At 38.9% G+C, this 60450-nt stretch overlaps 1 protein-coding gene across 1 annotated transcript; it reads left to right on the forward strand.

Annotated features, from left to right (window-relative positions):
* Positions 1–20290: 20290 nt before the first annotated feature.
* Positions 20291–22740, forward strand: NR0B1 (nuclear receptor subfamily 0 group B member 1). The gene is made up of 2 exons (XM_026069049.1): positions 20291–20897; positions 22358–22740. Exons 1-2 carry the CDS (start codon positions 20291–20293, stop codon positions 22600–22602), a joined length of 852 nt encoding a protein of 283 aa, XP_025924834.1. The 3' UTR covers positions 22603–22740.
* Positions 22741–60450: the final 37710 nt, after the last annotated feature.

Raw genomic sequence — 60450 nt, forward strand, 5'->3', positions numbered from 1 at the left:
GCTCCAGTAGTGCCACATCCCTCTTGTCCTGGGGAGCCCAGAACTGGACACAGCACTCCAGATGTGGCCTCAGCAGGGCTGAGTAGAGGGGGAGRATCACCTCCCTCCACCTGCTGGCAACACTCTTCCTCATGCACCCCAGGATACCATTGGCCTTCTTGGCCACAAGGGCACATTGCTGCCTCATGCTTAACTTGGTGTCCACCAGCACTCCCCGGTCCTTCTCCACAGAGCTGCTTTCCAGCAGGTTCACCCCCAGCCTGTACTGGTGTATGGGATTATTCCTCCCTAAATGTTAATCTGGTAAACGTGAAGAACCTTAATTGCAATAATAGGTTTTCCCACAAAACAACTACAATAACAATAGCAAAGAGCAGACAGACTTATAGATTTATTTTTGGTTTGCTTGTTTTTTGACAAGTGATCATATGTAGAGAGGAGCTGTCTTGAAAAGTAAGCGAAGGATTTAACAAATTAATTAAGAAAGAATTGAAAGGAAAAGAACTCCTCAGGCCTCTACTTTAATCTATGAGAAAATTGATCATCTATATCACTAACATGATAGTTCTTGCTGAGACAGAGTCAAATCTCTCCTTGTATGGAGACATAAAGGAAAAGAAATTCTCTTCACTGTTGACATAATTATGCCTATAATTTTTGATCAGTGACATACAGTATTCTTATCCAGGGATTTCTACCCAATGAGAAGAAAAAAAAGTTGTTTAATTTGCTTTTTGCATGGAGACTAACTAAAGCATGTGGCCTTTATCCTCCACAAACCTGAACCTAGGAGCAATCTGGCTTTTACTGTTTACACATTTGATGGGGAGGTCCTGTTCACCACAGTAGATATTTTCTTTCAGAGGAAAGGATAAAATGAGAAAAAGTTATTCATACGTATAAACCAAGAGGGCAAAGAAATAGTGAATTTGCCTTAAAAAATGAGCCGGGTATCAGCCATAGGCTGATAGAAATTAATTATGCATAAAGACATAAAAGTTGAACACTAATAATATAGTATAGTACTGCATATATCTAAACAGATTTTGGGCTACATTCTACCTCCCTTAGGCTCTGTTCAGCACAAGTAGCATGAGAGATTTCAGAGGCAAGATGGGGAGCATAGGTTACCTAGTTATTGTAATACAGGTGCCAAAATCCAGCCTTAAAGAAGAGAAAGGAAAATGAAGATTCTGAAATGGGAAAATTCTGCAGAATAAAAAGTACGCCTAAATGGAATGGATTTATAAGTGTATGCATATGCATATATATAAAATAATATATAAAATATATTAACATATTTCAGAAAACTGAAAATAAAGTCCAAGTCAAAAAATGCTCTGAGAAGAATGAAGCACTGTGAAGCCAGGGAATGGGACTGGGAGAAGCAAGACTGAATCCTGCAGTATGCAAGACATCCAAATAAGATGGTTACACTGCCTTTAATGACAGCAAGCTGTATCATCAAAGCACGCACAGTATATTGACAGAGAAAGCTGTAGGCTTTGTGGTCTAAACTTCAATATGCCAAGAGTGCTTTCAAGGTCCTTAGTGAGGATACATACTCAAGCTGCATCCTGAAGCCAAGACATGTTGAGGATATATCAAGACATGTATCAACTCTGAATTCAATCATTCCCTTGTCTCCAGTGCCTTGATTTCTCAGGTAAAAAAACTGGTGTACAGGCTCGATGCTTAGTGGTGCCAAAACTCCAGGACATAGAAGAGCTTATATTTCCTGCTCATTGTAGCTACTGAAACTATTGTCACTTTCTTAATTTCTCCTCAGTCCAATGTGCAGCAGAACCAAGCCAGTTTGTGTGTTGAACTCTCTGTAACTGCAGGACTTCACCTCATATGGATGATTAACTTTCTTAAGTAGTAAAAGCACAATGTGCATGAAACCAGTCTCTGACAGCAGTACTGTAACCCGTCAGCTGTAGAAATACATCTATTACCAGTTAAAAATCAATACTGCTAAGCACCAGGGAGGAAAGAATCCAATTAAAATAAGTGAGCATGTACAAGAATTACATTATTTCATTATAGTAAATTACCCTGTCATTAAAAATGGACTTAACACTGTGGTCAGATTAAAGATGAACATGGATTATTTAGTATTTACTACATACAGCCTGCAGAAAAACAGAAGCATAGGGAAAACAAGATTACAAAACTGATTAAGTCTCTAGCTTATCTGTTAGTAATGTTGGAGTTTTTCATACACGACATACTGAAGTGCTTCTACATCTCTGAAATCTAAGTAACAGATAGCCAATGGTCCAATCTTGTTATGAATATGCAAGCCAGGCAGAACGCTCCTTTTTCAGCCTTTGCTCTAAGATCCTCTTTGAGCCATTCCCACCTGTTCACAGTGAATGAAGCCAGGATAGAAAAAGCCCAGTAAGACAGTCAGATTTTGTTATTTCACTAGTGAAAATGGCTGATAGCAGAAGCACAGCCAAGAAATTAGGAATGACCCAAGCCAAATATCCAAATCTGCTTGAATCACTTCATTTGAGTTAGGTTACTATAGGACTAAACTATAAGCTTATGGTAAAGCTCTGAAGTGTGAGAGTGAGGTTTGATTTAATTAAGACTCAGAAAGGCAAGTTTTCCAACATTCTAAGCTGGCAAACATTATGTTCAGACCAGATTTCTTGAATTCAAGGAAAGTAATCACATGCCTAAAGATAAGCACAGGCAAAACTTTCCACAAGTTTGGGCCTTAAGTAATGCAGTTAACAATAATGAGAAATGTAACTGTAATAGCCACAGGATATGAAATGGCAAACTGGAGACTAATGTTGAGTCCAGAAAGGTGGGATGCAATGTATATGAATGCTGGTCAAGCTCCTGTTCCCACTGAACACTGGCTTAGCATCTCTTAGGACTTGATTCACCTATGTTCTCTTTGTACTGTACAGATGATGAATAAATGAATAAAAAAACTCGTCATAACAAGTGGATTAAGTAGTAATTAATTCAAAGACATCAAAAATATTAGCTACAGAGGTAAATACTACTTACTGAGGAAAAGGAATGTATGGATGGACGGATGGCATTCAGAGCCAAAATAAAACAAGGTAGACAGCAAATAAAGATGATCACAACCTCTCAGAACAGCTTTCTGATACAACTATCTGTCTTAATCACTCTGCAGGTCATGAACTTTTCTCTTTTCACTCTTGTTATCCTAATGTTTTTTCATCATTCCTTAAAGCAACTTTTTTTTTACAGTCAATTTCCAAATCTGTGGATTTGATTCACAATTGTCATTTTTTAATCTAAAGATTTAGGTCATCCCCAAATTGGTAATTTGAACATTGAGCTACAAGATCAAATCACCTACCTATTCATTTTTTAACATACTACTCCTATAACTACTGGCAAGGAGATTTGTATTACATGTTACACACTAATATGCACTAAGCAAAAACAAAAAACTAAAATTGGGAGAGAAGTTTCTGTGAAAATCTGTAAACCTGACAGTGAATCAAATGAATCTCTGTTACTCTATGTTCTTCACTCTAATGTATTAAAGTATTTTACGAAAGCATGCTACTTTACAGCAGTCATCAGGTCTTGAAACTTTCAGTTCATTAATCCACTCATGACCTGCTTCAGAAATAATACCTGCATTTTTTCAGGAAGRATACAGTAAATCCACACAGTGATATGCAAGGACATATTTGTGAGGCAAATTTAATATCATCCCTGGCATATAACCCTGAAATTTATGGAAATTGCTTCTTTTCTCTTAGCACAAGCAAAAACAACAGCTGGCTTACTTCTTGAACTAGACTGTCTCCATTTCACTGAGTTAAGCACTTAATTCTTATCACCAGAAAAAAGGGACCAAGTATCTAAGACCATCTGATCATTAAGGTAATAAAGCTCCCTGAAGTAGAGCATAACTGTACCAGTTTACTGAAAAAAGACAGCAAAAGAATTCAATGAATTTAATGGAAATAGAAAATTGCATACAGTTTTATGACTATTTGCTGTTTAATATAAAAAAATCCTATATTTCTTACATACAAATCAGTCCAAAATAAATCTTTCAATATCCAGTACACAGCCTTATTTACTGGGGAAAAGTAAATATGCTTTGACTACAGAAATTTTATTCTGCCTGCCTATTCTACTTGTTTCTTACTCCATTCTTCTGCATGGCTCTTAACCTGCAATGAAAAAGCTACACACATGTACAGTTGCTACAGCAAGGATCAATGTTTTCCTCTATACATAACTCAAGGGTTCATTATTTTTATATCTGTCTCCATTGGTTCACTCTGGAACTGTTAAGCTGCACTATTTCACTGACCAACATCATTTGTCAGAGCAGAGCTACACTGCCTAATAGCAGATATGCCATATGCAACAAGGCTATAATGCAGGTAGTTTTCAATTGGCAAAACAAATTTTCTCCCTTTGCATTAAGCCATCTTCTTGTCATGGAGTTAAAACACCAAAATTTTCATTCTTTTTAACAGCCAAATCTATGATAAAGCAAGCAAATTGTGTGTATTAAGCTTGAATCTCCTAATATTATCCCTTTTTTTTTTCAGGTGGTATCCTTGAGAATATTAAACATATGCTTAACTTTAGCATAATGCTAGGTTTCTGCACTGGAAAATTGGAGTAATATCTACCTTTTCACTTGACCTTGATCCTATTTGTTTTTCAGGTACCTTGAGCATTTTTATCACAAAGAACTAGAATATCAGACTATTGGTTTAAGACGCATATGAAAGAAGAGGCCCTCTTATCCAGCTTTTTATAAACATATTTTCTTCTCCCCAGCCTACTTCCCCTTGAAACAGAAACACAGCATGTTTTAAGGAAATATAACACAGATGTGAGGTAAATATCTTATATGTTTTGGAGAAAACTACTATAAATATCATTGGATCCTTAGGGGACAGGTCTTGTAATGGATACACAAAAGCTTTCAGAGAAAAAACTCAAGGTTTAGAGAACAAATCACTGCATGAAAGCACCAACACAAGAGAACAAACAAAATTAGGTAAAGTGGTTAGGAGAATTTTGCAGAATTTAATCTGCCCTGGAAGTTTTACTGGGTGGAAGGGGGTCTGGCACATCATTAGTGGAGGAGAAATAGGCCAAACAATGCTCTTGGTGTAGGTGCTATAAATGCTGACCACTCTATTGATGTTAACTTCCACCATTTCTCTGAATGTGGCACTTTGATCCAGAGTATTTCCTAAATAGTATGATTCGGGCCTTTGTGAATAGTCCTCAGGTTTCTCAGTGCTTTGTTGATGAGGAAACTGGCTGATACCTGTTTCAGCTGATTAGAGAAACAACTTTCCGATTTGTTTTTGTACAGTCAGTAAAATCATCAGAATCCCAGTACTGAGTATGGCCTGTGATATTTTAAAATTAAGGTAGATATTAGGTGTGGTGTGGAATGGGGAGTGAAGTAGTTAAGTTGTAATATGTGGGATAAATCCTAGCCTCATTGAACCCAGTGGGAAATTTGCTGCTTGCTTAAACAGAGCCATAATTCCACTAGTAGTCTTCCTTCTTAGTTCTGTTTTTGATCTGCTAAATAACCTCAGGCAAGTTATTTCACCTCTTTGCTTGCTTGTCCTTCCTGGCTTCGATTCTCTTCAGTCAATTGTGATAGTCCCTGTGTCAAATTGTTAACAGTCTCTTACTATTAGCGACGGAGTTCCTAAGCACAATGGCACTCTTATCACAGAGTTATTATCATCCTACACAAACAACAATATAAAAGCAGACTGTATCAGGAAATCCATGAGCAGTCTGTATTTTTACTGGGGCCAGCTGTACAATTGCTGGGGATAATGATGAGTACTTACACATGAACTCCACTGAAGAGAATCTTTTGATAGCTACAGACAACAGCACACACATAATACAGAAAACTGCAGTACTCTGAGACGCATGACATTGAAAACAGTGTATTGAAACAGAGTAGCTATAAACCAGACAAGGTGAGACAATTTAGAATAAGCTCTCTCACTATATTCTTTCCCTTCCACCTATAGCACAGATTACAGATGGTATCTCTGTTACTGTGTCAAAAAAACTACTGAATGTCAACACCCAGAGCAGGGCAATTTAGGGTAACAAGTGCTACTTGAAATACGTCCTTCAACTTTTATTAATTGTCAAACTTTAAGAGTTATCTTAAATTTAATTTTGTTGCATTTGAGGTCCAGTTTTATGATGATATAATTTATTTTGGACATTACTGGTGACATTGTTCTGCCTGTCAAAGGAAACATGAAAGAATATCATCATAATGAATATCCACAGACTCACATAAATCACTCAGAATACTTCAGATATGCAAGGAGATTTTCCATTGACCCTGTAATGACTTTAATAAAACTGTTTCAACATTAGCTGTGTCAGCAACAGAGACATGAAACTTGGTGTTTCAGCAACATCACCTCAGCTTTTAAATGTTTTGAAAAAAATGCCTTTTATTTTCTTTCAATAATGTACCATTTTTTCCCAAATTACAGCCTCATAGTACTTCAGAGACACCATATACCAGGAACACATAGGATTTCTTTACATTGCTTCCTAACATCAGGGAGCTGTAGTTATCACTTGGTTGAAATCATTTAACTACAGATATTAGGACTTTGTCTACACAGCAAAAAGAAGATGTGAAACCACTATAGCTTTAACTTAGCTGTAGGAATAAAGGTGTAACACTGACAGCCTGGAGGACTTGGACAGTGATTGTCTTTTCCATGATGTCATTGTTATTACTGCTATTCCTTCTAGGCCTATTAAGATGACTCGTGTTTAATTTTGTGGGGTGGATAAAACTTCAGAGTTTTTTTGAACAGTCCAGAGCACCACAATTTTACACCAGCCCTAACACTGCTGTAGTTCCACTGACCAGAGAAGAATTCCATGAATCAGGGTAGAGTTCACCACCTGACATGGCAGGGACTCAGACTTGTTGTAGTCTGTGGTAAGTGAGACCTTGGAAAAAATCCACAAACTCAGTTTCAGTTATAGTAATTTAGTTTATTTCCTCTTTTCTACATTTTTAAATTGCAGCCACATCTGCTTCAAAGTGAATGGCTCTTTGCTTACCAGTAAAGAGTGCCAAAGATTAAGGCAGGATATGACATCAAAACTTTTGTAAGGACTGAACTTCTATGAGAATTGGAGGTGGAAGGGAAGAAGATTATTGAGAGGAAAAGGAGGTCTCCAGGAAATTCTGGGATTTGTTTGTGTAAAGAACTAGCCCTTGTCAAGAACGGTAAAGAAAAGCACTCAAGTCTGCTTCAGTAGAAAAAAGAAAAAAAAAGCTATGAAATATCAGATTGAGTTTACTATGCTTTCTGTAGGAATTATTGTTGTAAGGAAGGAACATAGTTAATTAAAAGTAAATGCTCATATTTCAAATCAAAAGTAAGCATGGCTGCTTTACTCCAAACTATCCCTCATGTAATTGCTAAAAGTTTTAGATATTTACATCTGCAACCTGCTACATCCCTATTTCTCATTCTCAGAACATGCTCCTGAAGTTCTGAGATTAAAAGTCCAAGGTAATCATATGATTTACTGTGTTGCAGGTGTACAGAGAAAACTTGTCCTTGAAAAAAGGGAAAGATTTAAACTGAACAAGTTTTTGGATGCAAGAAAGAGACAATGAAGTGTTAACAATGACRTTTTAGGGATTTTTTTCTTCTTCTGATGTGGACCCTCTGTGTGGCGTGTAAGTGACTTGCAAGCAAAATAAATGATGAAGGTGTAAAAGAAAGAATTCCTAATCTTCTTCTTCTAAGGCAACCACATTTTTAAAGTCAAAACCTGGAAGGACATGTCTTGAATTATTAAAGACAGTGAAATTTCACTAGGAAAAGGGGCTACATAAAGTTTGGTTTCCAGAGGTCTGAAGGAGACAAAAAGGATGCTTGCTTTCTCTAAATACAAGTACCTCTACTACTTCCAAAAACAAACAGCCTTCCCCCCCAGGAACAGGTTACCAAAAAGGAGTCAAAGGGAAATATATTTCTCATTCTTTCCTAGACCAACAGACAGACCAACTCTTTTCATTCTGTCTGTCCTTAAAAGGTCTCTCTCCTACTGCAAACTCCACTGTATTTTTGATTTCTTTTCCTTTTCCTTTCTTTACTAGTCATCACTGGAAATTTTCCACTTCCAGTTTTTCAAGCTAAAGATTTCCTCAACATATCTATTTACTGTCCCTCATTTTCTATTTCCATGTACATTTTATGACAAGTCTATCACCATACAGTGGCGTTGCCTTTCATCCTTCTTCRCAGTTCACTAGTTCTTCAGTCATTCCCACACTTCTCCTCCATCATGGGTGCTTCTCACTCAGCAATAATGTGCATGTGTTTCATTGTAGCTTGGCCCTCTGAACTAAAGCCACTAATACGGACATGGGTGTTTAAAAACTTTCTACTCATTTACTTTTCTGTTCAAACCTTTACAATTTCCTGGATATCCCTACCAAAAAAAAACAAAACAAAACAAAAAAAAMCCAAAATAACACGCAACAGATGATTCAGTAAAGAGACTTCCTCTTAAGTCAGCCTTAAGTCAGTATCTCTAGCCTCTCCTTTGTGCTCACTGAAGAATCCCCAAACCTTCATATTCACCAAATGTATAACATTAGCCTGTAATATTACAGACAATTAAAACCTTTTTATTTATTCTTTCAGCTCTCTGAATCAAAATGAAGACAGATAAATACACAGCATCAATGTTGGAGGCTCTTTTTCATCTTTTCTTGTACATAAATCTGAAAAAGATAACATATATTATGGAATTCTCTCATGGAAACACACTGATTTCTGGTTCTAAGCTTCCTTTATTTCTTGATTAGTATTCATGACAGAACAATCTAAACATTATTAAATCAATTGCTTCTGCCACCCTTATTCAAAAATTGACTCTGAAATAGTACATGATTCTTGGTTCTTGTGTTTCTTTTAAGTGAAATTTATGCTGCTGATTTCAGTGTTACTATCCTAATATTTCAAGGTTTGAGAATGTTCTGAGAAGTGGATCTAAAAAATTCAAGGCTAACCATTCAGCCTATAGATGAACAAAGCGTGTCAGCAGATTTAGACTCTCATGGTTTTCTTTTGTTTTTCTTTTTTTTTGCAGTACTGTTTGTATATTACTAACACAATGCATTACATGCAACTTTTCAATTATGAAGTGCTTAAACATATTTTTTTCCTCTCTTCTTTTCTTGCAAATAACTTTAAATCCTTCTGTAAATTTAATAGCATAGAGGTACAGAGAGGTTAGACGCACTTCACTGGAAATTTTTTTTGCAGGAGATAGATGAGATGGCAGCTACAAGAACCGTAGCAAAGATTTGACAATGAACAAACTGACCTTGCTACACAAAATAATGAAAGCAATTTCTGTTTTACTGTGCTGAACTCATTATCCAGAGGAACTACAGAATTAGCGCTAAGCAGCTCTGTTTTCATCTTCATCAACTCTGTTTTCTAGAAGCATGAAACAGYAGCTGTTTAGATGAGTTCATACTTACTGCTTAGGTAAGCTGATTGTATGGGTAAAGAGACAGAACAACATTCTGACATGAAGGAGAGTGACACTAAAGAAATACACACTTATGAAAGTACAGTACTTCAGTACTAACCCTTTAACAGACATTGTTTACAGAATCAAATAGCTTCAGTGAAAGCCCTACTTTAACATGACTGTGTAAGAAGTCTGAATTAATGTAAGCTACAACAAAGTAATAACCAGGCACAGATCGCTCTCCTGTAGCTCTTTGACCTCTCTCAAACACTCAAAAAACATAATCCTTGTAACTAAAAAAAGGATGATGAAGAAGCCACAGCTTATTCATATATCTATCATTCTTCAAGAATACACTGCAGAGTAATTAAAAATGGCAAAACTTTTGTATGACTAGAAATGACAAAATCAAATGATTTTGAAGTGTTGTGGCATTACTAATAATGTTTAATTAATACCAAACAGTAGAGGGCAGAGGGTGTAGGCAGTTGCACATGTTAAAAAAAAAAAAAGTAGTGCTCCACATGGCTCTGCTGACCTGGATAATTTTTTTTTCCTAAGAATTAGTGCTYATGATGATCTCTAATCAGGATGCAATGTTACAGAGTAAGCATTGCAAAGCAGTATCAGTGCAATGCTTGTGATGCACAGCTGAGACCGAAGTGCCTGGTGCAATAATATCTACAATCATACATATTAGAAGCTGTACAGTAAAAGATGTACAATGTGTCTTAACAGCTCATGAGATGCAAGGGGAATTATACTAAAATTGATGTCTTACTGGAAAAGTGAAAGAGGGTTTCTGAGAAAAAACATATTTAGAACTATTGCCAAGAAGTATTATGAAGGAAGTGATAACAGCTAAAAAAGAATTCAAGACAAACAATTAAAGGATTTGAGACAGTAAAAGACATCTCCATGGACAAATTCTAGGGGGAAAAAAAGGATTATGACTGGCAAACTTACAAAGAAGATTGCTACAGAGCATATATTACAGAGGCATGCAAAACAACGAGAGATATAGAGGGCATCAATTGTGCCCCTTGCTTACTCCTTCTCACTGTAAGATGACAGAGCAAATGCAAAGGAGTAAATCTGAAGATTTTTTTCTGTATATTTTTGGCATAAGTAAACCCAGGGGAATTTCCTGACATGCAATGTAATTACAACCAAGAATACCATCCATGTATTTGTCCAAAAAGAAAATCAATATATGAATGGATGGAACTTGATCAGGTGAACTAAGGGGTAAGGCTTCCCGGTACCCAAAATTTATTGGAGATAATTATAGGAAGTCGTCTTGGATCTAGCAAATCAGTGCTAAAAAGAGCTTAGGAGAGTTGATAAGCTTTGGTATACTTGGGCTAACATCATGTGATCAACTGACAGGTAAAAGAGGGAAGGCAAAGTCCTCATACTTAYCATAAAGAATATCCACCAGGCAAGTCTTGGTCAAGAGTAGATTTCAAGCATTCCAGAAATGAGAACTAATGAAGTAAAGTCATTTGAACGGATTATGGAACAGGACAAATGCCTCCTGAATCCCTGTTAAGGGCTCTTCTGACTGTCTTCTGAAAGCAATTTTACCATTATCGTAATGGATGTTTATTCCCTAATGTGTCTTTCTGTAAAGCATATGTCACATTATTTATATTCAACTGAAACCATAACAGTGGTCACATCTGGTAATTCAAATATTACTAACACAATTCCACAACTATGTCATATTTTCATAAAAGTTGCTGTAAAAGAAGACATACTATACTCACTACTGTAGTGAGTCACTGTATTCTGGCCAAACCATAAAGTTATTTTTTAACGATAATTGGCAAGTGTGGCATCAATGTGAATGGCTTTTAATGCTATTCRCTATATCTGAATACATACTTGTCTGTTTAATAGTTGATGATCACCATTTTAAGAACCTGAATTGGCTTGCGTATTTTATATGTCCACCACAAAGCAGGAGGAAGTTGGTAACTTTGCCTGCGTTCTTTACCAACCAAGGCTGATGTATATCAGTTCAAGTGCTGAACTTGAACTTCATTATAGGCTTGGGATTCTTCTTAAAGTTCCATTTCTTAGTTACACTCTGTCTGTAAATTTACCCAATTGCATCTTAAGTTTAGCTGATTCTGTGAATGCCTAAACTGACAGAGCCAGGAGTACTTCTGAGCTCTTTGGGCCAGCAATGCCCAGCTTGACCGGGTAAAACTCAAGTATGCTTCATCATCCTTCACTTCATCATCCTTCTTCCCTTCTCATTCCTGAACCTTGGTGTCCATGGGAAGTAGCTTTGTGTCAGGGAGCAGCAGGAGTGGGCTGCTCTGCAAGGGAAGGCGAGCTGGAGGCCGAGGGTGACAACAGGGCAGACAGGGGCTGTGTCTGCAGCAACAAGGGGCGCAATCTCACAGTACCCAACAAGAAGGGCAGAGCAGGTCTAGTGATGGTGACCAGGGTCAGTCACAGCCCACCAATCAGCAGGCAAGCCTGCAGCAGGTCCAAGGTCAAGCTAGAAAGTCAAGTCAGTATTTCAAGGTCCAGATCAGCAAGATACAGGCACAGGCACAGGCATTTCTACAGTGTAGCTCAGGCATGAACCAAGGGCAAAGGTCTGAGCATAAAAGCAGCTCCTGAACAAAGTGGGGGAGGCCCCCAAGGAGGCTTCTTAAAGCTCTTTCTCACATAGCTCTGACCTAAGTTTACACAACTTACACATGTCAGAGCTGGCTTGAGCACAAGCAGCCAAATCCCTAGGAATGAGAGGAAAGAGGTTGCAGAACCTCTGCATCTCACTCAGTGCCCTGGTACCCTGCATGCATGGGATAAAACAAAACCACAGGGTGTTGTGGCCAAGTCCCTGATCTGGATAACGTCAGCAAGGAGTATGATAGTACACCACTCTGTTTAGATGCAGCCAAAAGTTACCACACACATACAACATTCTTTAGATTTTGGTAAGGCATTTACCTTAGTGAAATGACACGCCAATTAAAACATCAGCACTATGCAGTATCAATAAAGGCCTTAACAAATTTAAAATTAAATGGACAGATTACTCTCAAAACACACTTATCAGGAAGAATATTTCCAGAGGGCTTTAGCAGGGATGAGTATTAGGCCCAACAGTATATATGAGTTTCATCTGGAATAAAACATTAAGTTGCTGCATGCAACATTTATCTCTAACTTAAAGGATGTCTGGGCATTCTTTGATGATGATCAATGGTGTTGAGGAGAAATAATCCTAGGGCAATAAGATTATAAATATCCTTCCTTGGATTGCTGGACCCATTTAAATGAAATGCACTATAATGCAGCCAAATGCAAAACTGAAACAATAAAAGCATCCTGCCTTTGCAGATAGACAGCTCTATTGTGGAAAGAAGCAGGTCAGAAAACAATTTAGGAAGTCAGAGTGGACAAGCAATTTAATGAGAGTTCCCAGTGTAATAATGACCCCCAAAAAGGCTATTATAGTCCTTTAATGTGTAAGGCATACAGTAATAAATGTGAGTTGGGGAATGATTATCCTTCTCTACAGCTGAAGAGCACATTATAATTGGAATACTCTGTGCAGTTCTGATGTCCACACTTTGAAGGGTGTTGAAAATTAGCRAAAACATCACAATGGCCACAAAGGACATTGGTGGAATATGTCTTAAGAGTAAAAAAACTTAGAAGTGTTAGTTTTCAAGCTTAGTTTATAAGATAAAATCTGTTTTGCTTATTTTAGAATGAGTTACTGTTGACTACATACAAACATAAGTATCCTGATAGGAATAATTCCTGTGTTCTTAATTTAGCAGCAAAAGTGTATTAAGAGCCAAGAGGCTAGAAACTGAAGCTGGAAATTAGTAATAAAGCATTAATTTTATCTAGTAAGAGTGATTAAATACTAAATAAACAACTAATGTAATGGTGGGTTTTCACTCCTTGAAGAGTTAGGAAGATGAACAGAAGCTGCACTCCGGTCAACAAAAGCTCCATGCTTGTTAACAGTGGAAASAGAGCCTTTAGGAAGTTCAATGAGGTGAGCTAAAAGTTCTAGCTTGCCTTAAATTCTCTAAATCTCAGACCAGTCAAGGATGTCATTTGGTAGTGGCTGAGAGAGATTAAGATGTTAGCACTTCTCTCTGTACATATGACAGAGAGTACTGTGACTACCAGTACCTCAGATGTACATAACTGCATGCCTGGTCACTCCCAAATCCAGTTCTGTTGAAATGATCCAGGTTAGCAAAGTCTTTTGTTTACAGAGGTTAAGCTGATCAGATGATTTTGACAAAACTGAAGAAGCAACCTATCTCATCTGCAACCAGAACAGGATGCCTAATGATTTTACCCTTACTTACAGAATGTGTACAGATTTAGAAATGTAGTGGGTTGTGATTTAAGCAAAGAATGTAGTCAAAGTACTGCAGAAATTATTTTAAGATCATGAATATTTAAGATATATATTATAGCTTTTAGGGTGAACCTATACATGATTTATGAGCCTGTCAAACTCACATACAAAGAATGGTAAAAAGCAAATGAAAATGTTTTCTAATGTCAAAACATGAACCTGATTTAATGAAAAATGGTATCACTGATTCACCAGAAGGATAGTATCTTTAAATATCAATCTGAGGTGAAGTATGTCTGAATTAAAAACTATGGAGAGAGATGTATGTATTTTGAAAGCCCTCATATTAATTTTCATATAAAATGCACACTAACTTATAAGTCTATTTGAATGTAATTTCTTTATTAGCAGCACAGGATAGGATATTAATCACAAATATAAGTGTATCTGTGAACTTGTCAGTTTCTGATGATGAGCTCCAATGACATATGTATTGATACAGTAATTTCAATATTAGAATTTGTGTACTGGATAGATCAGGTCCTATTGCCATATTAGTGCTAGAATGCCACAACCTTGGACAGTGTATTTAAGAGCTTAATTTGGTAGCTTTTTGACTGTTATTCATCTATTTTTCAGTGTCAGCAATGTATTCCTCTAGGCAAATAAATGCAATAAGCTCAGTAATTGAAAGTTATTTCTATACTAACCTTTTATAACACAATTCCCTTATCCAGTGTCAATAGGAAGAGTATGGGCCAATTTCAGATGGTATGTAAAATACTCATTTAAAAACAAAGATTGCTGCAAGTCCTCTCTTCCCATCCCCTAACTTTTCCATGCTGATGCTTTAGGGTTTTACGCCCTGGAGGAGTGCCACAAGGAGGCTGAGTGGCATAATGGCTTACAACAGTGGTCCCGCTCTTTCATCTTTCTCCTCCTGCTCTGGCACTCACCTGATCCCTACCTGAATCAGATCAGTTCAGTAAACTGACAGAAAATGACCCATTTTTTCTTGATAGGTTAGTTTTTTGCTGATTCAAACAAACAAAATTCTGTCATAACACATTTGGGGTACAACTAGTTAGGTTATGCAGGACCTTCAAAAGCATCTCCAAGGAAAATAAAGTATGGAGAACATGTTTCAAGATATCTAATTTCTTTGCTACCTTGCTTATAATGACTTTGCTTTAATGAAATGCTGCCAGCTTAGTGAAAGGATTTGGTGCACCGAGGAGTCAGATAAGTGTCAGAGCTAGCATGAGAAAAACAGTAGCAAGCAGCAAGTGCCTAGCTGAGAGCTTCATCTTTCAGCTCCAACAAGCTGTTAGATTGGCTCAGATTGTCCTATGGGACTGCATCCTTAAGCATGCCACATTGACAGAGGTTCAGGAGCTCAGGGCAGTATGAACTCACTTTGGACAAAAAAAGAAATGATTACTTACATTTGAAAACTGAAATGACCCAACCCCAACAGCAAACTTAAATTTACAGTTTTAGATTGCTGGAACCCACAGCTCTTCTTTACAGTAGAGGTCCCAAGGACCCCCATTAACACTAACCCATTAAAGCCCAAAGCTCAGTTTTTCTTTATCTTTCTTGATGGGGAGGAAGCTRTATGCATTTAACTGGAACAAGTTTACTATTGCTTCTCTTCCCTTAATTCCACCTTCCTCTGAAACCTAGCTGCATTAGCTAAGGTGAATTAGCATGCGCATGTGAGAGAAAATGTGAATGACTCCATAAATTGGCTATCTGCCAGAGCAAATATGACATTGCAGTGCATGGTCCAGTAACAGTAAATCCCAAGTCAGTATTCTTACTTCTGGATCCAAAATACCACAGCCACATGATGCAAAGCACTGATCTGGCAAAAATCCCTTTTAATGGTTCAGATTTATTTAAGAAATATGGAAGCCCACCTTCAAGCAGCTGGCATAAAGGTCTAAAACTGGAATAAGCTCTTTATTATATACTCTGGCTAATTCCATAAAAGTGTCACCATATGCATATCCTGATCCAGAAAAAATTCATACCGCTAGGCGAGCTGGTCATGGAATACAATAAGGGCAGTCAAATCACAGTCTTAGGATATCTGCAAAAGCTCTGTAAATTCAGGTCAGCATCCCTTGTCTGTGTACAGAGAAACTGTCTTTGGCTCAGGCAGAATCAATCAGGCTGTTAATATGCTCCTCCCAAGGAATCCACTGCAATCAAGTAAAGAGGCAACACGGTCATCAGGAATACATGATACAGTGTAAAGGTAGAGCATTGCTACTGGTAATACCTTTTGCCTAATCCTGGGTTATTTTCAAGTAAACATCTCAATAAAATAGGAATGCTGTAAACGGTGGTCAATCTGACAAACTGACAGTCACATGAGATATATGTGTGAAATATAACAATATACTTAAATTCCAAAACCTTGTTTTTATGGACTGCTTCTCTTTGGTCAGAAACAAAAGACATCTCGCTAATCGTATCTTCACAACAGGATTCTACATTCAACCCCTTTTTTTGTGAGAAAAAAATAACTTCTACTGTGCTAATGACTAAATTGAGCTTCAGTTTTACATCTGATCTTAGGATCAAATTTTATTTTTCAGCACTTATACTGGGAGGATCAGTAGGTATTTAGAGGATAATAAGACCCACTCCCCCACTGGAAAAAAACATCTCTCAAACTAATGGTGCACTAAAGCACCGACGGCATAAAAACAAGCACTGATCTTGTTCTGAAACTGAAGTCTTGCCCTCTGGCCAAGTACCAAATGTGCTACCAGATGAGCAATACAGAGGCACTGAAGAGCAACATGAAAGAGTAAGATTGCACTGTATCACCTTCATATCCAAGGCTTTTGTGCGAGTTAAAAAAGCAAACAAATAAGTAAATCTTTTTCTGGAAGCATGTAAATCTATTAATGCTTGCACAATGTGGACCTTGAAAACACTCATGTAATATTACATCTTTCAGCAGAAACCAGACATATTCACTTTTTGCTAAAAGTATTTTCATGGATTTTTGTCAAAAAACACTTGCTTATAGGAATTTTGTTTTCATCTTTTTTTTAAAGAGAAAGCTTTGCTTGCTTTAATTTAGCTTGAATACTAAGAATAGATAATATACACAGGGTGTGAAAATAAAGATTGTTCAAATTGCATGTTAAATATCAATATAAGAAACACTAATAAATAATTCTAAGACATTCCAGATGTTTTAGATGGGAAAGAGAATGTGAAAATGTGCCCTGAATAAACTGCCATGTATTTTAGACACATTAAGAGTTAGAAAAAAGAAATGAGAGCTTACATGCACTCATGAGAGAAGCAGGTACACTTTTGACAATAGTAATGCAACTTCTGGCACTGTATAGTAAATCAGGCTTCAGTTTTGCCATGAGATGCCATCAGGTGAAGAAAGGAATGTTAGTAAGGCATCTTGGTTCTGAACTCTTTCTAATAAACTATCCAAATCTTCCTAGTGCAGACATAGTTATCAAAGAAAAATCCTTTCTGTATAGGTTGGTTCAGAAAATGAAATGAACTGTGTCAGCAAAACCATTATATGACAGTAGAACTGCATCTACATTTGAGACTTGGCTGGAAGAGAAATGCCTTGAAAAATTTAACACCTGCAACCAACATAGCTACATCAGCAAAAGTTTCTATTGTAGACCTGGTATAAAAGTTACACAGTGCCTTTGTACTTTTAAAATATGGCCCTGTGTAAGCAGCACCATCCCAGAAGAAGCAGAATGTTCCCACAGTTGAAGTCCAAGGCCAGAACTGTAAAGACAATGATTTGAACTTCAGCTGTACCATGCTTTCCCTGAGACACCTTCCAAGTCACAAACTAATAAAAAGTGCAGTTAAGATTCCTCAGTTAGTCTACAAATACATACTTCATAGGAGAAGTGCTACTGAAGCCAGCAAAAACTTTAGGGATGCTCACTTTCTAAGACTTGGTAAGATTCATCTCTGAAGTTAGTGGAAAAAAAAAAAAGACTAAAAAGGAAAAACACTAAAAAGGAAAAAGACTAAAATCATAGCATAACAACATTGGAAAAATATTTAGAATATAACAGAGAACAGTCCAAATGGTAAGGAAATGCCATTAGACAATTAGACAAGTGTTTTTTCAATTACCAGTGATACTATCCAAATGACAAAATTGGTGTCATTAAATTTATTTTTGAATTCAACTTATAGTAAGCAAAAGATTTTTTTTTTCCTTAAACTATGTTAAGTGAAATTTCATTGTTTTCTAGTCCAGGGAACTAACTCATTTGTCTGCAAACTGCAGTCATCAGCTCACTGGCACAAAGTAACAATTCTCCACTACTGCTAAGCCAATGAAGGGCTTTATCTTACTGGGCTGTGGAAAAAATAGCTGGAGTCCTCAGTCAAAGGTCTGAAATCCTTGTGTTACAAAAGTATAAGATTGCATAAGGAAATGTTAATAAAATAACATTTAAATACAACTAATTTAAATTATATAATGCATTGCAGATGTAAAACTGAAGATAATTATAATGATATGCATTTTGGACAATCTGCATTCAGAAAACAATGTGTACTAGAGGCAAATAATCCACCAGTGCTTCATGTTAAACATATATCCCTTTGTAAGAAATACCCTTCTGAGTCCAATTGTGAAGGACTATTTAGAGAGAAATGGCTATATAACTCTATATCTATGTAAGCTAATAGTGTAAGACTGGCTTTAGAAGGAAAGAAATTGCTCAGATCTGGCCTAAAGTTATTATGTTTCTAAGGAGCCCAAAGCACCCACTGGTATCTCATTAAAAACATGCATTGAAAGAAAAAAAGTCTTTCCAGGAGCAATTTAGACCTCCCTTGGTAGCAGATACTGATGCAACAGGTACAGAGTGCTACTTGCAATCAGCTAGTTCCTCTAAAYCTGTGCCAAGGTTCTTCTAGTCCACATGAAACACATAATAATGTTTATGTTTTAGCCCACATGTGGCACACAGAAGTAACTCTTTACTTTCCGTAGCAAGTAAGTACTGTTCTCTGCTGCACACATTTTTAATTAGTCTGAATGACAAAGTAGAAGTGCTTATTTTTCATTCTGGAGTAAACTCACACTTGGACAATCATTTCTCTGGCTCTCCCTTGTAACTGTCAAGGCCTGGACTGAATATTTCCTTGCTCTGGAGTCCATATGGCATTAGTAGGAGACCAGTATCTGAAAAGTGGGGATCAAAGCGCCCCAAGTCAAGGGGACAAGGCGAACCCGTAAGGAAAATGGAACTGTTTTAAACTGATGAAAGGAACTTAAAATACCATGAGACTGGAAAGATGAGCCATGTGTTGCAAAGCAGAAGAATGGAGTTATTCATGGAGAATGGATGGCCCACCCAGGTGGAAGTGCCCTGGGCCAGTCTGGCTTCTGCATAGTGCAAGGATGCCAGCCCCRGGGCACCCTGACAGAGCCCCGCCAGCACCCCAACCCTACAGAGGTGTCCCAGGGTGGGCAGGACCGTGTCTGTGCTGTGTTAGGCCCCTGGGGCAGCATTCCTTACAACAGGCATACGCAGAAGCTCTTGGTACCATTAGCAATGTCCTCTTATTCCCCTCCTCGAGGAATTTCATCCTTTAGAGCAATTCCTTCCCCCCTTCTCCCCCCTTCCCCCTTCAACGTTTTCTCGTTCCTGCTCCACCGCCCTCGGCTACGTGGGGCGGGGGGGGGGGGGGAGGACGGGGGGGCGGGGGGCCACGGCGCCATTTTACGACGAGGCCCCTGGCGGGGCCGGGGTCCGCCGCCCCTCACAGGCAGGCTGCGGCAGGAGCTGCCCCGCACGGTGGTGTCTGCGCTGCCGGCGCTTCTCCAGGGAAAACAAAAGTGTGGTTTGAGCAGCCTTCGCTGTGCCGCCCTCCACATCTCAAGGAGACCTGGTAAAATATAAAACGGGCCGCCGGTCTGGAAAGAGAGGGAGAAACCCGGCGTCCAGCCGCCCCACACAGGGCGGGGGGAGGGGGGGGCGGCAGGGCGTTTTGCCTCTYATCACGGCGGAGCCTGAAGGCAAAGGCGGACAGCTCGCCGGCTCCCTCTAGGCATCGCTGTCTCAGGAAAGGAGGAGGAGGAGGAGGGTTTTCTTTTTTTCTTTTCTTTCCCTCCTCTCTCTCTCTTTTCCAGCCAGTAAAGAGTGTCTGCCCCTTTGAACTGCTGAGACAGAGCATGCGGCTGCACACTCGCGCACATACACACACACACACGCACGCGCATACAGACGCCGGCTATAAATAAGTTAGGAGCCGGGCAGAGGGCGAGCAGCGTGCCTTCCCCGGCGAGCCAGGCAGCAGGGACCGCTGCCGCCCCTCGGAGCCTCCCTCGCGGCTCACCCGCCGGCCCGCAGCAGCCCCCTCGGTGCTATGGCGTGCGTGGAGCGCTGCCGGTGCTGCGCGGACAGCAGGCGGCACAGCAGCATCCTCTACAACATCCTCAAGAGCGAGGAGCAGGCGGCGTCGGAGAGGCGGCAGCCGCCGCCGCCGGGGCAGGGGCCGAGGCGGGGGCAGCCGGGCCGCGGCTGCTCGTGTGTCTCGCAGCGGCGGGTGGCCCTGAAGAGCCCGCAGGTGACGTGCAAGGCGGCCTCGGCTGTGCTGGTGAAGACGCTGCGCTTCGTCCAGAACGTGCCCTGCTTCCAGGAGCTGCCCCTGGACGAGCAGCTGGTGCTGGTGCGCAGCTGCTGGGCGCCCCTGCTGGTGCTGGGGCTGGCGCAGGACCGGGTGCACTTCGAGACGGTGGAGAGCGCGGAGCCCAGCATGCTGCAGAGGATCCTCACCAACCGGCGGCACGGCGAGCAGCACCCGCCGCGGGGTCCGGCGCCGGCGCGGCAGCACCACGGCCCCGGCGGCGGCCCGCACCTGCCCTCGGCCGGCGAGATTCAGGCCATCAAGGGCTTCCTGGCCAAGTGCTGGAGCCTGGATATCAGCACCAAAGAGTACGCTTACCTCAAGGGGACGGTGCTCTTCAACCCGGGTGAGTGACAGGACGCGGCGCCTCAGGAARGGCACCGGCGCTCCTCCTGAGGTCAGGCAGAGCTGTCCGCGGGCCCCCAGGCGCGGGGAGGAGAGCGCGATAACGGCGGGAAACACACCCGTACCTCCAGCTAAACGGGGCAGCCCTGGAGCTTTTCGCCAGGGATGGCGGAGGGGCCGTGGCGGAGCGGGAAGCAAAGTCTCACCCCCTCCCGACCGCCGCTCTGTGTGGGCAGTCAGGGGGAGCCGTGGCGCGCGCTACCTGGCCGTTACCGGCCGCGCCGTGCTCGTTACCGGCCGCGCCCCCTGGCTGTTAGGGGCCGCGCGGGGCCCAGGCGGAGCGGCGCCTGGAGAGGGTGCCCGGCAGCGGCCGCTACATCAGGGGTCCGGGGGGTTGGCGCCTTCCACAGACCTTTTCTAGTAATAAATCCGTGGCAACTGCTTAGGAAAAGTTAGGAGGCAGTTGCTGCCCCCTGCTTGTTTCTTGCTGGCGCGCTTGGCGGTCGCATCCTCTCAGATTGAAGTTCTGTGCCGCCAGGCGCGTTGTGGATGTTGTGGCATGCTTCCTTTAGTAATCGCTTACCATCTGCCTGGGGGTGGCGGAGCTAAACATGCTTCCCCGGGAGGTTTGCACACAGTGGAAAGAAAACAAGACAAATCTCTAGGCTTTCGGGAACAATGTGAATAGACAGGGAAGTGCTTCTTTGATTGTGTGTGCTTATGTTTTTGTTTGTTTGTTGGGTTTTTTTTTACCATCATCTCCTTATGTAGAGACTTCCATAGGTACAGCTCTACCAAGTGATTATCATGTCAATTACTTACCTGGAAATGTAGCTGGCAAGTTGGATATGGCACTTCTTGATTACTATATCCCCACTGCCAATTAGACTGAAAATGAAAGATTCTGTACTCACAGTCCTTCACTATCCTTAGTTTGSTTCACTAGGAAACTTTCTATCATATATTAGAGTTAATACTTTTTGCCACTTGTAATCTGGAGCAAGTCAAAAGCAGTTGTCAAAAAGATCCTTTAAATGTGAATAATGCATTTTATAAAAGTCAACAAGTTAACAGATAAGTTCCTTTTATTGCTATCTCTGCAATTTACAGATTGCTTTTGTCATAGCGAAGGTATTTTGGACAGCGTTCTTCAATTGAAGTTTCTATTTTATCAACTATTTTTTTAAACACTTACAGGAATGTTGTAAAACATTGTATTTCAAATTTGCATAACAAAGAAGAGTATTGAATGTCCAGAACAACAACATGATAAGATTTTGAACTATAAAAATTTGGCACATTCATTCTGCATACGAAAAGTCCTCTAGCCATTTTATCTGCTTCTCTGCTTGTGCGATAAACATAATCTGTAAGCTGTTAGTTGTTGTTCTTTAAGAGTGTTGTTTTATAGATGAAAGTTATGTAAACAATATAATTTATCTTTCCCTTTTTTTCTTTCAGATCTACCTGGACTGCAGTGTACACAGTATATCGAAGGACTGCAGAGGGAAGCACAACAAGCTCTAAATGAACATGTCAGACTCATTCACAGAGGTGATGAAGCCAGATTTGCCAAGTTGAATGTTGTTCTATCCTTGTTAAGATCTATTAATGCTAATGTGATTGCTGAACTATTCTTTAGACCTATCATTGGTGCAGTGAACATGGATGACATGCTTTTGGAAATGCTTTGTGCAAAATTATAAAGGCATGTAAAATAATGAAAATAAATCCAATGCAAAGGAAGCTCTAGAGCAGAATAGTGTAAAGTATTGTAAATAAATTAACTTATTGTTTTTACATAGTATTTTTGTATTCAATAATAAAATCTTTAAGTTCTGAAACTTAATTTTTATTAAACATAGTTTTTTTGGAATAAGATTACAGTCATCAAAATAAGCTTTAAAATTATTAAGAATGTTCATTTCCAAAGTGGACTGACTATTCTTTTATTTACCATGTCTCTGAATAAAGATCACACTTACTATATTGTACTTTTAAGGTGAGTAATCCCTGCTTTTTCAAAATAAACATTAGTCTAGGTTTGTATTTTAAATATATGGGCATACAGAAGGGGGACTAAGCCATTTACTTTGCATATTTCCATAATATTAGAATAGGATACTGTAATCACAGTTCAGCTCACAGTTCAAATACTGGCTCTGTCAAAGGCTTTCTGCAGTCAGTGAACTACTTCCACTGACTTATACTAACAGAATTTGGGACTGATTGAAACTTGAAGTAACTTTATTAATACCTCTAATACTTGTGGTAAAACATTTTATTCAACACATTTTGGGCTCTGGAAAAACAAAGTAACTCTATTCCCCAAAACAAAACAAGCAGACAAAAATAACTCTAAAAATTTCCAAACAGCAAATATGAAATAAGGTCATGAAAACATTCTTTGCTTTTTTTCTAGCATTTACTTGGTGAGATTTCAAGAGCCAGATTCTTCAGACTACTTATCCTCATAGAAATGCAAAATTATTTTGCTAAAATATGATGTACCGCTGGTACATATTTGTCAGCTAGCATYGACATGTCTTATTTAAGTACTGTGCTTACAAATTCATTTCCTTTTTTTCTTCTTGTCTTAGACTTGATCTTTTCTCCTAAAGCAGTTGTGCTTTTGTTGAAAAAAATCCTATTTTAAAAATAAAATCAGAAAGGGAAAATCAGTATTTTTAGGGGGATTTGTTTCATGGTTTTCCTTTCTCTGCATCCAGTTTTCCGGCATTTCCCATGGTGAATATTTTTTTAAAATGGGGAGAGAAGTGTAGGTGATAGTGTAAAAGTAAAAGATAGCAGTTAACTATGTATCATTCTCATGTATATTAACCATTAGCAATCAGAGGTGTTTTTTAAAACACAGTTAATATCGTTGAGGCAGTCATTCTCCTTAACTGAAGGGGTGCAGGAGAGTGAGGGAAGAGTTTGAAGTGTTTTCTTTTGCTGCCACCTTGCGCAAAGGATAATCACAGCTCCTATGTTCAGGTAGGGAAGGGGGACTCTTGTTATGTACTTACCTGTACCTAGATAAAATTAGTGGAAATAGCTGCAGAGGTAGCTGAACATTCCCAGGAGGACAAGTTCACCTATAAGTATTACCACTGAGATTTGTATTGCCATAGCAACAAGGATCTCATCATAGACTAGGACACCATCACTGAATAAACAAAACAAAACAAAAAACCACAGTCCTCATCCTGAAAAGCACTGGCATAACTTAAATACACACTCGTTTGGTGTCCCTGTAACTCTGGGTAGCGTTGTGTCTCCGGAGGAGCTCCTCACAAATTCCAAAGCACAAAAAGTCTTTAAGTAAAGCACTCTTCACTACTGGTCCAGACTAGACCATAAAAGAGAGAGGTCTTAGTCTTTAATGTCTGCTAAATTCATGTTTTTATGTGTACACACACACACACACACACACACACACACAGAGCATATGTATATGTATATATATATGGAGAATATTTTCTGAATATATACGTTTGGTGAGCTTACAATAGCTTATGAACTTACTATCCATCTATCTAACATACCCATATATTTTCCTCTTTTGGTATAAATAGCCTGTGAGCTTGCAATAGTTAACTTCCAAGGATGCTGACAAAGAAATATCTTTTCCCAAAACCATGAAGCCTGATGAAACATTTAAGAAGTGGTTAGAGGTAGGAGATGATTCTTGGGTAAGGACTAAAAAAATTCAACAGCCTCAACTTAAAACAGCTTCATATGACACTGAGAATTTCTTAATATGCACTTGCTGTTCAGACTTAGGGATGGAAATAATTCCATTTTCTTCTCTGCTGTGAGTGGCAGAAGAGACTTTTTGGCAGTACTCCTAACAGTGAATTTTAATAGCTGAACCTTGGTCACAGGCAAGGTTTTTCAGCTGAACAGTCACCTTGAGACAAACAGGAGTTTGGATCTATTGTGCAGCTCAAAACACAAGTTTTCATGAGTCAGGTGGACCTGCTTTAATTTGCATGTTTGATAAGCAGGAATATCCCTCTCTGAACAAATCCTGTGTTCTGCTCAATTTTCTGAAGTTGTCATGAAAAATATTGCTTCTGTGCACAATGAATCCACCTTGAACTTGCCGTACTCTGTTGTATTTCTCTTGGACCGGCAATACTGTTAATCATTTAACTGTTGTCTATTCAAGTGGAAGCACCAGGGAACAGTAAGCAGGACTTCTGAATGGGCAAAGCGGTTTGTCAAGGCTTTTTGCAGAGGTGTGGCAAAAGAGTGTCTCCTCATATGTCAGAGGAACAGAAATGCCAGAGCAGGAATTTAAAAAGACTTGGAGGAGAAACCAAGATAAAGACTTAAAGATTCAAACAGGAATGGGAGAGAAGAGAGTGGAGCAGAGTGGGGAAGGCTCTGATCTTAGTGTGGAGACTGTGCCAAGATCTGACTGGAAGCAGATGGGGCAGAGAGTGTAATTCGCAAGACAAGCCAGTGCTTTAGCAAAAGGGTGCAAAAAATATTTGCAGAGTGGAGAAGACTCTACCTTCCCCACCAACCCTCCGGGGCTGGATGGCCTGTTCCCTCCCCCACTGACTCGCTGAAGAAGGGGCCATAACGGCAGCTGTGCAGGAGGAAGACCAAGCTGTTCAGCCTCTAAGTGTCTGTGAGGATAGTGCCCACAGTGGTAAGCAAAACCACTGTGTTGCCCAAGGTTTTATGACCTCTCTTTCAAGAGAACAATTTTCCAGTGGGTAGGAGGAATACTGGGACAGATCCTTTTCTGCCTAGGCCCTCTCCTGTGCAGGATGGGTGAAGCTGAACTCTGAATTGGGTGGTCTACATGGCCCTGGCCAGTGCTGTGACACAGGACGCTGTCTCTCCTGATGCCCCCAGCAGCAGAGGTAGGTGACCTGCTGGTCCTGGCCGACCTCTCGGGCATACAGGGGAGAAGGAAAGCCTGGGCCTTGGAGAAGAAGGCTCCCATGGCAGTATAGCTTCACCAGAGGGAGTGTGGGTCAAGATCCTCCTGCAGCTTCAGGCGGCTGCAGGGATGGTAGAAGAGACCTCTGTTTATCAGCTATTTGGGATTCCTGCTGAGGTAAAAGCTTGCCTCCAGCCCCATCTGATGCAGGGCCAAGCTGTGCCACCAGCTCTGTGTTCTGTTAGAAGCAATGTAACGTTGGCAAATGCGATGCCCCTTTTATCCTTCCTGTTCCTGGGACCTCCAGGCCCACAACTAGTGCCCTGCCTGGAGGCTGCCTGCTGAAACCCAGGGTGAGGGTAGATTGGCACCCTCAGTTCTGTGTGCCCGGGAACCGCTGGGCCCGACACTGATGTGATGGCTGAGTGCCACTCAGGGGCTCTGCAGAGGGACCTGTAGGGGCAGCATAGGTCTCAGGAAAGGGGTTGCACCACTGCTGTCCCCCTCAGCATCAGAGTGAAGGCAGGTGCTCTTCTGGCTTTTCATGTTTGTTGGAAAGGAAAAGGAGGAGGGGGAAAGTGCTGTCTCAGCTGCTATTTCAGCAGCTTGTGTTCAAAATAATTGCAAACTCTGAAACCTGTGCTGTTCTTGTGATGATGGGGCTGGGGCAGTCTGTGCAGTGTTACCATGTATGGCACCATGACCATGTCCTCAGGCTTAACCTGCTGTGTTTGGTGAGAGGATGGCACTGTGGGAGGGGCCCTAGGAGGCTGTTTTATCATGACGTGCCACATACACGGCTCATGTGGATGCTGAGACTGAGGCAACCTGCATAGGCAGGCAGGTTCTGATGTAGGTAGTTTTCTTACTCCACCACTCAGCTCTGGGAGAACTGATGTGAAAGGCACAGTAGCCCTCGCAGTCAGACCAGCAATATGCCTCATTTCTCCACAGTCCTGTGCCTAGTACTATAAGTCCAGGAGACTCCTCAGCTGTATCCCACAATCCACCCTAGTAACACTAGAAAAGCAGTATAGTAACCTGGGCCAGAATCGGCAGCATCGGCAGAGGAGGTATTGTCTCCACGGTGAAGAATGGGGCAATGAGGTGCTCCTTGCCTGCGCTTGCTGCAGGGCCTAAGAGCAGGGACTCCAGAGCAGGTCCCTCTTACATTCTTTCGAATGATCTGTTGGCAGGAAGAAGCACTGTGGCATAGCAAAGAGATTTCAGGAAGAAATTAAATATAAATTCATATGGTGTTACCAGCACAGAGACAACAAGAGAACTCAAGGCAGGTAAAGCAGGGAAGGGATTTAAAACAAAAGAAGTAGATGTATGGGGAAGGAGCAGCCGACAGATGAATTGCAAGGAAGTCAGCACAAGGCTGATAATCATCAGCATATGGGAAAGTACAGCTGGCATTTGGCCCTACACATGGGACATGAACTGTTAGAGGGTGTAAAGGGAACTCTGAGGGGTTCAAGAGCCTTCTCATGGCTTGTGGAGGTGTTAGGCACCTGTCGGAGGACCACATGGTCATGTGGCCTGTGCACGGATTTTGGACCTTATGCTCCTTTTAAACATCAGAGAATATTTAAGGCTAAGTTACTAATTTAGTTTTCCCTGAAAGGAATCTCATTTGACCCCACCAAAATGGATTATATACCTGAGAAAACAGCGGAGGGATTCTCCTCCAAACTTTTCTGTTGCTCCAAGTCAGATTGCTGATGTTTACACTCCCCGAGCATGCTCCTGCTTGGGGTCCCAGGAGAGCAGCTCTGCCACACGTGCTCGGGACTGGCAAAGCCCACAGGATCAGGTGAGGAGAGGTCCCTTCCCACGACACTGCCGGCGCTCCAGCTCTGATTTGGCATTGCTGCAAGACTGTGGTCGATACATGGAGACTATTTATATAGTGTCTCACAAGGTGTAAAACTTGTGAGGTCAGGTCCTCTGTGTACATACAGGAACATGATCTGGGCATGTAAATTAGTAGCTTGTATTTATCAAAGACAACTGCACTTCCACCACAAAACAAAGTGGCAAAATACTTTGCTGGACTTTTTTTTTTTAATTGTATAAAGGAGAAGCTGTCTATTTACATGTACATTTTTTCCTCGTAGTCTGAAATGTACCAGTAAAGACTATTTTCCAGTCCAGATATTGACATGATTTCTGAGAATTTTTAAGCTTCTTCTCTATTTGCTCCCTATCCTTAGCATTCTGGGCACGAATCTTCTCATGAGCACATTTTTTTCAGCCCTCCTGGACGTTGTAGGCATTTTAACTAAAAGCAGCCTCCCAGGCAATGTAATTCTGCAATCCTTCTAGTGACTGTCTCAGCTAGACAGAACTGGTGCTATACAAAAAAAGGCCTTCCCACCTACCTCAACGTAGATACCCCTTACTTGTGCTCAGGACTGTAATATCAGCAACAGTCAGCTTCTAATCACAAAGAGCCATTCAACAGAGGTTACTACTGTGAGATATCCTTTTCTCTGAAGAGATCTGAGAAAGGCTAAATTAGAAACTAACTTGCACTTTTGGTTAACATGGTTAAGAGTGTTTCTTTTAGATTAGAGAAAACATGGCATTTATTTATAATCTTCCTTTTCCAAGTTTAATGAATAATCTTTGTTTAGGTAATCTTTCTAATAGTTTATTTTAAACTTTCTTTGCAGCAGTTTGCTGTTGTAGACTACGAACACTGTTAATGCCTAATGAGCAATAACTCTGCTCCCAAAGATGTTGTCCTGCAACTAAAATGTTCTTGTTTGAAATGGCCTTAGAGATTGACTTGGATCTGTATGCTGCCAGTCATTTTCTTCTCTCTCTTTAAGAATAGAACTTCTTGCTCTAGTGGACCTTCTGGGGATTGCAATAAACAGCAAAAACAAAAATTAAAAAAAAAAATCAGAAAGCCAGTCAGTGATCTTGTTTTCTTTTGTTGACAGAAGTCCTGAACAGTGTCAGTAAGTATTATACCAAGATATTTGGAAATTTTGAGAGACAATTTGAGATCTGCACACACATATTGTCTTAACATTCTTAACACTTTAATTATGAAAGTCTGCTATTTTGAATCTGAAATGTACACAAGTACAATTCAATAGCTGAAACAACTAAAGAGACTTGGAGAGGAACTTTGATAAAAATGTCTTAAAATCAACAAGCACTGTGAGGACACTGGGCTATAATTTGCTAGCTGGCATCATAGGCAAATCTACAAATCCTTTGCATTGTTGATATAAAGCAACAGTCATTTCATGGATTATGTCAGCAGTGAAATTGGCCCAAACTCTTTTAGATATTCACACTTTGTCTAGACTTAGGTAAATAATCATACAAATGTTTATACAGGCACACATGGCATGCAGACACCTTTTCTTCTGTGTATACTTATGTTATTTACTTATGTTATACATAAGGAGAATGACATTAGTTTCAGGTCCAGAAGAAAAAAAATCTGTCCTCTCATTTTATATTAGCACTCACTATTTTGTCTCATAGGGTGAATTTCATCTCGCTTAAACTGAGCTGTCTAAAAGGCAGACATCGAGTCTAATCAGGGCATCTCGGCTCTGTCTGGAGTGAATGGAGAGACACAAACACCTGCAGATGGCGTTTTATCCCAGCATACCTACTTTACGATGGAGTGTCAGGGATTCGCACTTCATACAGTAAGGCTAGATAACTAGTACAGATTATACACTAAAATGTCAGTCACTACACTTAGACAAAGTGAAGCTGGTAGCCTTTGGAGTCTTCCTCACTTCTAGATAAGCAATAACCATCTTTTGCCAGCTGAGAGTGTAGTCCAGCTTCTCACATATGCGTAGGCTGCATGCACATGTGCGTACATACATACATACATACATGTACATAGCAAAACATAGCAGGACAATGCATATCTTGTTTGTTTAATGGGGCTAGACTAAGAATAATAACAACAAAAAAAGTAAAATTCATTTTATGATTTGTGAGGCTTGCAAGAGTAGAAACAGAGGTACTTAGAAAGGAAACTTCCATGCACATGACAACTTTTGTGCCAGGATCAATCAGGCCCACTGCTCCAGGTTTTAAATACACAACTCATATGTACTAACTTAAATATGAATAAGCTCACTAAAATGCAACCATTTTGGGAAGAAAGAGAGAATCCAGTTAATTTTGTCTCATCTGACAAATCTAAAAGGCTCCCTTTATTATTTTGGACACTGAAGTGAGCATGTAGGACTGACTATGCCTAGGGTAAGTGGCCAAACTGGTCAATACTGGAGGAAGGATTTTTTTTTTTTCCCTCCCCTCTCTTTTCATCTTCTCTTTACCAGATTGGGAAGCCAGAGGAGTGGATAGGACTCAGTGTTCAAGTAGTTGCATCTTAGCAGGCAGCAGTCATCAGCGTAGTACTCGTTCTTCAAGGATTCTGGTGCCCAGAGGACCCCAAATTGGAAGTGTTCTTTAGGGGGAGCTTCTCCTAGGAAGCTGGGAAGCAATGTTCTATTTCTAGTGTCTGGAGTGAGTAAGTGAAAACCCTCCTTCTAAGTCAGTTAACTTTCAGGTGTAGGGAAGAGAGAAAAGCCTGTTGCAGGTGGGATCTGGGCATGAACATCAGCTGTTCCCAAATAATATGAGGTCAGTGAGGATGCATTTATGACCTATACTGTTTGAGTCATTACTATCTAATTTCCAGATAAGCTAAATCACACAAAAAGTGAGGGGAATTGTGGGAATGATGGCTCAAAGGGATCTGATAAACAAGTCTTACAGCTTATCTAGTTACATCAATTTATCTAGTAAGCTGATTTGCAACAGCTCTTTCTCATCGTTTCTGTGACTTTTGAGCTGTGAATGGAAACCTCTTTTACTGACATTTGCTGCGGACAAATTATTGCAGTCCAGTTAACGTGAAGCAACTCCTTAAACTGAAGTAACTGGGTTGTATGTCCAAACTTTAAAAGACACTTAATTGGAATCAGTGGGAAGTAGTTATACTATACAGAAATCCTGCTCAGAAACACCTCAGACATTTAAGACTGCAGCTCAGTCAGTAGAGTGGGGAATGTTTCCAAGCTGCTGTGCCTGGATGCACACCCTGACTACATCCCAGATCTGCTCTGGGGTGAGACTGGAGCGTGTGTGTGCCAGCAGTTTCCCTCCTCAGTTATCTCTGTCTTCCTCTCTATCTCAGAGGGCTTAGGTTTTTGCAGGAAGGAAATCAGATATGTGGGCTGAAAGTGAGTTACTGATTGCAAGAAGTAGGCACTTAAAGTTTTACCTGGCTCCCAAAGAATCCAGGACACTTGGACTTAATATTGTCTCAATGTTTCTTCAATATAAGACCGTAGCAGGGTAATTCAACAAAGAAAGCCATTTTTCTGTCGGTTATTTTATTACAGAACAGTAAAGGTGACAAGAAAAAAATGAAGAGAAGCAGTAAAGCTGAACAGGTTATAAATTATTGTAGTTGTATATTCTGTTCTTCTAAATAGTCATATGGCTGGAAGGGATTTCAGGAGGTCATCTAATCCACCCCCCTATCCTGACAGAATGAATTATATATTATGTCATACCTGACAAGTGCTTGTCTAACCTGTTTCTAAAGGTTTCAGTGATGGGGTCTCCAAGACATCTCCATTCAGTCTATTTCTGTATGTCACTACCCTTAGGAAGTTGCCTGGATATCTAAGRTGAACTTCCTTCTTGTAATATAAACCCATGTTTTCTTAACTTATTCACCAGCTACATGGAAAAACTTTTAGGCAATAGTGCCTTGTGTATTTTAAGACTATTATTCTTTAACATTGTTTTGGGGAAAGCTATTTGCCTGGATTCTTTCAACTGCTCATGTTTCCTAGATGTCTTACCCTCCTCTGGACTTCTATTTGGTCAACATCTTTCCTGAATGTCTCTTATTGAAATGGAAAAATACTTATGGATAATATTGCCCTATAATCCATTTATTCCATTTTGCCATATTTTTTAAAAAACTTCACAGTGAATCCTTTAAAGATAATGCATATTTTTTTCTTAATTCTTTTATTTCCATCTACCACCTTTCCATAGTCAGAAACAGGGTTAAAATATATTTTCCAGATGCAGTTCTAAACATTCTGCATAGACATTAATGACATTTTGGCAAATCAGAACACTTTTCTAATCTCATGGTTGTAGTATTTGATGTTAAATGGAAATATATTTGAAATAACTATTGGATTTCCTTTTTCAAGGCAGTCTTGACACTTGTGAAATTTCAAAACTAGACTGGTCAAAACACTTAGCAATACCCTAGAGAGACTGTTCTTAAACTGTCAGTGTGGGTGGGTAAGCTGAGCGGATGGGTAATTTTCAGTGCCTAGTTGCCTTGAGTCTATGAAATGTACTGCGTTGGATCAGTTCATTACAATATCAGCATGCGCCATTGTCTCAGTGACCATTATTATGTTTTCCTGAGAGAAACAGGCTTGACTTAACAGTGGATTTTAATTTACTTCTTTAAACTGTCTTAAAAAATAGAAGAGAAAGAAAATGAGAAAAAGAACCAGGCACTTATGTAACATAGCAGTTCTAGTGGAATTAGTATGCAGAGAATATGAAAAGAAAACAGCTAATCTCTTGTTTGCAACACGCCCAAAGAAGAATGCCTTACATCAAAAGTTAAACACTATCATTACTGCAGACCTTTTACTTCACAAATAATCCAGGCTTTTATACATCAGAAATTTTTCTAGAGAAGAGGAAAAATAAAAAAATGAGAAAGATTGAAGCAGCATATGATTGCTGTTACAGAGCCTGGCAATTTCTGCAACACAGCAGGTCTCTTCTCTCTGTGTCTGCTATGCCATACTTTGTCAAAGGCAGCTCCCAAATGTGGTGAAGGAAATGTTAACATTTCTAATCTTGGAAACACGCAGTGGTGCCATCTCAGTTTCATCAAAAGCCTGTAATAAAAAGCATCCAGAAGACTTTCTCTCGTGAGAGCTCAGTGAAACACAGATGTTGCTGCTCTGTATTTTCCCAGAGGCCCCCCTGACACCTTTCACAGAGAGTCTGGGCTTCCCATAATCCCATCACCGCCTCTAATAGCAGCCTGCCATTTCCATCAACATTGTGCTCTTCACTGACATCGTTTAACACCATGTGTTTCTGTACATTAAACTGGTTAAAATTAAGGCAGTAGTGAAATATCATTGCTGTGGCTGGGGAAGAAAAAATGATACTGTTCATGTGCATCCCAAGAAATGAGGAAAAATTAAGTACTGAAGCCTGTTTCAGAACTTCCTCACAGAAATGTAAAAAAGGCACAATCCAGAAGTCAAGGGAATTGCACTAATCAATATTCACCTTGTGCCTGTGAAAGAGGGATTGGGAGCCGTGCTGATATTATCAAAAGCTTTCTTTCTTGCTCATGTACTTTTCAATAACAGGCTTATTTTTCCTCTCTCTTGAGACTGGAATAGCCAATTAAGGTTTTTAAACATCTATCGATTTTTTTCAGTAATCTGTGCTGTGAATATTAATCACTTTCTATACCTTGCAGTGCTGCTTCCTGAAAATCAGAATTTCTTAGCTATTATGTTCTGTGACATCCTTCAGTTTTTCTTGAAATCTGATTCTCTTTTGATCTCTTATTAAAATATTATTTTTTTCCTTAGTTTAAATAGCTTTCTGCCTCAAAATGTTTTGTGTATGAATATTGGTATGGCACAACGATTCCTTTTGAACAGCACTTTCCAATACTTTCCAATATGCACATACAATCACCCAGATTTTGTATATCTAAGCAAGTTCTTATTAATTTACCTGCTTATCTGTTTAGAAGAGCAATCACTGATTACACATGYAGTTTTGAAAGTTAGACCTACAAGCATATTTTTATTACTAAATATTGTACCTTGGGAAATCTTCTTCCATTTATAACCTAGTTCTGTAAGATCTTTCATAATCTAACATTTTAATGGCAGGATAGTATTAAGTTGTATTGTTTTATTTGAGTAGTTTTAATGGAAAATTTATGTGAATTATGATTGCTAGGACTGATTGAGGATCTCATGGCTGTCATGATGACCAGTGGACTCTTGAGGTAGGCATTATTTCTGACAAGTGAAATAAATCTGTCCCATCAAAGAAAAGAAATGTATTCAAGAAGGTAATCAGAATACCTGCTCAGACATGTTAAAAACTGAGGTTCATTCGGGTTTTTTGTCTTGTAAACATATTGACTAAAAATAACTAGCTATGGGAGTAGCTATGGGATAAAAAAAAAGAAACAACCCACCCTAAGCAGCTGACTTCTGAGACAAATTTGATATCTTGTCTGATTTGGTTTTAGTTATATAGCTATAGATGTTGTAACTGTTATAGATATAATTTACATGTTAGGCCGCTTTACTTCCTGTCTGTCAAAATGCGCTATCATCACTATAGAAAAGATTTTTTTTCTCTACTACTTTAAAGGGTGCAGAACGACAACATCTCTTAAATGAATTCTGGTAGATCATAGATTATTTCATCACCCAAAATTACATCAATTATCATCCTGTCTACATTTGTTAGTTTTGGGGGTGGGTTACTGAGGAGATGTGATGATGTTGTGTCATAAAATTAATATTCCTCCACACAGCTTCATAGGATCTTTCTTACCTCCTCCTTTATATTTTGCGCAACATATTTTACCTGTAAGCAATGTGAAGTAGAAAACCATTCAACATGGTGGAACTGTGATCCACAGTGAAATTTCAAAGCAATATCAGTAGGTTAGCAAGTTCAGGCTAAGACAAGACTCTTAGTTAGTATACATTTGTGCAGCTCTGCAAATTTTCCTACAGGCAGGAGGAGAAGCAACTTCAGTAAAGCTTGGCCCGCAGCCTGACAGACGCTTTGAGCGTGATCCCCAGCAACGTTCAAGCGTGACTTCCGAGCACCAAACTCATTTTCCAGCTTCAATGCACTGTTGTGGTGTGACAGAACCCGGTAAAAATCTCCTTCRTATTTGAAGACCTTAACACAGTTTCCTAAGTGGAATAATGAATAAGACAATGAATAAGATATTCTGTCCGCACCTGAAAAATGGTCTTTTCTAATATGCCCCCAAGCAATTCATCTTAATTCATGTTCAGCATTGTCTAGTGGATTCTCAAAAGCTTCCTAGAACAATGAGCTGTAAGTCATGTTATATTTACCTGCAAAGCATGCTGAAGATATTCACTGCTGCCGTGTAGCTCAAACTTGTAGTTGAGGTCCTTTAGCACAATTTAAATCATAGTTCCAAAAAATAAGATTGACTTGAATAGCAAGATTCTGGGCAATTTGTAGAGATCATAGAGATCATACTAACAAACTAAAAATCCAGAAGCTAAGAGTTTCTTAACAGTCAGATGTACTCATATGTAAAAATGAGTAAATATGTAAAAATTTTGCACTGTATCATTACTAGTACCCAGGAGAAAACCCTCTTTCTTCTTATAGAGATAGCCTCAACTAATTCTCTCCAAAATGCAGTCATAGCTGTCCTATATTGACAACAATTCTAACTTGCTCCTTTTGAAAATGAAATGGGAAAAAGTAGACAGAATATAATGGAATTGCTTGAGTTGGAAACTAGCCATGATATCAAGGCTACTACTGGAAAACTTGTAATCAGATTTTCAACTGATAAGGAACTTGATCTCTCATCTTCAAGGGAATACCTCTAGCAAGTGAGTGTTTGCTACAGTAGTGAAAGGCACTGATGTAAGGAACAGACCAGAGGAAAGCATACTGCCTACTGGGTTACCAACACCTACACACTGCAGCATTTGGATTTTTTTGGAAGCTTCTCACCCAGAAACCATCCAGTCTCATCTGTGCTCAGCTTGAGAGCTCTGCTGTAGCCAGAGCTCAAAGCTGCAGGCCAAATTGGAGATGCATGAACTGATCAAAATTTCCTCTAATCCTGCCTGAAGAATAAGTGAATGAAATGAATTCCATCAGCTCTATATATTTGCAGCAGTGCCCCCGGCACATTCAAGCTGATTGGCTTATTGCCATAAAGGTTTCAGAAATATGCTGCACTATAAATGCATGAGTTCTTCACAGTAGCACATTACAATCAAAATTCCTACACATCTACACCTGCTATTATTTAAATCGTTCACTGCAGCTCCATTGAACATGGCACTTTATTACAATGGGTGCTTAGCAACAAAATCAAATAGGAGAGGACAAAGGGATAAAATCTCAAGAAAATGAGAGAACGTAATTGAAGAAAAAATATATAACACTTTGGGATCTCTGCTTTTATCCTCACAACATTCTTTTCTGGTCAGTAGGGGAAAATCTGAATTAATAGGAAGGCTGAATGTAAGTTTTACARTGATGAAATAGACACTTTAAGAGGTGAAATCATGACCATTTAAAAATCATGATCAATCACCCTACATATTCAGCATGGCTATGGTTTCGTCCCAAGTGACTAAAAGCTTCCAATAAGAATTCCACGTAAGTTCAATCCATTTTGCCACTCATCACTTGGAGCAGGATGTAGATTGTACCCTGCCATTACAGAGGGAGAAGAGAATCAGAAATCTGGCATAAATCTACTACATTTTTCAGGATTACACAGAGAAAAACATCTCCGGGAGGCCCATTCAGCAATCCAGCTGCATGAAGCCTTCTGCACCTGTAGGTAGCACAGGTCTATGATTACACTGACAAAGTGTTTTTTTTCTAATGTCTGGACCTTTAGAGGCTACCTTTCTTGGGATGGAGCTACTCAGGCAAAAGTCAGAAGAACTGCAGCCTCTGAGAATGTGCAATTCTATTGATATAACTTTTTAAGAAAATGTGTGCATTTGGCAATAATGTTATGTGGAAAGAAATCCACAGATTTTTTGACAGTTAAACATCCCTCTCAATACTGCTGAAACAAAATAGATACATTTTTGCTTTGAAATTGCTTGTCTAGTTTTGTATTATAACTTTGTATTATAAATTTGATGAACACCCATATGAAGTAGCAAGAAATAGGTTTGATTGACAGAAATATTTTTCCCTTCCCCCCCTTAATGAACTGTTTTTCAGATAATGTCAAAAATGTTGGATTTCATTCCAATATTCAAATTTTACGTGAAATAGGATTCCCGTATTTTGTACAGCTTTATCATTAGACTTCTCTTTCACTAATGTCAGATGAAATGTTTGGACACATTTGAAATGTATTTCCCATGTAATATTCTTTTCTGCTTAATGATTCTCCAGTCAGCCAATAATTACCTTGAAAGGTAATTTAGGAAAGGGGGCGGCTGAAGTAGAGGGAACAGGCTATGGGCGATCCAAACATCAGGAAACACTGGGGTAAGTTTCCTCACAGATTGTCTGCATGGAGATACACAATTCAGTGACAATCTTATGGTCTTATTTTATTATATTAAAACAAGCATACCACAGTTTATGCATGTGAAAACATGATATTTAGCATTTTTTTGAGAATCAGAAATTCTTTTTTTTGAATTTTTTGCAATTCCAATCATAAATTTTACAATTCCATTTGGAATCATTTTACAGTGCTAACTTTGGGAAAAAAATCTAGCTTAAAATAAACCAAATTATAACTGACTGTGAATTTTTGAGTGACAGATTTCTTCTCCAGAAGATACTGAACAAGTAAAACTAAAATCTTTAATTTAATCAATTAGATCAATTTAGATGAATTTCCTGACCCATATTTTGATAAAGACTTTTAATATTTTGCACTTTTTTACTTTGGATGGAAGTTTTTATTTTGAAATCCTGAAAATTATAATCTAAAAATTGTAATTTTATCCTCTTGAAAACTTTCACAAACCGGGTAAATAGTTTTCTGTCACTTTACTGAATATAAGGACAAAAAAGGACGTTTTCACACATATTTTTTGCAGTATAAGTTCAACGTAATTTCAGCTCCTGGAGAGACAGTTATACTAAAACTGAAAAGTATTCTAGTTTTAAAGTTGATTACTTGAAACTTGATTATTGGAACATAAACATCTGCAAGTTAAGCCATGAAAGGCAACTTTAAATTAGACTCTATTATTTAATGAAGAAACCCGAAAAATATTTCTTTTTCTGAAAGTACAGTGATTTACTTGAAGTTAAATGCAGGTATAGCCTGTTCATCCATGTCTAAATTTGACAATATACAGTTTACGTACTTCTGTAAATTAACAGCTGGATTTTCTTTTTGTTTTCAGGTTTTTAGATTTGTAAATATGCTTATGGGTATGCTTAAGGTAATGTGAATTAATGCAAATGGGAGAATTGCAGCCCATGATAATAATGTTTTCTCTTGAATGAGAAATGTATGCTATTTTTTCTTAGATCTGCAACTATAACCTACTACATCACTAGGTAATCAATATAGCACACTCTGCTTGTTAAAAAAAGAAATTAAAAGCACAAAATTCTGCTTTTGAGGCACACTTTCCTATGTCTAAAATATAGTTTTAAAAAACAACACATGGCCTTTATGTAAAATTGGTCAAAGGAMATGTCCTCAAAATTGCATTCTTGGGATTATCCTTTTCTCTCCACCAGTGCAAATTCTTCCTCCCAATCACAAGCCTTAATTGCTTTTTGAGACTGTCCAACTTGCTTCACGATAGTTCGATATTGTACATCTAAGGGTAGGTTATTAGGTAGTAACTATGTTTCTACCTTCAAAATCCAATCAGTTTCCGCATTCAGATGTGCTCATCACAACTGTGCTGCTCAGTGATTTTTGCCTATCTGACATGCCAGTGAAGCCAGCCATAAAGAATTATACCCAAATGAGTTTCCAGCAGAGCTGGCTGATGATCTCAGTGGAGAATATTTAGGAGGATTTAGCAAAAATCCACACTACAGATAAGAAATAAAGTAAATCATTTCATATACATCTTACAAAAGAAGAAATTGCTACAGCATCACAATATCATTTGTAAAGCACTTGTGGGCAGATCAAGTACTTGACATCTGAATTGTTTAAACTTTTCTATGAAAAAAGTGATATTATTACCTGAACAAATATACTTTGTAACTTGGCAATAAAAAGTGCTATAACAGTATGATCTGTGAATTGCTGAACATCATTTGAATTATGCATGCAAACTTTATGGAACAGCCTATCAACTGCTCATCTCCTTTTTGTCATTTGATGCATATTAATTTTATGCTCTACTGCTTCAGTTGCTATTTCATTAGAATGTTTACTGCTGTTTAAGGTATATTACTTCACAGAAGAAATAAAAGTTGTTGCTACATGCACATATCCTTTTCCCCTTCGGCATTGTAACCTGTGTGAAATTTATTCCCCTCAAGATTAAATACAATAAGATAATGACTACAGTGTTGTAAATTTTGTGATTATGCAAGTAGATTGTTTTCTTCTCTTCCAAGTTTTCTAATATTAATTAAAAAATTAGCAATGGAAAAGATCCCTCTTCTCAGGTTATGTTGTGAATATTTTTTATTAAAGATGGGCGGTAATGGGGAAGTTGAGAACCATTAGAAATGGCTTGAGCCAGGCAAAACATAGACAGATGGCGTAAACATTTCATTCAGAGTTCTTGGCTTTCCTAGGCCTTGAGGAGAATTAAATTAGATATGGGGAATCCATAAATATAGACATACCATACCCAAACAAAATCTTTTTTCCCCCAACATTCATCCTCACACTAGTTTAAAATATCTGCAGTTTTCCAAGCTGTGTTGCAAGATACAAGTGATTTTGCTTTGTAGTTAAAAATCTTTTATTTCAATGTGGTGCTGGATGTGTAGTCTTATTTTCCAAAGAAGACTTCATGTAAATGACCCCTGTGCCTTTACACAGTATGAGAGTGGTCTACATTAGCAATATCGTTTGGATCAGAAGTGTACTTTTGAAGTGAATTTTCCAGTGGTTCCCATTTACCATGCCTTGGTTCACACTGTGGGCAGGTCTTGAAGAACACGAACTGGATTCCTTTGAGATGAAATTAAGCTAGGAGATGAGGTCCAGCTGCTCCTGCCCATGGGATCAGGCTAGAGTATGAAGTACAATACCTTTAAGGCCAGTAGTGGATAATAGGTTTTCAGCAAAGTGCTTCACTCTACAAATCCTCTTTTCTTGTGCTGCTCTACTTCTAAGGTAGACTTAGTCTTAGACTCTTCATCAGATGACAAAAAGGAGATGATCAGTTGATAGGCTGTTCCATAAAGTTTGCATCCTAGTGAACTAAACTGCATACTTGAATTAGGAATACTTCAGTATTCTATATCAGATCAAAAATTGCCAAAATGATCAAGCCTGAGATGAAATCATTTTTGTTGTGGCTACTTCTAATAAGGGGATGATACTCGCCTCAGATACAATTCATTAATTGAGTCTGTTAGAGGACATTGTTTTTTACAGTGCATGGAAAACACAGTTCTGGAATCTCAAATAGTTATTTCAAGATAAACATTTATATTTGTGTCTTTCTGTTTATTTTTATAAATGTGCACATGTAATTTGTGTATTATTTACAGAAATGTAGCTGTATTAATATAAATTTATATAAAGCTGTGTGTTTGTGTATATTTACATTTATATGGTACTATTGCAATTACTTGCCATTCCTGACTGGGTTTTGGACTCTAACACCATAGAAACAGCAACTAGCAGGAATAGTAAAATGTTTGTGGAGGCTGGGATACCATGCAGAAAGAGTGCATAACATAGCTGAACTTCTCGTTTTGGCCTTCAGAGTCATGACCACATGCTGCCGGACTGATGTGGACCAGGGCCCCTGACAGGACCGTACCTGCAGTGCGGTCCTTCAAGCCTCTGAGTGCCTCTTTTAGCTGCTGGGGACATGCCGGTTTCCACCTGCTTGCTCTCTTTAAGGTTTGAGATCTCTATTTTAATTGCAGCGTAAATTTGTCATAGATTTCTTCCTGGAGCGTCACATATTTTTTAATTCTGTGAAACGGTTATGCAGGTGAATGTCACTGAGCACTTACTCTGCAAGAAAAATGAGCACAAAACTTACCTTTGGTTTTGGGAAGCCGAAGCCATTCTTGTCATGCCTCTGCATCTGAAACATTTGATTCAGCTCTTACACCCAGCTGAGTCACACAAAAATGTAGAAGTGAACTGACTGTATACAGGTGTTTGCCATTTAAGTGTACCTGTGCAGTAGAATAATCCTGCAGCGTAACAAACACAGTTTTACTCCACAGTCCCAGTAAGGCTGTGCCAAACAGCATGCCCCTCCAGAGGAGCTGCTGGGGAGCGGAGCTCTCGAGTGGGCGCGTGGGAAGGGGTTAGCGGAGATGGCTGGAGGATGCCTTTGACATCTGTGCCTAAACTGTCTGAGGACTCATTCTCGTCTGCAAGCCTTTTATTACCGTTATCAACCCCTCCCTGTTTATGAGACACTGCGCTTTCAAGGCCTAGATCTAAACTCCATTGTCTTGCTCTCTTGCCAGAATTATTTCAGACACTAATGTGCTACTAAGACACATTTAAGACACGAATCTTCTTGTAAGCTCTCTGCAGCCTACTGAGAAGGTACAATGAACTTTGCCGCTCTAGTAGTAAGGAAAATAAAAGTGCATTGAGGAGGTGGCAGGGGAGAGAACAGATCACTGCTTTCAGGAAGCCCAATTAAACAGCTTCTCTTCTCTTCTGCTTCAGTGTGGCAGATGTGAAATGTGAAACTGGTAAAAAGCAATTTCTGTACCTTAGTCGGGGTCTTAAAAATTGAGCAGGTGAGTCAATGGAACGTCGCCTACATATTGAAATGTGGGGGGCAAGAAGTGAGAGGATTTTCTGTATTAGCTTTTGACTGTACTTAAAGGTCCTGTAGGTAAATACAATTTTTGAAACAAACAAACAAATAAGCACACAAATACACCCTGAAACATGAAGTTCACCAGGCACTGATAAGAAATGTCCATTAACACATTCAAATCATTATTTTGCAGGCACACATGAGATCCACATGTGTTGTAGTGGCAGTGAATGGTACTAAGCAGACAGACTGTTTATCCATCATGTCATCTCCATTTCACCTTCCTCAACATTTTTAGATAATTTAGTACAACAAAAAAAGAGTTCTGAAGACTCAGAAGGATATTGAACATCTCACTGACTCCCCAGCTTTCAGACTTAAGGCTGTTATTTATGAGAGGTGAGTGCACAGTAGTATTCAAGTACTATTCCTTGTCAAACATCAGTAAAGTACTTGACTCCTAACAGGGAACTCTCCAGGATTTATGCTCATTACTGGCTTTAATCTATTTTGTAGATTAGGCAGGACAATTTTTGCTTTATGTTAGCTTCCTGAATCCTCAGTATTTTTTTTTCAATTTGATTGATCATTCTCAAAATTTTTCCAAATTTTCCAAGAAACAGTTATTGTAAATTATTAATAAGTTACTTTTTTGCCTTCATTCCATTTTTGTTAGGGTAGCTGACTACTTTTATTATGTTACCTTAAAAGCCATCCTGCTTGTACCTGTAAGCTCCCCCTGAGATAATATTTTTTCCATATCTACTGTCTAGGTCTATAATTTGTGTTTTTTAAAAAGCAGATTTTGCACATACGAGAAACATTTTTGTAACACAGTAAGCAAGCAATTCAGAGCAGTGACAGAAAATGTCAAAGTGTAATAGAAACTTAAAAATAGCTTACCATTTAGAAGGAAAAAGAAGTAGCCCAACCTATAGCAATCACACAAGGAAATCACCTTGCTGGCTTCCAGATTTAAAAGGCACCAATGAGAAAAGCATGCTGGGAAAATCCCCATCAGAATGCAAGGCCATACTGAAACCTTCAGTGATACCTGCAGGGAAAACTAATAAAAGAGTCCTTACAGAAGCAGAGACAAACTAAGTTAGGCAAATTGAAAAAAATTGAGATAATTATGTCATTTTTTTTCTCATTGCTATTATGATTCTGTGGTAATAAAATATTGATTATTTTAACAGCAACCTTTTTGCATAAAGAAAATTAACGCTTCTGCCATCATCTGAACTTTGAACTTCTGCTCCTGAATATGTCACTACATGCTCTCTTTATGACTATTGGCATATCATAATTATATTTCTTTAACATACTGTAGTGCACAAAAGTTCTTCATTAACACTTACTCTACACATTTAATGAATTCAAAGCTTTGGCAACTACGGAACCTCTAGTTTTTCAGTGTTATAAGTCCACTACACTTTGTCAAATTACTGTCAAACATCTAATCTTCTGGAAAAAAACAGACAGCCTGCACTCTACATTGCTATCATAATAAGCTTTCTGTTTGCCGGTTGACCTATCATGCAAGATTGCAAGTTTCATTGTTAAAACTTTTGGATACACTAACCAAAAAAAAAAAAGGGGGGGGGAAGATATCAACAATATATATTTTCTGTAGATTGGAAAAGGTATAAATTACAGCCTACTTAGCCATCCGCAAAGCCTGCTGTGTAGCACTGTGTAATTTAGCTATGTGTAGTCTTTAGGATTAACTATATGTGATCTTTAGGATCCTGCACATTTTTAATTTCATCTTCAGTCAGTCTCTTCCTGTGTTCATTCCCTTTGTACATCCAAAACCTTTCTTCTCCTTTTCACACTACTTTCTGATTCAGAGTGGCCCAGCTTGTAGCCCGTGAACTGCAGTCAATTTACGACACTGCTCAGTCTAGCCCCTCGGTGGTTTCGACTTCCAAGGGAGGTGTAGCCACATGCCAGGGATTAACTACCTGTTGCTTGAGTGGTGACCCAGAAACTCCTTTCTGAGCAGCCTCACTTCCTGAGCCCTCTTTGGGCCCTTTGGGGGTATGGGGTTTGGCTACATGAGGCACCGCCACATCCCTGTAAGAAGAAAGGATCATCATCCTATGATTCTGCTGCTTTCCTAAAAATGGCATCCAGCTCATGCTAGGTGCAGGTAATCGCTGGTGAATCACATCAACTCTGGTGTCATCCAGCATGTTAAGTGTGCCTGGTAGAAAACAAAAAGGTACTTCTTCAGTGCTTCACATCTTCTTGATCCCAGTGCAAAGCGGGTTAAATCCTGATGCCATTGAAGCCAATAGAGATTTTGCTTTTGCTTCAGTAAGGCCAGAATTTGACCCCAGCTTATGCTCCTTATTTACTTTAGGAGTGCAGCTACAGTCCTGCCTGGAACTGAAACTGCAGAGTTTCAATTTAACTGTGGGATAAAAATGCAGAAAGAACATGCACTTACCCACCCACGCACCCACAAACACCCCCAGAAAACTAGTGTTTATTGAGCATGATGGTGGTGTCATTTATTTCTTGGTGATGAACAATATTTTAAAGAGGGAGGATTTCTGCTGTAAAAATGGCATTATAATAATGACAGAAGACTAGAAGTAAAAATTGATAACTACTCAGGAACATACCTGGGTGTGGTGAAAAGACATTCAGCTACCATTTACATCAAGGTTAAACTATCGAATGTTCAAATATCATTGCGACTGACTCAACAGCACTATAGATGAATAGACACTATGTGATCAGAATACATTATATTCCCACAAAGGCAACCCATGAGAAATGATGCTGACAAACATTCCCAGATTCAGAAAAGTGACAGAATGACTAAAAATAGAGGTTACAAAAATGCAAAAGTGCATTTTCCTAAATATGTTATTAATGGTGGGTCTGCGAATATGAAAGATTATATGAAATTTATGGATTTTACATTCTGCACCTTGCTCTGACAAAGTATCTGACTAAATTACAACCCCGAGCAAGTATTTCAGGACAGATTGTGCTACAGACCTTAAAATAGCTTAAAGTGTCCTGCAGCACTCTGTGCAATTCTTCTCACATTCTTCCACCACTCTTCCACTTGCTCTCAGGGAGAGTCAAAAGAAGGTTGTGTGAGGCTTTTTCAGCTGATGCTAGGCAGTCTCTAAACACTGAGGTTTTCTTTCAATCCAGCTTCCCTGAATGACAGCTGGAGCTGCAAAGGCTCAAAAGGGGCAGCATTAACTTCTAAATTTTCATGTTTTTTGAGGCAGATTCAATAATGATATCTCTTGTCCGATAGAGAGTATAAAACCCAAATATTTATGGGTAGAGTAATTTTGACTAGTGTTAGTCTGTCTGAAAAATGCAGCAGAAGGAATGTTAGCTCTGAATGTTTTCTCTGGATTTTTTCCATGCACCGTATGTGATGTCTTCTGCTATCGCCTGTCATCTCATGGTTCACTCATATAAATTTTACATAGATCAAGGTAGCATTACAATTCAGAGTATTTGATTTTGTCAAGGGAAAAAAAAAAAGGACCAGTCAAAAGAAAGATACTAGACAGAGATCAAAAAATCCAGAACAGCCCTGCGTTTATACACTCATCTCTGGAATCACATGCTATTAAATCTGATTTTTCAAAATACCCATTATTTTTAGCTGGGCTAGTTGGTAGGGCATTTTATTTCCTCTAATAGCATTATTTTACAATTTAAGTCTGTGAATTGTGCATTTCCAAAGGATTCTATGGGTGACAGTCAGTGTACACCAGCACTGAAGAGATGACTAGATAAGTAAAAAACTCTTCTATAAAGTGGGTTTTATCATATTTGAAAGTGGCTGGTGTATTTGTCAGCCTGAAGACAATGAAAAATCCATTCACAGCTCAAGTTTATATCTGAGATTTACTCCTGCAGTGCATTGAAATACAGTCCCGATTATCAAAAAAAAGTTGAGTCTACACTAACTATTTACTGGCACTTCTAAAATTAGGGACTGACCTTTGCATAATACCAAAATGGAGAGGACTTATGAACATGGAAGAGTCTAAGTAATACTGAAGAAAAACACTGAACTTTACTTCAGTCAAGATTTGACAGGCTGTTAATCACCCACTTCTGCCATACAAAAAGTTCTTCTTTTTTTTTTTTTTTTCTGAACAGTTGATTCTCTCATATAGCTCCATGTTTTAACTGTCTATAGTAAGTATTCATGTCCAGAATGGTTGCTATGATCTCATTCATAAAAGCTATATAAAATGTGAACAATATTAGCAAAAGCAGCAGGAAAATCAGAAATGCTTCTAAATAAAATACAGGCACAACACCTCCATCAGAAAGTAGCATTATTCTTTTAAGTAGCCGTAAATAAGCATTGAGAATTGTACAGTAAGCTCCTGTACAGCAAACAATGTGGCACATTATCTTTATTGATTACCACTTCCAGACCATATATATATATATATATATATACACTCCATAATAGAAAACATACCCTGCATTAAATTTCAGTTTGCTCCCAAAGTCCCTAGCAGGGACAAAACCATTAGGGATAAAGGGTATATATACTCTTTGCACTTGTCAGCAATAGAAATGGTCATTCAGTACTACTACTGTGTGATCTAATGATGATGTTGAGGCAAACATGAACATTATCAGTGATTATGATAATGAGGAGGGGAAATAGGATGGCATCTTACAGACAGTGTAAAGCTGTAAAATATTACTACCATGGAAGAACAAGCTTAGCACAGCTCTTGTCCCAAAGTAGTAATCAGTCCTGTTGGTCTCCAACTGAGGGCAGTTAAATTTGCATTCTTTTGATTGGGAGAGCTGAGACTAACATTGGAAGCCTCCTCTGATTATATGTGAGAAGAGGGAAAGTCATATGAGAACTCCAAAGGGAATGTGATAGCCTTTAAACAAACACGTTTGATATGGAAGATATCAGGTCATTTATTTTGAAGGCAGAAGAAAAGAGTAGCTTCAAACTAGCACCGTAAGAATCTCATGTTGCACATCTGACGTTCACTATGCACTTTAGGCCTGATGCCATCCTAAAATGTAAACTGTGATGGTAAGAAGCAAAAGAAAGTAGAAATCAGTGGCGATGGGCAGCATACCCATGCCTACTCAGAATATGTAAAAATCCTGAGCTGAGCGAGAGAAAAATGTAAAGCCCCTTTTATGATTAACTATGCTAATGTGTTTCATGAGGACCAATGAGAATTTGCTTTTAGACATAAAACAAAAACAACCCTGAATATATGAATTCACCTCAAAACTTTTGATGAGAGGGTCTACATTTCTTTCTATTTAGTGACAAAGCCAATTATGGAATCCTAACTACCTTAAATATTTGGGGTAAATGTAGGAAAGCATCTATTTGGGTGCCTGAAAAAGAGATAATAGACTCATCAATGCAAACTGTTCCTTTTTTCACCAAGCAATACAAATTCTGAATGGAGGAATCTCTTCTCTCATGTTTTGGTGCCTCCTGCTTTAGTAGTCTTGCAAGCCACCTGGCCTGCACTCCTATCTTTTGGTTTGAGGGGGAAACATCTAGCAAGATAAACTGTTTCTTTCAAGAGAAAGAAATTGTTGAAGTTGAGGAGGTTCCATGCATATGCCATTATTTAGCATAACATTAATTCTAGTTTACCAGAACTTTTATGGCTGTTTCTTATTCCTTTGCATGGGAGATTGCAATATAGTATTAGAGATTGTTCTTGTAAGCAGGCTTGGCTTTGTCTGCAAATATAAGTGTAATGAGTGTACTGAGTCAGGAGAAAGTCCACTGAGCTTGATYATCCTGTCCCCATTAGCAGCAAGTAGAGATGTGTAGAGAATGAAGAACTTGCATTCTAGAGAATGAAGAACAAGAACTTGCAAAGCATCTCAGAAATTTATAGATTTCCTAAAAGAAAACTTCATCCAGCCTGCTCTGCTGAATAGCACCTAAGGACCAGCTGCTGCCATCTGTAAAGTGGTCTAACTCCTTTCTGAATTCATATACCTTCGAATCCCAAAATACCCTCTGGCAGTAAGTTTCAGAAGTTAGTTGTGCTTTTTGTTTGCTTAAACATGATTCATAGTCATTGCCTCAGTGCCTATTAGGGACATTATTTGTCCTAGTGAGAAATCATGAATAAACGTTCCTGATTTGGCATCTCACCACTGAAGATTTTTTTTTGGGGGGGGGAGGGGGGCGGATTTTCGTTATGCAAAGAATTATTTTCCTTGTATGACTGAAAGCTCTTGCTCTCAAAGCACTGTGCAGCCTTCAGAGATTTTAACTCAAAAATTCAAAATTAAGTACTCTCCTTTATTTCAGAGAAACTCTCATTTATTACTTTGTTGGACATGCTACAAAGTGCCCATAGCTGGAAGAAATTCCAGAAAGCAACAAAAAATTTATTCTGAGCATCCCCAACAGATGTTCAGATACATACTGCATACTGCTTAGAGACACTATTTTGTTATACCTTGCTACATATAAAGGAGACAAACATGAGAACTAGCCCAGTTCAGGGATACAGGAACATATCCTGTAGATGGCACTGCTCCCTCACTATTCTTCTTTTCAAGTGAGACATGACTCACACTTTGCACTGAAGACATTATTTTTTCTCCTAGGGACATGTTTGCTTTGTGCATCCTGAGCCACAAACAGAAAAAATGAGCTCTCCTTCAATTTGATATTAGAAATGAAAATCCTGTTAAACCTTTAAAGATAGGTCTGGGCCATGTTTCACTTACCTTTTGCATCAAATTGCTCATACTGTTTTAATAAAATAGCTCTTCTTGGTTCAGTGGACTAAAGACCTTTCTGTCTATCCAATTTAGGGAGGAATTCCTTTGTTCCAAAATAGCCAACCTGCAGAAACCCACTTTAAAAACTTAAAAATCTTACAGAAGCATAAAAGGATGTGAGTGTCTCTTTAAAGAAATGAAAATAATCTTACAGTTGGTGAACAAATAAATGAATTAATGAAGGAATAAATTTACAAACAAACAAACAAATGTATACAAATGCGTCCTACTTCACGCAGCAGCTCCTGTTTGATCAGGCTTTMMWTGGAGATGCAAAGCTAGCAAGGATCCAGTAAATTGGACAAGGAATAGTTTTCTTCTGTATTTTCTACAGTCTGGTACCTCACTAAACAATGCTGGGTAATGTTTAATGCAGGATTATGGCAAGGGAAGCAGCATGCTGTAGTACACTGGTGGTTGCATGGCTTTCCTTGTATTTATCATAAGCAGAGATAGCAGAGATGCTTGCAGTTATTGTTTCATAATGTTTTCAAGACAGGAATTAGACAAAAAGATGGTTTGCCTAAGTTACAGCATCTCCAGTGGTTTCTTTGAAGAGCTCTAGTCTCTCTGTTCTTCAGATAGCGAATTTAAATTGTGGTAGAGGACTAATCTAGAGGACATAAAGCTGGCCATTATCTCTGCTTGATTATTTACACTGATTTGACCAGCTTATAAAACCTTCCAAAAACCATGTTCTTACACGCTTAGCAGAACTCTTTAGGGACTTGCTGGAAAAACCTTGCAGCTTTCAGTTTGCACTAGGCTCTACAGCACTACACTCAGCAGTCTCTGCAGGTCACCCGTATTGAGCATAGTGTAAAAACAGGGCAGAAGCTCGTCCCTGCAAGCACAGCTCCTCAGGTCACACACACAAAACTGCAAAGCCCTGCTGGCCTTAAGTGAATGCGCACTGGGCTGAGTACCAGGAGGGGATTTCTATACCACACTCAGATCTTTTGGAGTTTGATAGGAATATTCGTATTTATGGGATCCTAATAGCTTAAAGTTGTGACAGATATCTCATTTTACAAGGAGAGATAACTGGCAAAATGTGAGGCCTGTCTCCTGTTGAGCACAGAAACTGTAATGGTTACGTTGGCCTGATCCTAGCTAGCCACAACTGCCATCAAAGTTGACTAGCAGAATAAAGCTGAAAGCAGATTGAATCTAAGAAATCCCTGAATAGTGTCTGAATATTTCCTTCCTTTACCTCTTCCTCTCAAACTTTTGCTGCTCTTTTTCCTCTCCCTCTTTAATTTCATTTTTCCTTGCGTTTCCTTCCTGATGCCTACCTTTTTCTCTTCTCCGTACTCCTTGCCGTGAAAAAAACAAGCTTACCATTCTCCTTAGTGTTCCTATTTCAGTTCTCTCTGTGTAAATTCACCAGGAAGATAGAAGTGTTATTTTGCTATCTACCCCAACTGTGAGCCTAGCTGATTTGAACTCAAATGCACTAAAATGATTTTTAGATGAATCTTCTTTGTTCTGTTGTCTCTACAGAATTCACTGTTCTAAATGCATTACTTTTGAAAGAAAAAAAAATATTATTCTGTGCATGAGGCACTCTTGGAAAAAGCCAGTGCCTTGTGCATATAGCGGAGAGATACTAATCCAAATGAAAGTATTTCTGTTACTCACATGAAAACATTCTCTATAAGTTCTACTTTGAAAATCTGTTCTAGTGTCCCCCACCGCACCTCATTTCCCTCTGGCTCGTTCTAATCTGAATCCTCTGAAGTTTCCTTGACCCTCCCTTACTACTCTCGGCTCTTCCAATTCATATCTTTATACAGGGTAGATGAACAGTTTTCTTTGTACCTCTGAAAGCTTTTTCTGTTACCACCCCTGTGGTCTTGAACAGAGCATTTATCTCTGGGCAAAATGGCTTTTAACTAGATTATTAAACAACAGCAACAGCAACAACAAACCAGTTCTAAACTGAGCTTTTTAAGCAAGAAGCAAAAGAAAATTATTTAGCAGGGCTTCAAACATAAGCATTTCCAATAACCAAAGCTGACTGAGAATCATTGCTTTTTTTTAAAGGATTAATTGGACTCAGGTACTGGGAACAACTATTGTATCATAGCTGATATTATAAGGAAGAACAAAGCTTAACATACTGATACACTCACAAAGGTAAGTGATAATTCCTTTCTAAATGAATAGATTTTAACACAGAGCAAAAGAAAGGTGACAGAGCTCTTCTATGTAAACTGTGACATACACAGACCTACATGCACAGTTTGGTCAGTGGTATATCTAGGGTTGGCTTTAACCATACAGAACAGGCAGTGGCGTGGGGCAACAGACTGAGAGCAGGAAAAGAAAAGGGAATGGCAAGATGTCTGTGCCCCAATGACCACTCTGCCTTGGTCAAAGTCCTGTGAAGACAAGCTTACCCCTGCTGCATTATGAGAAGGTTTGGAGGGTGTAAGGCAGTAAATACGTCTGTGTAGAAGTAAAACTCCTCTTGTAGGAGCAGAAGTGCAGAAGTATCAGTTGTTCCTTCCATATGTGCCATCTCACCTCTGTGGCAGCAGGAGCAGCAGATCTGATTCTTCCGGATTTATTCAAATCTGATCCCTCCAGAAGGAAAAGGGTTTTCCTTCCAGCTCTCCTCCAAAAGAGCTCTCACACCTCTGCCTCTTCCTCCTCTGTCTTCTCTTCCTGTGGCTAAGCAGCCGGGGCTTAGCTCTACCATCGTGCAAATGCCAAAAAGCAGTTCAGCCTGCCTCTAGGTTTACATCTTTATTACTAAGAGAAGATGTTTTAGGCGAAAGAAAAGCTCATGTTGTTAAACCTGCAAAATAGCCCAATTCGGGTTTAGGACATGCCACAATCTAGATATTTTATCCAACCAGTCATCTTGACCATAAACCTTGATGCAATGACATCCTATTTTTAATGCTGGTCCACTGCCTCATTCAGTGAAGAGGCTGAACCAGGCTTTGGAGATGAAGAATGGAGGAGTAGTAAAGGAGATTTCTGTTTCTAGGAAGTGAAAGGAGGATCTAATGGTCCAGGTAGCTGAAGTCAGCTTGAAAGCCAACTTTACATGAGCTTTTAGTTGCTCTTTCCTCATTTTATGGGTGCTCATCACAATACTCTAAGTTTTGACACATGTGGATCCTGAGCACTTGTGCTTGCAGTTGAAATTAAAATAACTACTGTGAATGCATTAAATACTATATAGAAATAAATTATCAAAACTAGCAAGTCAAAGGTTGTCAAATGGCATAGGCAAAATTATTGAAAAATTTTGACTTGAATCTTTCTATGTTTAAGCCCAGAACTCTCTTTAGAACAGGATTTGGCACCCTCCAATCTCAGCCACTACTGAAAAGATGTGAAGACAGTATCTGTCAAACACTGAGATGCTATGATGTCAAACACTATAATGCTATAGAAAGCCCTGTGAGGAAGTTAATAATGCTTTTTTTCATTGCAGAGATTTAATAACATGCAGCAAACAAGGCACAAGGCCACAATTAAACAGTGAAAGTAAATATATATTATATAAATGCATACCAATACACACATGTGCACATGCATGTGCACACACACACACATCTATAAAACAATTGGTTTAATTATAGACTGTCAGTCATCCTTTGCTCTTCGTGAGGTTGTGGGGGAAAAAAAGTATGTGACATGTAAATAAAGATAACCACATCTGCAATATCTACAAACAGCAGTAGGCTAATTAAAATCACACAGGGCACTCCAATTCTTGCATTCCCCAGTCTTAATAATGGTCTTTCAGATTTTTTAGCTTTCATAATTGTAATTGCTATTGAAAAAAAAAGAAACAAAAAAGAAAAATCATTATATGGCTACTGCAGTCTGTACCTCTGTTGAAGAGACCTAGGCTCTCTGAGCTGGCAGAATTTCTGACAGACAGAGCTATCCTCTCCTGAGCGGACCAACACTCAATGAGGGGTAAGATGCTTTGCAGTGGGTTTCACAATTATCTGCTGATAACAGAGAAAACTCAGGTCCTGCTTTCTGTTCCAGGCTCTGGATATCTGTTTTACTGGGTATATATTCCTCTGCTTCTCATCCTCTGGTGTAATCCACTCTCCCCTGCCATTTTCAAAATTTCCCTCTCTCACTCCTGTCTCTCCATCATCCCCATGATCCCCTTGTCTCTTCAGGCTTCCCATGCCCAACTCTGGTTCCTGGCCCTCCTGGGCCACCTCCTGCCCCTCCCCTCCCTCACTGTCTCAGATTCGATTTTCGTTGATTTTCTTCTCTTTCCCTTCCATCTTTTTTTTCCCAGACTGCTGGTTTCTCACTTGATCTTAGTGCCCTTGTAGCAATTAGCAAGAAGCCGAGCAGYCCTCTCTTTACCTTGCCACCGTTGGCTCCCCACATAGTTCCACTTACGCCCAGTCCTCCGTCCCATGTCGGGCTCTTCTCTCATTCCTCTGTTAGACATTTCTGTGTCTGACTCTGCCTCCCTACTTTTAGGGAGAGAGAAGGTTTGGGGCAAGAAAGTGCAGGTTTTTAAACCACACTCATAAAAGATGAGAGAGAGATGAGACGAGAAGATAAGTTTTCCACATTCTGTTTCGTTTGCTGGGTTTTCCTCTAGCACGCGTGGAAACAGTCACTACAGTATGTAGTGACCCAAATCCTCATAATCCTTTGCTGGAACCCTGTTTATCTTCCTGTGGAGACAGTGTGCTCACTATCTCTTCTCAGTATGAGCTGTGAGAGGACCAAGTAAGGATAGAATCATTTTCAGCTGAACAACGTATTCTTCACATTTTCAAAAGCTTATGCTTGTTCAAATCTAGGCATATTTTCAGGAGAAGACCCATACAAATCACAAAAGCCATCCTTTATATTGCCAAATATCCAATCATGGGATAACCACAGCRTCTCAAATAAAATATTTCCATAATTTTTTAACATTTGCAGAATAATATTTTTTCCCTAATTGGAAAGGGATGAAGAGATTTTGGCTCAAATTTAAAAAGAACAAATAAAAAAAGAAGAATAAATTAACCAGAGGCTCATATCTTGCATGAGAAATGTCAGCTTTGATTTTTGCAAAAGTACAGGTACCTGAAAAAGGGACTTATTATCGGAAATACTGGACAACTTTAATAGTATAAATTCCCACCTACCCTATGTTTGTTAATTAAATGATGATAGATTAATTATTTTTTCCCTACTTATCCACTAACCTTTTTTTTTTTGGTTTGAAAAAGACACATTAAGCAGAAATCTAAAACTAGTAGTTATGCTGTCTTTTGGAAAGAAGAGGATAGCTTTGTAGTTAAAGAACTGGAAGGGAGCACAGGAAAGTAAATTTTTGGAGCTCCTGCACATATAAACTTAAGAATATCCTTTAAGTATTCTAAACCTTTTGCAAAATACAAACATTCTTCTCTTTACAGCTTATACTGTTCTTCTAAAATAAAGGCTGCCTGCCCCTCTACCCCTGAAAAATGGAAACAAAGTACAAAAGAAGTTAAGAATCGAGCTTACTAACCATAGTTAGATGTAAGCCACTAAGTTCCTTGAAGTTCTTTTTAAACTTATAGGTCCAACTTGCAAACTCCTAACTGGAGTTACTTCTTGCATTTATTTGTATTTATTTATTTGTTTTTTGTTTGTCCACTGCTTTTTGTATTCACAGCAACAGACCAATGAGAGGCTGAGCCCAGACTGGCTTCTGTTGCAAAACAAACAATAACTAACTTGCAAGTGTAAAAGAACATTTTTATGTACAAGGTCCTTTATATCAGAATATCCTGATCTGCTTATATAAAATCCATGTAAAAATGAAAATGTATGTTTTTTCCACAAGAATTTGCATACCTTTAAAATGTTGTCACAGTTTTAGACATTCAGTTTATAGTTATGTCCTCAGTATCTCAGGTCCTTTAGTCTTAAATGTTCCAAAAAATTCTTGTCTTAATTTACAATATCCAAGGTGACTGTACTATTCCAAATACCAACTAAGAGAGCAATTCTGCAAAGTTATTGCTAATCAAATTATGATCTGACAAGACTATAGAATTTGACCTACTTGATTTACCCATTTATCTCTGTCCTTGTGTAAGCCGTACTGGCTAACACTGAATTCCAAGACAAGCAAAAGATTTCTATAACCCATTCAGTCAATTAAACAATGTCTATTATTGTGATAGTGTCATCTGTAGTTTTATTTTTGTATTATATGCAGAATAGTTTCTTTGCTGAACCTTTAATAGCATCAGTACAAATGAGGGCACATACTGTTTCTCTGAGATGGGTGAGCCTGAGAAATATGCGGAGCATGATTAATTAGCCAAGTGAAAGAAACTACCCAGCTGACAAAAGTAATCATTGGCCCAAATGACCTTTGATGTCTCAGTGCTTTTGGCCAGAGGGTTTGGCAACTGTGTGAGATGGAATGCTAAAATAATCTACAACTAATGGAAGTATTAACATTCTAAAGACAGATTATTTTCACTGCAGAAACAGTGTGTTTTAGACAGCAGAAGCAAGTTCAGTTGATATAAAACCCTGGTGAATTTAGTACGCTGGTAAAAGAAGGAAGAATAGGTACCTCAATCTTTAAAAATATATTCTCCATTTCTACTGTAAAAAAGAAGCACCTAGACTTTTTAGTTAGTATACTCAGGATTTGGCACAATGTTAAGACTATGTGATGGTAAATCTGACCATATGGTAGTCAACTATGAGAGTGATACTTTTTAATAATGATAAACCAGCTTCCATTGAACTGAAGTGCCACATACTTCTAGAAACAAAGAAGTGGAAAGGCAATAGCTTTGAAAATATATCTAGTCAAAATGATACATATATGATAGTCTATAGAGACACTACTCCTAATTTAAAAACATCCTCGAGCTTCGTAATGTTCAGAGATTTCCTTTTGATGAAATTCTTCTAATAAAAATACAGGCAGTCTCTAGTTAAAGAAATAAAGTGGTAAAAAGTCAATTTTAGTAAAAATTCCAGAACTACTTTAACAGTAAAGCTTCAATTAATACTGYCATGATATTATAATGTAAGGAGTAGATTCATTTCACCTCATTGTGGTCATTTGCCTGTATGGCTAATGAGAGAAAGAAGAATTTCTGGAGGGTGATTCAATCTTAGACACACATTTGAGGATGGACTGAACAGAGCTCTGGTGGTGCATCTTGTCCTCTCCACTATTCTGAAGAGAGACTAGATGGCTCACCAAGACTAGCTATCTAACTTTATGTGAGTGAAGCTTGGTGACATGAATCCACTCATAATTGCTTTGGGACAGGGCTCTTTAATGCATACAGGTGAACATACATGTATTATATATAATTAATGTCTTGAACTAGTGTAGTGCAAGGCCATGTACAGTGGAGTCATGACTCCTAGCTGGATTTCTTGTTGCTGCCATAATAAAAATACACAGAACAAAAACAAATAGTATGTTGGCGGGGGGGACTAATTCTTTTTGTTGGAATGTCTTGAAAGATCTTCCTGAAATAGTACTGGGATATTGCTGGAATAACCACGTCTCTCAATGGCTGCTACTACCACCACAAGGATCTGAAACCACTACTGGCACTCATTGGAGTTCAATTATTGGATTGGGAGTGTACTTTTGAGGCGAATCTTGTGATCATCCCCACTCACTGTGCTTTCGTTTATATCACACAGCAGTCTCTGCATGTGGACTGGGTTTCTTCTGGATGAAATTAAACCAGAAGATGTGCTCCAAGAGTGCACCTAATGTGCTCCAAATATTACCAGGTGTTTATTCCACAGGGCTGGAGTAGAGCTAGGCCAAAGTAAAACCACAAAACACTTGCAGTGTGGATGTCACTGTCAGCAGCAGCTGTTTTGCTCTGGAGATCTGCTCCTGCAGGACTGACCCGATTGATAATGTAGGCATAACTGTTACATACCAGAGTGTAGTTCATGCTTGTTCAGTCCTGCCCATCCACGCTGCATGCGTCACTCACATGCAAAACAAGTTTGTTTTATTGGGTGAAACATGGCAATAGCAAGGTTAGTGTTACAGTGATAAAAAGGATGTAGTTTGTACAGCTGAACCAATGATTTGAATGCAAAGGTCCAATTTGCTAAAGGGGCACACTTAGTTATTTCTATTTAATCATGATACACATTCACTGGTCAGCTATTATCTCAAGTGTTGTATTTCTTAGTATTTTGCTTAGTAAATTACTGAGTATTTTACTCAGTAATTTAGTTAGCATGCAGTCAAGCTAACATCATATGATTAGTCATGTACGTGCCATGTCACTCTGAACAACATAGTTTGAAAATTCCCTAGTCCCCTTTTAGCCTTACACTTTCCATGGCTGAAAAAAAAAACCATTGCAGGAATCCTTATGGGACTGGTATAGGCTCAACAGCTTGCTTTGGTCAATGTCTCACCTACTCTATCACTCAGTGTAACTTCTGCAAGCAGTTAACCACATATATGACTTTTCTTCTTTTCCAGACAATGTGTCAGTCTCAGATCTTTGCTTCCAGTTCTCTATTAAATCACATTTGCAATACCAAGGTATGCTGGGGTACTCTGAGTCTGTGTAGCTGACCTACCATATTAAAGGAGAGCCTTGGCCTTTATGTTGCTACTGGCTTTTGCCTTCTAGACTAAATGGTGTGATGGAGTTACATCCTAAAACGTAAGTATTGGAAACTTGTAAACATGGCAATGTTTGTGTCAGATGAGGTGATCAAAGGTGCATCTGGTTTAGATTTGGACTGTGAAAAACAGGTGACTACCATTAGCATTTCAGCACCTCCTTCTATATAATATTAGCTCAGGAATTCATGTACATAAGTGCGTATGTAATGACATATAAAACTGCAATGGAGTTAACCTATTTCTTTGGAGTGGCTGCTTTACAAAGTGCAGCTGGGCCTCATCTTTCCCTGACACAACTTAGAAACTTTTCTGATGAAATAAAATTTGGTTCAAGAATCTAGATCAAACCTCACTGAAGCAAATGGCAGATTTTGAGAGAAGAGTTGGGGTGTATTTTTCCTTTAATGACTATAACGAACATCAACTTTAATCTTTGCAAAACATCCTGATGGACTACATCACTACAGTGTCTCCACATGAGGGTCCACTGCCACAGCTGAACACCCCAGAGAACATCTGCTTGGACTTTGTTGTACCTTCCTCAAAGATATGGATACAGTCTCAGGTTCCTGTAGTTCTGCGGCACAGGAAATTGGGCCCATCAACATGCAGCAAAGAGCAACAACTCTCTTACTTGCTTCCCTACAGAACTCACAAATCTTCAAGACTGAATATATAAATATTGTATTGGAGATTTCCTCATAAACACAGTATATCCTGCTGCCAATTCCTAACTTCACCTGCAGGTATAAAAATCAGATAGCATGACTCCTGGATGTTTTCATAAATCATGGCTTGAGAAATGCTAACTTAGTTTAATATCAGTAACTGACATTTTGTCTAAGGAAGATTTTTAATCGGGAAAGTAGAGAAATCAAAAACACAGTCCACCAACTATTGCTATCCAACACAAGCATCTCTGATCCTTCAGAAGCTGACCTTTATTTAATGACTTATGCCTCACTTTCTACCAGGCATGACATAATGGTCTCCTTGGTATTTAGACAAAGACAAAGCATCTCAGTCTATATGAAGATGGGCTTCTCAAAACTGTAACCATTTCATCAATACTGTTGAAACTTGTGGCATAGCTGACAGATCAGCAGTGGTAAGCTAACAAAAGTATTTGCTTTCCCAGCTCTTACTGTCCTAGAATCACAGTCCTTCCATGCTGCATAATAGGCCCAGCTCCTTTTTTCTTTTTTAGAAAATTCCTGAAATTCTTTAAATGCTGAGGGTCAGAGTAGGCTTATTGTTTCACTTACCTTAATTGTGTGACTGAATGCTTATTATTAATTCCCTCCTTAAACAAACCAACCCTCCCCAATCTACTGCTCATATTCCTTTGAAAATTGTGAGAAACTTCTGCAGAAAATTTGTTGTTTTGCTAGTTAACCAAAGCAATACCTTGGACAGTCTTCCTAACATCCCTACAAAGTATCTACTGATTGTTACCTTGTGAGTGACTGAAAGAGCAGAAGGATAATTAGGATATAAAGAATTCCACTATGCCAGTCTTATTCCGGACCACAATGTCTAATGAATGAGAACACAAAGACATGCGGTGGCTGTCAGTTGAATACATGCCACAGTGCAGAGCAGCTCTATAAACGCTTCTGAAAGATTTATAGACTTCTATTTCTATCCTGCTATTCTGTGTGGTTTTTTTGGAGGATAATGTAGGGGGAGATGGGATAAGGTTGGAAGAAAAGGAGATCCCAAATTAGATCACAGATTAAGATGAGGGGTAAAACTGCTCATGAATTGTTACCAGTGTATAATGGAGCTACAGTAAATTCCATACTCCAGAAAAACACATAGGTAGTACATTACATAGTATGTTATATGCAATGCCATGTGACTATGGGCAAAAAAAAAAAGAAAAAAAAAAGATAGAACTCCAGCTCACCTTAACTAAGTAGACATTCAGTAATTAATGCATTTTTGTAAGTCTTGCTCAGTGCTTCATTACACTTGTGACACTGTTGTTCGGAAGCCTGTATATATGAATACACATATATGTCACAATATGTGTTCTCAAATATCACAACAGGTGTCTATGCATGAATCCATGTGTCTAGGATGATTAAAGAAATGACTGTGATTAGAGCATATGGCTATGAAAGATATATTCGCTTCTTTTGAATTTTGTTTCTTTTCATTTCTGTCTGTAGCATTCTCTGTCAAATTTCTATGCTTTCCATTGTTGGTCTTCATTTCCCTATTAAGGCTAAGGGAGAAGAATTCAGCTCTAGAAATGACTTTCTAAAACTTGCTAAATCAGAGCTCRGCTGAGCCACATGCATTTGTACCTCATCTTATTCATGACAATCACTAAAATAGTAGCTTAGGAAAGGTTACCAAGAATCATCTAGTTTATCACTCTGCACGAGGGCAGGATTTGCTCTCAGTATTAAACCTGTACATGTTTTATCTGCTCTACTCTTGAGTATTCCTAGTGATAGTCCCTCAATTACCTCTCTGGGGAAATCATTCTGTTGTCTAATTGTCCTTGCTTTTGGCAATTTTGTTCCTTACACCTAACCTAAATTTATATTCCTTCTTCAAGTTTCAGGCCATTACTCCTTATTATATTACCCTTAATCACTTTAAATACTTCCTCCCCATCTTTTGTGTTACTTCTCCTGAAGCATTTAAATATAATTATCATATCTGCTCTTTGTCATTTTTTTCTCAGCTGTACATATTAAATTCCTTTCCTGTCACTTCATAGGTCATGCCAGTTAATCTGTGTATCATTTTTTGCTGATCTTCTTTCTATTTTCTCTAATTTATTCATGTCTTTTTACAGTCAGGAAGCCCTCTGTTCACAGCCAGACAAAACCTGTTAAATAAAGGCAAAGTGAATATGAATTATCACTTTATAGCAAACATTTTAAGAAACTGTTTTGAAGGTTTATCGATGTATTGCTTACCTAATTAGTCACTTCTATGAGTAACAAATCACAGTGTTYAAGACTGGGGATCACATAAAAATTCTGTAACAGCATAATTAACTTACATTAGTGAAACTAATATATAGCCTGAATAATACATCTTCTTAAAAGTAAAGATGTCATTTAACACAAACTTTTTGCTTGGTGTCCTGGCAGAATCATTCTAAGATTAATTTAATTTCATAGCCATGGCTGGATTTTTAATCGTTTTGAGTTACACAAATAGCCATAGAAAGAACAGAAGTTTCTGAATTAAGGAAGCTGTAGACAGCATTCAACAAGAAGAGGACAAATTCATTGGTGGTGAAAGTCAGCTAATCTCAGAAGACATAAATACACTGTGAACAATGAAAAAGCAGTCCTAAGTAATGACAACAGTATCTTTCATTCAGCTTAAACCTGAGAAAGAGCCACTTCTTAAAGAAGATTTCACAGAATCACAGAATCACAGAATCGCTGAGGTTGGAAGGGACCTCTGGAGATCATCTAGTCCAACCCCCCTGCTCAAGCAGGGTCACCTAGAGCAC

The sequence above is a fragment of the Apteryx rowi genome, unplaced genomic scaffold (genome assembly GCF_003343035.1).
Source record: "Apteryx rowi isolate R43461 unplaced genomic scaffold, aptRow1 scaffold_285, whole genome shotgun sequence".
Taxonomy (NCBI): domain Eukaryota; kingdom Metazoa; phylum Chordata; class Aves; order Apterygiformes; family Apterygidae; genus Apteryx; species Apteryx rowi.

Excerpts from the sequence above, each read along its gene's own strand:
- NR0B1 (XM_026069049.1), top strand. The coding sequence starts at position 20,291 with ATGGCGTGCGTGGAGCGCTGCCGGTGCTGCGCGGACAGCAGGCGGCAC. Across the intron at positions 20,898-22,357 it reads GACGGTGCTCTTCAACCCGG|ATCTACCTGGACTGCAGTGT; the intron begins GTGAGTGACAGG and ends TTTTTCTTTCAG.